Source organism: Lethenteron reissneri, chromosome 34 (assembly GCF_015708825.2).
Source record: "Lethenteron reissneri isolate LAM-NWPU_2019-01 chromosome 34, ASM1570882v1, whole genome shotgun sequence".
In the NCBI taxonomy this organism is placed as follows: domain Eukaryota; kingdom Metazoa; phylum Chordata; class Hyperoartia; order Petromyzontiformes; family Petromyzontidae; genus Lethenteron; species Lethenteron reissneri.
This window is the reverse complement of record NC_083812.1, coordinates 11,788,322-11,860,410: the sequence shown is the minus strand read 5'-3', so window position 1 is coordinate 11,860,410 and position 72,089 is coordinate 11,788,322. Positions and strand designations below refer to the sequence as shown.

Here is a 72,089-nt window from a genome sequence, read left to right as displayed (position 1 = left end):
CGGCCCTTTCCAATGTTGAGTCCTGCGCTCTCCTGAGCAGTGATATTGGAGCAGACGCAACAGATTAGCCTCCGCAAATGCAGTGGTCACCGCACACAGATTCGAAATATTTATTCATACTGGAGTAATCCGATGAGCTATAAAGCTCTTTTTTCACAGATGTGCAGTAGACGACAGCAGCAAGCGCAGCATCTCTCACTCGGTGCATGAGGACAGGCACGAAGAATGATGAGTGAGTCAGTGCCTATCACTGCCTACTGTAGGGCAACCCAGCAGGTAACAACAGGTCCAAGCCATCACCCAATGACAGTACAGTATTAAAATGCCCCCGTCCATCTCACTGCGAGTCGTGGCCGGTGACTTCGTGAACTCCAGCGGTATCTTCGGACCACAGTGCGCGCCGGTGTTGAACGGAACACGCCGCTGCATTCTGGCAGGCCACAGCAAATCCTCGTGTGGTGATAATGAGCAGGTGCTGGTTCTCCCAGCAGTGATAAGAATAAGTGAGCACGGGGTGCAGGGAGGGGGATCGATGCGATGTATCTCACCAGAGAGAGAGGGAGAGAGAGAGAGCAGCACAATGGAACACATCCCACGACGCGGTCGCCTGTCCCCCGCCGCCCCGTTCCGCGAGGTCACCACTAACCGTCGTAGCTGCCAAGGTCACGTCGCTAATGAATCGTTCACGAGACACAGAACCTGTCACGGCACACACAACAGCGCTGGTCCCGTTGATCGACCCCCCCTATCCTGCTAGAGGAGGCGCATGAAGGTGACCTTCGGACGCGTATGGCACGCGCGGTACCCGGATCGTCCTCCAGACATCTGACCTCTGTGAATGTGTCCGTGCGTCCAATTGCTGGGCCATGCCTTCTCCAAAATGAACACTGGAATGAGTGATGAATTATTTCGATTTAAAGCTTTCGTGACTGCAGGGATTCATATTCTTGGATCTTTCGGTAACGTCACGTAGAAGGGAAATAATAAAAGAATAAAAATAAAACATAATACAATTCTCACGACGTTTCGGCCACAACAAGGACGGCTGCTTGTGTTGTGGCCGGAACGTCGTGAGCATTTTATTATGCTTTATTTTCATTATTTTATTATTTTCCTTCTACGTGACTTTACCGAAAGATCCAAGAATATTATGCATTATTATGGCCGTGTTTTGAAAGCGGCTTTTGTTCCTTGGCCAACCGTGAAAATCTGAGGTGTGAAGGACAGGGTAAGAAGGGTGGGGTCTTTAACACGAGTCGAGGAGTCGCAGGGGATTTCCTGCTAGATGAGCGTTGGGGTGGTGCTCATCTCCTGTTCACAGCCCTGAGTCAGTGGTGGAAAATCCAGATTTTTACGGCAGAGAAACGTCTATTCATAGAACAGCCACTGTTGGCTTCCTCGTAAAGTGGTACTCTTTTTATCGACCCCAGAAGGATGATGGGCTAAGTCAACCACCTACCAGGATTTGAACTCGCAGCCTTCTGATTGTGAGCTGCTCACTCTACTGCTAAGACACCTGGCCGAGTATATTGTTACGTAATAAATAAAGGAATTTGAAAGACCTTTGGCAATTCACGATTAGATGAAGACCTCCCCACACCATGTTGGTCGTGTTGGGTTGTTTGACCATACTTCACCAACCTGGTCAGTGCGGGTTGGTGCTTCATATATCTCTCGCAATGAAACAAATTAAACAATCTTTTATTTTACCAGGTAAGGCCCTCTGAGCTGTGCAATTCTTTTTCAGAAGCGACCTGGCCACAAATGATAGCTTAACGAAGTGGTTAATCACGTGGGCATTTATAGCAGCCAAATACTCTAAACGGATGTTGATTCTAAGTGTGGAGGGAAATACCGAAAGGCCCGGAGAAAACAAACACGTGAGCACGGGGAGAGAGAGAGTGAGAGACATACAAGCTCCAAATATACAGGCATCAGGGTCGGGATCAAACCCACGACCTCCTGTATCCAGGCGAGGTAGTTAACATCTCGCCACCGTGGAACCCCAATTGATGTCAATGGTGGCCAGGAATCACACTCGGGTTGCCAAGTTCTGAGCGCGGTGCGCTAACTGCTGTGCCACCACTCCTTCACTTTAATTATTAAGTGTGAACAAAAAAAGAGGAAACGAAATACGATACAGTCCACCGGTAGAATATTGAGTGTACAGTGGTTAATGAGGAGAAAGCCCGCTGGGATTAATTAGCAATTTTGCAATGCGACTTTTATTTAAATTATTTCTTGATCACAAGTAATGTAAGGTATGGAATGTATTTTCTTGGTTCTTTCGGTAAAGTCACGTAGGTAGAAAATTTTAATATATATGGAATATGCGCCGTGAAAATTGGCACTACAATTACCCACTCTATATGAATTTCGTTGTCCAATAGCCGATTCAAGAGATTGCACCACAATGACAAAAGAATAACCAGGTAAGGGAGTCTGTGCCATTGAAAACAATGTCACACCATTCCATAAACAGTAATACAGACGTGAATAATTGGTCGATGTGTAGCTCCGGTATTTGTTGATTGAAAATTAAATCCTCTATCATGAGACGAACATCTATCTCTGTGGTAGGGCACGTGGGACAGTGCTGCCCTCCCACGTGATTAAGGAAGTCACTCGCTCTCAGAAGTAGTTCTGTGATATTTTCTTCTTAGTTATTTCGGTAAAGTCACGTAGAAGGGAAATAATAAAATAATAAAAATAAAACATAATAAAATAATTCTCACGGCGTTTCGGCCACAACGCAAGCAGCCGTCCTCGGGTGAAGAACAGGTCTGTCGGAAAGACAGCGTCTGAAAAAAAAAGTTCTGTGATACATCATTCTGCGGACGGTTCCCGCACTCGGGCTGATGCACTGCTCTGCCAGCATTGCGGGTGCGTTCTTCATCTCGTGAAATGATGCTGATAGCACAGTCGGTATAACATTGGAAAAAAACACCTCACTGGACTGGTTTTCACTCTTTCAGTCTTATCAGCAGGATGTGACCCATTAAGCGAACGCTACTCGGTGGCCAGATGTGACAGGCTACAACCCTACTGATGAGGCTCAGTGATATTGAAACTGGTGCAGTGTTTTTGTCAAAACAAAATAAAGGGGATGCAGTTGTCCAGAGTACCCATTTGTGGATATAGCTAATGTTATTTCATTTGTATAAACCCAAGCCCCAGGTTAAAACACAAGTCTGCCACGATGCCGGTACGTCATTATTTCTAACATCACCGTATGCAGTGACAGTGAGTTAAATGACAAGAAAATTACATCAAATGAGTACAACAATGAAGAAAATAGAAATCCAATTAAAAACAACCAAAGAGATATTGAAGCAAAAACAACTGCATAACAGAAAAAAATCAAAAGCAGTGCGCAAAAATAAGGCAATATTAAATCAAATAAATTTCCAGTAACACAACTTGGCTGAGACAATTTATTTCTGGGATCCATTCATCGTAAATTCCATTTACAGAAACTTCTAAATAGATCTCAGGTCATTATTGCACTCGTATGTAAAGAGTACGTGGCACTTTTTATGGTAATTCATCTCTCACGGGCCTGCGATGGGTGAATTGCAGGAGGCACGTGACAGTATCACTCAAGGAACCCCTCGGCCTCAAACATTGAGTTCTCACGTGCGGATTGATTTTTTTTTCTTTCTGAACGAGGCACCATGAACTCACAAAGCGACGAGAAACAATGACGAACGAGCAACGATTACATTCAGCAATCGCGTAGGGCAGCCCACAACCGAAATTGACAAAAACCCTGCAAGTGTCCTTACTTGTCAATAAAGTAAGTAGTGGATTGAAGACTCCCTATTTCTTCCAAATTGGGTGTATCTATCATCATGGTCCACGTCCGCAGTGGCAGCGTTAAACAATTATTATCAATGGGCAGAGCGGCCATCTGCCCTTCCTTGAAATACTCCAGCTTGCTAACTAGACATTAAATGTGCAATGTTCACTCAGGGGCGTTTAACCGAACCAATGTTGTTGTGTTGTTCTGTGCCAGCTGTGTGTGTCAGGGTTGCATTGCACTGTGTTTGCCTGCCTGCTGTTGACCTGGGTCAGCCCTGCTGAAATTGAGACTTCAAGTCTCAATTGGTGCTCACCTGGTATAAATAATAAATAAATAAATCCACATCCATACATCAATTGACCAGGAAGTTATGTTTGTGTCTCGCCCGGTACCGTTGTTCAAACGCATTTTAAAGATGAAAATTGTTCAACATGTGATTGATATCGCATGGAGAGTTGATTTCATTTGAAAAGGTACCACAGTGCAATTGGTCCAGAACAGAGGTTTCTGGGTTAGATCGCATAAATATATAAATGTGTCGTTAAGTCCCACCACCACCCGACACAATTGGTGTTTTCAAGGGCAATATCTCTGCAGTGAAGAAATGGCAACCAGTATTTGTGGCAGTTTCAGCGTTTAATGAATTCTTGCAGAAATCCTTGAACGCCCGCCCATGCAGTGGTCACATAGAAGTCGAAGTGATTCCCTGCTCAAATGAGCAATCAGGCATTGGTGATCGTCTCCTGGTCACCACCCCTGAACCAGTGGTGCAAATTCCACATTCCTATCCAAAGGACTTCGCCCACAAAATGGTACAGATTTGATCGACCCTGGAGAGATGATGAATTGAGACAAGCCCAAATAGTGTTTGAACTCGCAACCTTGTGATTGCGAGCCGCTCGCTCTATCGTGAGACACCGGACCAGATAACGAAGTGGTGTGTCTACGTCATCCTCACGGCAGCGGATTTTGGATGGCCATAGAACAAAGACGGTGACTGCATCGCACACTTTCATATGTGCTTCTGTGGCCGTCTGGAACGCTCTTCCAACATTAGGATGCCGCTGCAGCTATGCATTCTCCAACTAGCAAGGTTGGCTACGTACGGTGCGAAAGAAGTTCAACATAATACGTAGGAGCTGCATGTGCCCTGTGATTGTCCATATCGAACATTTGGCAATGCATGGAAATTGGCCAACCATCATGTCAACACCGCAAGCCCACGTTTAACCATTGTAATCCATCAGTGGTGACGTTTCTACCCCATTTATTTGAGCAGCAAAATGCAAACAGAGACGTTTACCAAGACTCAACACAAACGCGAGGACACGAACGTGTTCCATACAGAAGACACGTCATCTGTGGAAACAATTCCGCAACTGACAAGGCCACTCAGCCAGTTTATCTGAAAATGTGTTTTAAGACGTCACGTTTCCTTCCCCATGCATATGCTGAGTGTGTGTTTATTTCCTCAACCGTGTTGATTCCTCTGGTTGCATTGTCCATTTCTCTCTGGGCCGAGATATTTTGCACTACACTTGCAATGGCCTCTCGCCTGGCCATAAATACAATTCATGTTTGTGTTTGCTATAAAAAAAATAAACTTTAATGTTTCTTTATGGACCTTAAATTTCAGTTTCATGGATTTATGGACGAGGCAATAGCTTTTGGATAGGTCACACACGCAGTAACTTAAATCGTTTTTTGTTTACACCCATTATATTGTAAATCTAAATTCTACCATCAAATTCACCTTACGAAAGCATCCATTCTAGACCACTCTGCTGGCTGCAGAGCAACGTCTTCCGGGAACAGTCCCAGAGGATGATGACAATTCCACAGATTGACTTTTCATGTCCCCCCAATGAATCTCTCTTATCTCGCGGCCGGACCATGTTCAATTTCATGGTGTTTTCAAGGTAGGGGTTTCCACGAGTCCATCATCCAATTAAGGCCTTCTGTGCTGGGTGTTTTTGTTTTTGTTGCAATGTTCGTTGACTGAGACGATAGACCGGCCGTGCGTGAGAACCTGGGCTATTCACAGGGCCCGTCCAGGATCCAATGGCAACTGGTTCTCTGACATGGACACTGTCCGTTTGAATCCCTGAGCTGCCCAGCCACCTCAACAAAATGAGTTTAACACCATACTAAAAACACACGTGTAACTTACTGAAATACTAGTGGGTTCCAAATTGTAATTAATCAATATTGCTAATATTACATACATTGTCCTAAAGCATTGTGGTTATGAAAGACGATAAAACGGTGTAAAGAAACCAGTCTGTTTTACTGGCTTTTGGCTGACCATCGAACAAAGACGGTCACTGCATCACGCACTTACGAATGCGCTCCTGCGGCCGTCTAGAACGCTCTTCTTTCCGATATTCGGAAGCCACTGGAGCTATGCATTTTAAAATCTAGATTGATAACTAATTTCTTTCGAACTTTTTGTGTTTAGTTTGTTGTCCTTCCCCCGCACCTCGTACGGTGCGAAAGAAGTTTAACATACATTACCAATCGCCACAATACATTTACATTTTTACTCCATCGATTGATCGGCGTTCGAGACCAATGCTTTCCAGCAGCACCTGGTTATGCCAGAGGTTCACCTGTACAACTCTCATCAGCAGGGTGTGGTGTGGCCCATGAAACAAACGTGGCTGGGTTGCTTGGTGGACTCGGCAAAGGCTCTCCACGATGGACCGCGATGCACGCCGCGCCCGCTGAATCAGCGGTCGCAACCGGGTACCCGATACCCGTACCCTACCCGATACCCGGCTACCCGTACCCGGCCAGGTACGGGTACGGGTACCCGTTTGCGACCCTGGTGCGGCCGGGTACGGGTACGGGTAGGCCGTGAGTCACTGGTGAGTAACCATTTGTCACTCATTTCGGGTAGGGTATGGGTACGGGTAGGGAACGGGTACCCGTACCCGGCCGGACCAGGGTCGCAAATGGGTACCCGTACCCGGCCGGGTACGGGTACCCATTTGCGACCCTGGTGCGGCTGGGTACGGGTACGGGTAAGGAATCAAAACCCGTTTGCGACCTCTGCCGCTGATGCCACTCATGCTGCGAAGCTTTGGTCCAGAAGCCCCTGTGATTTATGGACCGAAATAAATACTTAGTTTTTTGTTGTTGTAGATGACAGAGTCTCCTCTTTAATTCGCCCCCTCTCGTCTATGTTGCATTTGAACACGTCTCAACAAAGGCACGTTTCCGCACCGGCGCACAATGCTCTCGTATCTGCAAATACGGCGAGCCGTGGATCCGTTCAATGTCCAAATTACGAGTGAAGACCTCTCGCAGCCGAGCTGCTCTCATCTGAGATGAAGGAATACTTTCGTGCTGTTTAATTATTTTAAGCTAATAAATAATTCTAAAAAGTCCCTTATTTGCATTTATACGACGTACGGTATAATAAAACCAATTTTGTCCACTGGTGTCAGTCAAATGTTAATTTAATATAGTACATGTTTACAGTATACATCTGTGTATAATGCCGTGAAATGTGCGTAATTACCAAATTTTTTACTTCAAGAGCTCACTATTAAATGTACCTTAATATAGGGTTTCTCAACGATTATGAAGTTTCAATGTCTCTACTTTCACAATTACAACATTACACAAGTCCCACACTCCATTTAAAGCGAACGGTGGAATCCAATTACCCTGGCGCTTTCGTTTAAAATAAAAAAGTCAATTACCGGGCACGTGTGGTTACTAAACCCGCACAGAGTTCATTCATATCCAGTGGCATTACGAGTCACCAACAGCTGCCCATGAATCTAATGGTAACGTTGTCCCAGACAGCTGTTGAGATGCAAAAAAAAACCACACTGGATTCTTTGTTTGAAAATTAAGAGATTGCTTGTCTTAAATGGGTCCAGTGTAATGTACCGAGCAATCCGCGCCTTGTAAGTGAATTCATTTAGCTCATCCTATCATGGGAGAATTCATCGTGGCTACTGGTTAAACCGAAACGCTAACAGGGGCTGTTAAGCGTACCGCGCAGCTCATGGGCGCACAGATTTCCCGAAACCTATCTGACGGACGTCCGAGAAGATGTTGAATGATCCCAGGACAATCGGCTCCAATCTCCCCCAGTCATCTCCGAATCTCGGCAGTGGCCAGCAGATGGGGGTCAAGAGAATCTCTTTACCGTATTGAAAGTGACAAAATGTGCGTTAGAGTTCAAGTTCAAGTTCATTTATTAGGTATAGCCCTGTGAGCCATTCGGCTCTTGAATCGGGTGCAACCACAACAAACAAAAAAGCAAAAACATGAACAAGAAAACATCTTAAAGTAACTATGTGCAAACAGAAAATCCAAGAAAAGACAGCAAAATATTGCAGAAAAAACACCGTACACCAACACTGTGTGCAAAAATCCCAGTGGGGTTGCAAGTCAAACAACAACAACAACCACAAGACAACTTAGATTAAGGCCATCAGTCTAACTCTGTACTACAACAAACAAACATGGCCAAACCGAAAAACTTTTCGAAAATCACCAAGATAAAGCCATAAAAGCAATGAAACAGTGATCATAGGAACTGTGACAGGATTTTCACAATAAACGACGAAAACAACATGTACTACCAAACTCTGCAGCCATAGCTGGCTGCATGAGTCACTCCACAACAGCAGGAGCATCAGTCGGAGTGTCAACATTTTTCAATGCACCTTTAAGATCAGCACACTAAATCAAAACACAGATCATACTTTGCAGCGATCATTCGGAGCGAAACATTGCATTTTAGGGGTGTACAACAATAAAATATCGTTGGTTGCTGCAGAGTACAATTGTGGCAAGAGATGAAATTCATAAATCAACTACTTTTTCCACATCTCCATATTAAAATATGTTTAATCAATTGCTTTATTGGTCTTCCAGACCGATTGTTAGCCGGCGGGATTAGTTTAAGCAAGCGTATTCTGCACCAGGGTCAACCTTATGGAGCTTGTTAGCAAAGACAGGCCTGTTTAGTACTGCTGATTGACCACGTTGTTGCTAGGGGGCCTTCCGACATAAAAAAAAATTTCGAGGGAAATCCATTCATGAATGAATGCATGAGGCAGCATTCAGTGAGTTTGTATCCAATATGTTTTCGTATCAACAGCCTATGATTTAAAGGGATTACTCTGACCAATAACAAAGTATAAACCGGAAAAACGTGTTTAACATGCCCGAGTCTGCTGACGAGACCGTGGTTTGTACTTATTCCCAAGTTGTGCATTTAAATAAACACTGCTGCTGGTGATCCAGTTTAACTCTGGAAGGCCAAGAGGTTGATAGCCCAAACATAGTTTAGTTTGTATTTGGCAGATTGGAACGGAGGATTGATTTAATCAACGGCACGAGAATTCAGTAACACAAACAAGTTACAGTACTGCCGCGTTTTTCCAGAGTTTAAATTCCTGTGGACAGATGAGGTATACGAAGAGCTAGAAATGGAAATAAGTTACTGGGAGACCTCAAATTGATTCCTTCACCCCACTAGATCGGAGGAGGGGAGGAGGAGTTTCGCTACGTTTGTGGGTGTCTGTGCGTTTCTGTGGATGTATGTGCGTGTGTGGGTCTCTGTGCGTGTCTGTGGGTGTCTGTGGGTCTCTGTGCGTGTCTGTGGGTGTCTGTGGGTCTCTGTGCGTGTCTGTGGGTGTCTGTGGGTCTCTGTGCGTGTCTGTGGGTGTCTGTGCGTTTCTGTGGATTTATGTGCGTGTGTGGGTTTCTGTGCGTGTCTGTGGGTGTCTGTGGGTCTCTGTGCGTGTCTGTGGGTGTCTGTGGGTCTCTGTGCGTGTCTGTGGGTGTCTGTGGGTCTCTGTGCGTGTCTGTGGGTGTCTGTGCGTTTCTGTGGATTTATGTGCGTGTGTGGGTTTCTGTGCGTGTCTGTGGGTGTCTGTGGGTCTCTGTGCGTGTCTGTGGGTGTCTGTGGGTCTCTGTGCGTGTCTGTGGGTGTCTGTGGGTCTCTGTGCGTGTCTGTGGGTGTCTGTGCGTTTCTGTGGATTTATGTGCGTGTGTGGGTTTCTGTGCGTGTCTGTGGGTGTCTGTGGGTCTCTGTGCGTGTCTGTGGGTCTCTGTGCGTGTCTATGGGCGTCTGTGGATCTATGTGCGTGTCTGTGGGTGTCTGTGGGTCTCTGTGCGTGTCTGTGGGTGTCTGTGGGTCTCTGTGCGTGTCTGTGGGTCTCTGTGCGTGTCTGTGGGTGTCTGTGGGTCTCTGTGCGTGTCTGCGGGTGTCTGTGGGTCTCTGTGCGTGTCTGTGGGTCTCTGTGCGTGTCTGTGGGTCTCTGTGCGTGTCTGTGGGTCTCTGTGCGTGTCTGTGGGTCTCTGTGCGTCTGTGGGCGTCTGTGGATCTATGTGCGTGTCTGAGTCTCTTAGAATGTCTGTGGGTCTCTGTGCGTGTCTGTGGGTCTGTGAGTCAAATAAAAAGACTAATCGTCGATTCGTTCCAGAACGTAGTGGGGTTCAAATTGTCACTCCCGTTCCTGGTGCATGTCGGATCTTTTCCACCACTGGGTTTACGGGCAAATGCTCTCGTGTCCTTCCTTCGTGGCGTTGGATACACAGCGTTCAACAGATGTCATGAGGATTATTTAGAGTGCTCAATACACCTTGGTGCGATCACATCGGGGTGGTTTTTTACTGTGCGGGTGGCCCACTCTGAAAATGGGGCCACGCTACTTTACGGTGATTTTGAGGTTGGGGGTGCAGATGAGATCCCAGGCTGCTGGAAGTTACCATCCTCTTTCACCCCGGGATTAGTGGGGTTATAAAAACCGAGCTGAATCGTCGAGCCGGAGGGTCCAGGTCGCTGCACATCAGCCGTTCCATCCCTCCCGTTCCTCCCAACTGCGAATGTAGATAATTGGAATCCCCACTGTATTTCACTTTACACATTTAATATACGCTTAATCACATGAACGCTGGCATTTAAAGCAATTATTACAGTAATGGAGCTCTGCCCTTTAGACGTCTGCTGCTGCTGCTACACGCGTGCGCAGACTTGACATTTAAAGTTGAAGAATTCCTTCCTAAGCCTGGCAAGTGCTCGCGCAGGCTATTAAACATCTCCAATTACACGTGCAATGATTCGATGCCCGGGATAATGGGGTTATAAAGTAACGCTCGTGTTCGTTTTCCCGGCGTGCCAAATCACAATTCCTGTTACTCGCGAGACTCCAACCGCCTCTCTCCGATTCTAAACGCTGTAGGATGTTCCTCGCTTGGCAATGCAGTTTTCCCAAAATATAACCTTTTTTTAAATTATTGCACGCTTTTATTAAACTCACTCTGTTGTTGTCGTTGTCGTATCCTCAAATCTTGTAACTCAATTTTCACCCACTTCCCAATGCGGTATCGACTGCAAACTTGGTATACTTATGTCATACTGATGACAATACCATATTCTATCATAAAAAAAAAATTAAACGATATTTTTACACGCTTACTATGAACTCACTGTCTGTTGTTGTTGTCGTATCCTCAAATCTTGTAACTCAATTTTAACCCACTTCCCAATGCGGTATCGACTGCAAACGTGCTATACTTATGTCATACTGATGACAATACTATAATCTATAATAAAAAATAACATAACATCAATTTTAATTAATTTTTATATGTTATGATTCGGCTTGGGTCAAATTGTCCACGTTATGGCAAACTTCGGGGCCACTTCCTGGAGTCGTGGAGTTCTGCCATTACTCGTACGGTACATTTCATTAAAGCGTGTTTAAAAATAAGTATTTTTTTATATTACTTATTCGTTTGAGAAAACGCCGTTGTTGAGCACAGTGCCCGAAGCCCCCAAAAAGGTCAAGCCCCCCAACATCAACAATCAGCACTTTGAATGTTGTAATAGAACATCGTTACCACGTTGTCGATTTGATTGAGCGAGCGAGGTTATTGTATGGACTTGGGAAGAGAGACGATGGGAGGGGATTCTCAAGTGAAGGCCGTGCGAGAGAAGAAGCAGACATAGAAGCGAGGTGACCTGCGTTGTGCCGAGTGGCTGGGTGGATGAAGAGCAAGTGGGGGTGAGACGGAGTCATCAACACGGGTGGAGGAATCATGGTAACAGCGATAAGCAGAGTGGAAGGTGGGGTAAGGGGCCGTCCATAAATGACGTCACGCGATTTTGGACGATTTTTGACCCCCCCCCTCCTCGTCACACGGCGTCACAAAAAGTCAGCCCCCCCCTCAAATATGACGTCACAAAGCTCTGCCCCCCCCCCCCCAAATAAAACATGCTTTAAATCGCTTTAAATTATTGTCATGTAGTGCGTATTTAATGTGGCGCTGCACTCTGATGTTTTAGGAGAAAACATTTATTAAAAAGTATATTTAATTAAGTGGAACGTGTTGTCTATATTTATTTAAAGTTGCGCATTTTGATGTGACGTCACATTTCTCAAATACCCCCCCCCCCCAGTGGCGGCTCCTGCAAAATCTCTCAGGGGGGGCAAATGTCTGGATGATTGATAAGGATAAGGTCCACCAATGCAATGGATAAATTAACAGCTTAAGCATGTAAAGGCAACTTCACTTCTTTAATATTAATGAAAAATAAAGTGACTCTTACAATACATCTTGTTTGTTTCTATACTCACTATTAAAACAAACCACTCAAGTTTATTTTATTAAAGATTCCACTAGATTTTTATTTAAAACTGTCGTGACTGCAGGGATTCATCTTCTTGGTTCTTTCGGTAAAGTCACGTAGAAGGGAAGTAATAAAATAATAAAAATAAAACATAATAAAATTATTCTCACAACGTTTCGGCCACAACGCAAGCAGCCGTCCTCAGGTGAAAACCAGGTCCGTCGAGGCGACAGAGTCTGAATGAAACAGCACACGAGCTTGGAGCATATATATATAAGCTGGGCGCCTTGACAAAGGAATTTGCAAATCAAGAGGAATTTAGCATATTTATGGGAAATGCAGGAATGTGATTAGTACTGCATATGCATGTGCATTATGCAGGATTAACAGCATCAAAGGGAGCTGCAGTTGCTGCTGCTGCTGCAGTTGCTGCTGCAGTTGCTGCTGCAGTTGCTGCTGCTGCAGTTGCTGTTGCTTCTGCAGTTGCTGCTGCTGCAGTTGCTGCTGCTGCAGTTGCTGCTGCTGCTGCAGTTGCTGCCTTATCCATTTTAATATAACACTATGTATTATTCTACCCAACCTAATGTGTATCACACTGCTTTATATTTACTATACAATTACGACACCATACATTACTCTGCACACTGCACCATGCCAGTGAGTGGAACGTTGTGGCCGAAACGTCGTGAGAATAACTTGCGTTGTGGCCGAAACGTCGTGAGAATAATTTTATTATGTTTTATTTTTATTATTTTATTACTTCCCTTCTACGTGACTTTACCGAAAGAACCAAGAAGAAGATTCCACTAGGTGGCGATAAATTATATTGTTGGATGAAACGTGCTTACGTATGATGACGTTAGCACGTATGATGACGTAAGCACGTTAGGGCGAGCCCTCCCGGAAGCCATAGAGAATGCATTGGAGCGCCCGCCGTTCGAAAAAAACATCTTTGAATGTAAGTCTATGGGGCCACTCGGGGCGATTCTCAGCCGGAGTGAAATCGCCCAAAAAGAGGCGGTACTCCACAGAACGTGACATGACGCTGATTGGACTATATCCAGAGGCACAATGACGGCTAGCGTGACTCTGTGGTTCAATGACATTGGTGGTGCGTCGCCCAATCGCCCTAATGAAGAAACCGCCCCTGACCCCCCCCCCTCGTCCACACATCGTCACAAATGTCTGACCCCCCCCCCCCTAGGTGCGTGACGTCATTTATGGCCGGCCCCTAAGTGACCATTGGTGCGCCTGTGACTGGAGCGAATTAGTGAGTGCGGACTCATCATTGAACCCGACGGCTTTCAGTTTCATGTATTAGGTATAGTAGCACTGTGAGCCATTCGGCTCTTGAATCAGGTGCAACCACAACAAACAAAAAACAAGAAAACATCTTAAAGTGACTATGCACAAACAGAAAAATCCAGAAAAAAACTGCAAAGTCTTCCAGAATAAAAGCACCGTACACCAACGCTGCGTTTGAACCGGACCCAAGTAAAAAACACGTGAAGCGTGGCGTCAAATCCGCCTCGCAGCTGGGATCATTGCGGATGCGATTGCCGCCCGCGGCCCCGTGAATGTCGCGGCTTGGCCGCCACCTGCCGACAGCGCAGCGGAGCTCAGAGCTCCTGCAGACCCCGGGGCGCAGGCTCGCGAGAACGGTGCATGGAGCAATCTCACACAGCACCACCACACACCCCACCACTCCACCACCATGCCCCCCACCACACACCCCACTTCATCACACACCCACTCCACCCCATACACCCCACCACCACCCCCACTCCACCCCACACACCCCACCACCCCCACTCCTCCACACCCCCACCCCCACTCCACCACCCACAACCCACCCCCACTCCACCGCACACCCCTACTCCACCACCGCACACCCCACCACCACCCCCACTCCACCCCACACACCCCACCACCACACACACCACACACCCCACCACACACCCCACCACCCCACAAACCCCACCACCCTACACACCCCACCACCCTACACACCCCACCACCCCACCACCCCACACACCCCACCACCACCCCCACTCCACCACCACACACCCCACCACCACCCCCACTCCACCACCACACACCCCACCACCCCCCCCACACACACCCCCCCCCCACACACACCCCACCACTCCACCGCACACCCCACCACCGCACACCCCACCACCCCCACTCCACCGACTTGTGACGAGTAAACTTGACACGTCGCCTTGATACGCACTGTGACCCCCAGCGGGATGTAACTTACTTTAAAATGAAGTTTTTTAGAAGCGTTGTTTTTTGTTTCGTTTAGTTTGTGGTCCTTCCCCCGCACCTCCGATTAAGCACGTTTGGCTACGTACCCGGGGTGTGAAAGAAGTTCAACAAACACACACACAATGGCAGAGCCAGGATTGTTAAAGGGGGGCAACCCCTCCAGCAATAAAAATAATAGGAGTTGTTAGTTAGTAAGGACTTGTCCTTTGCTTTTTATTCGACGCGTGTGCGGCGATGGCGCAGCCATCGATCGAGGGTCGAATTCGAACCGCGTTGTGTGATCGGCATCGCGCTCGCTGAAGGTGAATGCCTTCAGGGAAGTCGTGTACTGTATATGCAACTGCGCACAATTCTGAGTCACTTTTAACTGTTTTGCCGTTACTTATTGCCAATTATAGACTATTGTCCGATCATCTCATCGAGTCCCTGGCACGTAATAATATGCTACACAGTGGCAGTGGGGGTCGCAAAATGCCAATGTATTACTAATAAACTCCAATGCTCCGATCGAAATTAGGGGATTTCGATCGGATCATTGGGGGGGAGGGGGGGGGGGCACGTGCCACCCCCCTCTCCGCCAGTGCACACACAGGTACGTCGCAGACTCTTCAGATCTGTTGAACACGAAGGCTTTCGCGACCAGTATGATTTGGGTTAGATGGCGTTATTTATAAATGCGTCGCAACCCTCCACCACCCGACACGGCCAATCAGTAAAACGGGGTCACGTCGACTAAAGACAACTAGTTCACCACTTTAGCCCACCGGTGTATTCAGATCTCGCCCCGGCGACTCGAGGCGCCGTCTCCGTTCGTTCTCGACGCGCGCCCGCCTCGAACAGCGGAACTCGCGCGAGGTTCGCGGTCAAACGTGGCCACCACTGCGAACCGCGTGGTCCGACACTGCCTGGAACACACTTGAGACAACCACAACGTTGTCCCAAATGTGTTTCACCAAACTTGATATACGAAAAAAAAGCGCGATCCAGCCATCGTTAGAAAACGATTCTTTATTTATTTGTGCTTTCCATTGAAGGGGTAATCCCCAAAGCCCACCCCCACAGACCCGATCAAAATCATCTTGCATTGAAACGAAAGAAAAAATAGCTGCAGTTTTCTCGCAGCCATTCTCAGGGCCGACATGAACCTAATCCTCATGCACACAGAGAGAGAAAGAGAGACGGCGAACTTCAGCAACCTTTGCGTGCACTACTCCCCATCACCCGCACACGGAGGGAGGAGAAAATGAGAGACAACACAAAGGGGCCACAGTTCCGTGCGCTGCCCTCTCTTCGCAGCTCCATCTATGCACTGCTCAAAGTTTTGTTTGCCGGCAGTGATTTTGTTCTTGCGGCCACTGGCTTCACGGTGCAGTTTAGGGTCGCCAGCGTGCGCCAAGGGGGTGAGGGGGGTCTCACCCTTGATCTGACCAGGCCATGTTGGCCGCTCTTATCAGGGCAGACTCTCTCCTTAAAGTTGACCATCACCTCACCCCCCCCAGGAGATTTCCTCTCCAGTCACGTGGCCCCGGAAGGTCTGTGTGGTCTGCAGAATACGATATTACTGGTAGGAACCTCATAATATAGGTTTTTGGGTCAGATCGCGTTATTTATAAATGTGTCGTAACCCCTCCACCACCCGATACGGCCAAACAGTAAAAAATGTGTCACGTTCTGACCCAAAAACCTATATTATGAATAATATTGGTCGCGAAAGCCTACGTGGTAGGAACTTCCTGGTTACACCAGCCCACAGGAGATTATTGTGTCCGTCGTGCAGGGAGGGGCTGGGTGGGGAGGGGCTGGTCACCCCGTGGTGCCCTTATAAAACTCAACGTTTAACCTACTCACGCCGGCTGGTGCCCGCTCTCACAGTCGGGCATATTTGTGGAATACACCACGCCGCCGTTGACCCTGGCCATTGAGCGAGCAACCCAACGTTCCTACCAGCTCCCTCCGCAGGAATGTGTTCTTTGATGCGGAATCTAGGGCCTTCCTACGCTGCTGGAGGGAATTATTTGATCGTATTTCGCCACGCTGGTCTGTGCGGGGTGAACAGACGAGGAGCACAGCACAGTACAACAATGGACCTTGCAGCACTGCCCTCTGCTGGCGATGTAGCCCTGCAGCAGCAGCAGCAGCGTACGGTATCTCTATCCCACTTCCTGGCGGTGAGCGTCCCATGCACTCACTCGTCCAGACTCAAAGCTGCTTAGCTCATGAAATCTGACGAGATCGGGTGATTTATCGGGTTGCTTGGCCATAGGCCCGACACACACGAGCTGCTGTGCTTTAAAAACACTAGAGACCGCTTCCATCCGTTGGGAAAATGAGCCTTGTGCGTTAAAACCAAACCCTCCCCCCACCTCCCAATCATTTGGCCGATCCAGGTGCATTGGGAACTGGGGCACGATGGCATGCACGGGCAGGAAGCATTGTAGGAACATGGGAGGGATGGGGAAAAGATTTACTCGGAATGCAAATATACCGCAAACGTGGTGCATGTCCAATACAAAAAGACTGCAGCCACAAGTTGACAAAGGAGAATGTGTTTGATCTCTCTCTCTCTCTCAAATTTAGCATTCTCAGGAAGAACGTAATCAACCAGGTAGGGTGTTGACTGTTATGTTATCCGACTCTATGTTGTATTACATTACATTTCATTTATACCTGATGATGATTGCTTGTGTTGCAATCGAAACGTCATATGCTAGTATTTAATTATTATTTTCTCTTTATAAGTGACTTTACCTAAAGAACCAAAGAGTAACGGAGAACGTCTCAGCAGCGGGAATCGCAACTTCTTTGTTAAAGAAGGGAACACGTGCACAAATGCCATGTAAACCGTTGTACTTTATTCCAAAAAACACAGTATTAAAAAACAACAATTCACGATACTCACATCCGGCATTGCGGTTGCTAGAAAACCGCTGTAAGCGAACCGCGCGAGTGTGGCCTCGTCCGCCGTGCAAGAGGCACCTCGCCCTGCTGGGCCCTCCCGACCCAACCCGGCCATAGCCGGCGCTCTCCCTGCGAGGTTTGGGAGCGGTTCTTGTGGGACCCCCCCCCCCCTCTCTCCCCGGGGAAGAGGTCCCCTTCACCCCTGCCCATTCCCCCATTGCACGCTATGAAACTGCAATTATGTTCATGAATGTTATTATGCGCGTCGCACCCTTACCCACCTCGGATCTCCCACGTCTGCATTGTTACCGCATGAACTATTACTCCCCGAAACCTCGACACCGTAGTAACGACGCACATTTGCCCCCCCCTCACCATTTTCAAATGAGATTTATTTTCCCTTCGCTGGTGTTAATCGTAGAGACAATATTTCTGCCCGTTTTTGGGGGGGGGGGGGGGGGGATACTTTTCGCATGCAGACGCCAGAGCCTTGACAGATTTCACGAAACACGACTTCAAAACGAGTGGCTGCCCAACGTCTCTGGGGAATTACGAGCCTGGAATTGCGACAAAACATTTGCCGTACAAACCGTTTAAATGGTAGGATTTCATTATAAAGCACCATGCTTTAGTTACAGATAGGTCAGTTTTAAATATAAAGAGTAACCATACAAGAGTGTGCTTTCACAGCGAACTGCAGACAGAAAATGCGAGAGAAATCCAAGGCTTTATAGTTAATCAATTCACGCGGCATGTGGATTGCACATATTATTTTAAAAACGACAGCACTTTGGGTCGGCTGATTGTTACGGACAGAAAATCACTTCACAGAGATGACTATAGATGCACTTGGCACTAAAAGCACTCGCGTATTTAATGCATTTGCATCAGTCGGTTTCCCTTTTACAATCTATATTTTTTGGAACGTAAATTGTACCAACTGCGAAATTACTCTGTTCAACTGCACTGCTCCAACTGAGGTGAAAATACTGCAAGTCTACTTAAAAAAACGTCCAAAGCTGTTGTTCTGGCTCCTAAAAATACACCCAACTGGACCACAGGAGGGAGAGTGGCTTATTCGAGACAGTTAAGTGCAATTTGGCACACAGCAATTATTAAATCAAAGTATAATTTACCAGCAAAAATCACAAAACACGAGCACCGCATTGGATAAGACTCGTTCGTGATTAAATTAATAATAAAAAATACAGGCCCAGGGCATTTGGGGTATAACCGCAAACTTCAGCAGCACCCATTCAAGGTATGTAATATTGCAGACGTGAGGAAACAACTTCAAACGCCACAACTCTCGGTTGCCACCACACACACAGCTCGACAGGATAGCGCCCCAGGGCCTAACAATTGTTGAAACCGGCGCATTAATTTTCGCAAAGGGAGGGAGGGGCTATTTACGTCTTAAATTCAGGCACTGCAAAGAACGCTCTCCATTTGTTGCGTGTCCGTTTGGTGTTCTACATTCATGGACACAGCACAATGTGCACACAAGATGATCACCGCCACGGTTTAACGTTTACAGCGCGCGCCAGTGCCATTAGAGAGCATCCACTGAAGACGGTATAGGGCACGAGGCAGCGAAATGGCGAACACCATCCTTCCTTCGTCTTCCCAGTGCTAACGATCACCAACTTAGGTTCACTATCGGCACTTGTTTTGGACGGAGCTGATCCATAGCGGCTCAGCGGCAGAGCGAGCGGCTGGGCCCATCATCTCTCTGGGGTCGATAACACGAGTACCACTCTGCGAGGAAGTCAACGGTGCTTGTCCTATGTGCAGACTCGCTCCCTGCCATAGGAATGTGGAATTTCCACCAATGGTTCAGGGCTGTAAACCGGGGGGGGGGGGGGGGAGCGCCTCCTCAATGCTCCAAATGAGGAGTACATCACTGGTTCAGGCTACGGTCAGAATTCATTCACAACTGGTGATGTGCATCCTGGCCAAGAGTTGCACCCAGGAGGCCACGATGCTAAACGCAGCGAGTGAACTGCTGAACCATCACTCCTTCATGCACACCGAATGTGAAACTTTCGTTAATGCTGTACAATTGTGTCCATTACAAAAACAAGGTAATATCACGCATTTGTTCACCCTTATTTCTGACGGAGCATATAGATCTGAAATATTGTACTTTTAGTATAAAAGGTAAAACATTAAAATTGGGCTTTTAGTTGACGAATGTTAGTGTTCAAATCAGTCATTGTCCTTCAAAACAACGAAGTCGAATCTGCACGCTTTGCTCCATTGTAACACGACGTAAACCAGCGTGCAGTGGCCTGCTGCCCCCCCCCCCCTCCGTTGAACCGTCGACCGCAGCGGGACGGTCCTCCACCCTCGGAGGGAACCATGCAAGGTGGGCAGCAGAGCTGACGTCTCTGCAGCGTCTGGGTGGCTGTGGCGCTGCTACTGTGGCCTTTGGTAGGAGGCGACGGTGCCGGGCGGCGGGAGCTCGTCCAGGACCGTCGTGAAGGTCGTTCCCCCCCGCCCCCCCCACAATCAAAGCCCTCCCTCCACACACATCCCTGTGAGCTACTTATAGATGAAAGTGACAGGGACATTTTTATTAAATAAATATAAAACGTGGTAATTTTTAGGCTCAAGAATTAATTTCGAAATTGTGTAAACCCCGAGCTTGCTTTGAAATCATTAGGCTTGCAGTTTAAGACACCGTGGAGAACTATGGCAACGTTAAATTTCGATTTAAAGCTTTCGTGACTGCAGGGATTCATCTTCTTGGTTCTTACGGTAAAGTCATATGGCAACGTTGGTTCATAACATAGCAGCAAACAATGTAAACAAAAATAAGTCACGTAAACAAAGGGAGGGAGATAACCCAACGGCTGGCAACGCAGATAAACAACACTGCGATGACTGCCCCAGGCGTCAAGCGCTTCCTGGCAAATGTAATTCTGCACAGGTTGTTACCACAAACCGGCCTCGCCAAACAGAGGCGGCGGATATTGCTGCCACCAGAACCCTTGGCGATGACCGTGTTCACGTATCAGATGGAGATGTTCGGGTGAACGAACCCATTGGATGGCTAAATCGCCGACAACTGAAACTCTGACAGGTCGCCCGTCAAAGGCAATGCAAAACGAGAAGACGGTGGAGCTGTGGTACTCGTTGACCACGTAAATGTTCATGCAATTAAATCGGTCATGGCCATTTTCTGAACCAATGGACGATCGTGATCACCAATGCAACATCGCGCACTGTGTTGTTACATCTGCACAAGAAACACGCGGCCCTTAAATTTAAAATCGAAGGGCGCAAGTGGCGCCCTGCAGGCAAGCCCAGGATGGCCCAATCAGGGCCAGAGGGAAGGAAGCCTGGCTGGGCTCGCTCATCCACGACACCAGAGTCGGCTCATTTTCTAGTGGTCCAGAAAACAGGGGTGAAAAATACGAAAAGGGTTGGGCAGCCAAATGTTGTCGATTTACCCTTGCGAAGGTTGTGCCCCTCAGCGTCTGGGCCAAGCGCTGTTAACCAAACGACACAAACGAGCGCGCGAGCAAAGGCGCGATCGTTCACATTCCCAGACGACGTCATGTTGCCGTCGCCAGCCGTGGCTTTGTTGCAGCGGAGGTTAATTCTGCATCAGCCGAGTGGAGCAAAGCTCTCAGTACCGCCAGTTTTTTTATTGCTGGAAGTTAGATCAAAGACAAGCTTTGAAGAAACCATAGAAATGTGGTATTTCTCTTCTCAATTAGATCATGATAGTCGAAGGATAAGCGAAGCAGAGCTTGTTATACGATCAGTTCCGAGAATTCCCGAGGCTATAAAACAAAGAATATTTCAATTGGAGACTCCAGGAGCCCCATGTTTCCTTTGTGCCTGAACGTAGCCGCGAGACTTCTCCACCCGCAGAGCGAGCGCGCACAACGGCAGCCGGCAAGGAGCGTTCAGAGGCAATGTCGCCTTCCAAGGGAAGCCTTGGGAACACGCAGGGCCATTACACGAGGCTGGAACTCGACAGCTCGTTCTTGTCAATACGCCACGTGGGTATACAGGTAACCTGACGGGGGACTCTAATAAACACCAAAGAGTCTGTGGAAATCCTCACGGGCAGCTCTACAAAGAAGTGGCAAGAGTTCCCCACTGGCCCGAGGCACAAAAACCTGCAATGATCGACGGCTGCGCAGAGGTGCAATTTGACACACACGCGCGGCGGCATTGGAATGCGTTCCCTTGGCTGTGGCAAGTCAGCGAACGTCCAAAGTAAGAATGAATGTTTAATTATTTATCTTTTGGCAGGATGTAGTGTTTTGATGCAGAGTTGACAAGTTATTTCTTATTTAAGTCTTTACTGAAAAAGCAAATCCGTGGCGCCAACACACACGCACGAGAGCGTAAACCAAGGCTGTCGCTGTCAAGACAATGCACGAATAAGCCCCCCGCGACTGGGCCCAGTCATGCGCTGCTGCTGCTGCTACGGCTGCTGCTACGGCCGGGCGAGCGGCGTTTTAATTTCCACAGTAAATCCTACCAAACCCCAAGCGGTTTATTTGGGGAAGGAGGAGTGATGAGTTACTTGCAGAGGTATTGCATTCACATTGGAGAACATTCCTCGCATTTGCACAGCATTATAATACAACCTCGGGGTGGGGAATTAAGATTTTAAAAATATTTCTTGACTTTGTTCGGCATTCCATGGTTTAGGAATAAGAGTTCTCCAGAGAATTTGTCGTCTCGGTGGACTCTCACACAGTTAGAATTGAAGTCTATCAAGCTTAAAAAACAAGGTTGAATTGTGGAGTTTGTAGAAGATTCTTTAAAATGTCTGTATGCTTTTTGAACCTTGTGCACAACTATGGATGCAGTATTCGCTACGATGGTCTCACCGAGGTTGGATGGAATCGTCTCTACCGCGAGCGAGTGACGACGCGCCCGTGGTGATTGGGCATGAAACCGATAGCGGCATCAGAGTCACGGGGGCGGAGGCCTAGGCGGGGGTCGTTAACTGAACTGCGGAATGGAATGGGCTCCACACGGGAGCTGCAGGGTATTTCTACGCTTGGCCAAAAACAGTTCCTCCCAGCCAGCAGTTCCTCCCAGCCCCTTCGTCAGACAAAAAAAAAATCGAAGGTAGTGAGCGGAGCAACACGAAAAAGGCCGAAAGCGGCCAAGGGCATCGTGGCTTGGCAGAGCAGGGGACGCGTGGGTGCGGGGGTTTGACAGCGAGCTCCCAAGTCGCGGGGCACTCACCCATAAGGGGTTCTGAGGAGAGCCCACCGCTCGCTGCAGTAAAAAAACGGCGCTTCAACTCCTACGCACGAGTCACGGTGCAGTGTATGGTGGGGGGGGGGGGGGGGGGGGGGTTTCTAACATTAAGATTAAAACTAAAAACAGAACATTTCGACGGCCGACATTTGTGAAATTGCAGAGCGTCTACGAACCAGAAGTTTAGGAGCTACAAAATGCATCAGATCAGACAGCGGGATTTCGCCCTGTGAAGGCTTCGCGGCATACGTTCGGATATTTTAAGTGGAGGCGTTGCTCAAGGCGGTATTGCTCCAAAGAGACTGAAAGTGACTTGGCGTTGATCCTCACTGCTGAAGGGGATGCCTCCTTGCAGCAAACAAGTGAACAAGCGAAACAATAACATTAGGCAGCTCATTAGATACTGCATCTGGAAACCTCAACCCTCGTGCTAATGCTCGGAGCTGTAATGCGTTACTTTGGGTTTCATATCAATCGGGTTAACACTTCTTTGTCCAAAGAGCGGTTTCTGGACGACACGACTGCCTGTTCGAAGCAGCACGAACCATGTGGCGACAACCGAGATTAAGACTCACCACGGCACAAACACCCAAGACAAAAGGTACCATACGTTAACGTTTTCGGAATGTAACGAGAATTCGTCAAAGCCTTAACCAGGCTGCGATCCGGACCAGAAGTGGCAAGCAGCCAGCACCGGGTCGCTGCACCTGGGACGCTGTAGTGCAAGCGAGAGCACGTGGCCGGGCAGCAGGGTTGCCCAGGAGTCACGTGAGGAACGGAGGCTCGGGGAGGGCCGTCGCCACGGCTGCCAGCAGTCCCACGTCACTCGAGTCGCCCCTGTGGTGGGGACACATGATGCTCAAGACAAAGATCTGCCCCCCCCCCACCCCTCGTGTTGCCTTAACAGACTGTTGGGGCATAGGTGCTGCTAGCGAGCACCTATGAAGGCTGGCACGGCACACGAGAGGGCGAGTGGCACCACACCACACCAGGTACTTTTTGGAGGCAGTGTTGATCTAGGGGAGGCCCAGAACCAGTTAAAATAATCGCCACTGGTGTTGGCTGAACTCGGGTCACTGGGTTCGTAGTGCAGCGTGCTAACCGCTACCACCATCCCTCCCCACAGATGCTCACCACCACGGTCACAACAACCACCGCACTCCTTTCACCTGGCACACTCACCACCACCATGGCCACCACTTACTTCTACCACTGAGTTATTGGATCAAAAGTTGAGATGAATATTTCCTGTGCGTACTTTAGTGAATTTCTTGTGAGCATTCACTGCAACAGGCTGTTTGCACGTCTGTCTCTATGCTGGTCCATGATTCACAAAATTATGTCTGGGTATTGAATAATCGGGCCCCAGTGTTACACAATGAAGTACCGGTGACTGCTGGCGGCCTTGATACTTTTTAAATGCCAGAATTAATCTACCTCGGACAGAGTCAGAGAATGTGGCCTTTTCATACGATTGCTGGTGTAATCATTCAAATTTCACCAGGTGCCACAGTGCGGGGGAGGGGGAATGGCAAAAGGAAATGAGTTATCGCCATTTCATAATCCGGACATTGGCAGCAGTGGCTTTTCGTTTTGTTTTTAACAGTTATTGAGCACAGGGCCCAAAGGCCCAAAACGTTAAAAAGCCAGCAACAGATGGTGATGAGGGGGGAGAATTTCCAAAGTCGAGCAGTGTAAGGGAAGAAGCAGAAAGAAAAGTGTTGTGAACTGAAGTGTGGTGAGTGGGCAAGTGGTTGAGTGAGATGGTGGGTGAGAGAGTGGGCGAGTGCGTTGTTACGACCTGCAGTGTGGTCATTGAACAGTGTGGATGAGGCAAAACAGTTACAGTTCAAGAATGTGTGGAGGATACAATGAGTCAAGCTCACGAGAAGAGTGACCATGGTATTAGCGACAGGAGAGTGATGAGGCGACTGACCAGTAGCGAGCGAGTAATGGAGCAAAGCAGCCAATGCCAGATCGCTCAATCACCAGCCAGCCGCTGCTCTACTCCGAGTTCTATCCGATGCAGCGAGGTGGTGGGGGGGGGGGGGGGATCCGGATGCTCCACCCCGCAGATGCGATCGCGCGAGAGTAAATGTGCATCATCACGACGACCCGTTTAGGCCTCGACTCCTGTGCGGCTCCGAGCGTGCGGAGGATCACAGCCGGGGGGGGGGGTTGGGGGGGGGGGGGGTGGGACAGTCTTACCCGAGAGCAGCAGTGATGGCTTCCAGGCCGGGGGTGTCCGGGCTGGCGCAGAGGGCCAGGGCCTCACTCCGACGGCACAGCTCCCGCAGCCGGTCCTCCAGGTGCATCATGCACTGCGGGGGGGACGAGCGCGCGGCGGGTTACCGTCATCCAGGAAAGCCTCAACGTTACGCATGGGATTAATAATAATGCAGAGTGGATGGCTTCTGGATACCAAATGTCTCGAGCTCCCGGTTAAGTGAGCGCGCAGCTCGATGCCAACACCTGGCACAGTGAGAGTGGAGCACACCTGGGGGGGGCTTATTCACGAGTTGAAAATAAACCAGCAGCCATTAATGCCTCCTTTCCCATCCCTCCATGCCTATTTTTTGTTACACATCCCATCAGCTACACAGACTCTCTCAGAGTGCATACTTTCAGCAGCATTGTGAGAATTGTTCAGCGTCTCTTCAGCAGCCAGTCTTGCTCAAACCAATGCTGGCAAACTGCCAGATGTTGACACCGCGAACGCACTCACTGACGTAAGGTTGAATCTTTCCTGTGAAATGAATTGCATAGCTCCGTGGCCTTGTCAACCAATCGTTGGTACAATCGTACCAATTCCATAACTCTGCGATTCACCTGAGGGACAGCCCCAGCCTCACACAGCCCCAACACCCTGCACCAAGCGCTCACAAAGTCCGCGGAGAGCCGCATCTTCCACAGCTGCAACGTCGAGTGGAGGAGGTCGCGCACGAGGCCGGACGGCCGCACGTCGTCGCTCTCCACCAGGCGCCGCTCTTTCTGCACGCGTGGCAAAGACGTCGGCGACGGCAGCGGCCGCCCCTCCTGGCCGGCCACGGAGGGCGGCCCGGCCGTGGAGGCCTCGTCTTGAGGGGGGAAGAGGGGCTGCGCGGCGAGGAGCCGCACGGTGCGCTGGTCCAGGTCGGCGAGCAGGCACAGCGTCCGCTGTAGCGGCCGGTCTGGTGCGCAAGCCTGTGGCGGGCGCGGAGAGACACAGCGCGGAGCCACACGGCACCAGGTCGGGAACGTCGCATCACTATAGGTAGTTTAAACGTTGTTTGTGTGAACATTCATCGCAGACCCGGCTCAGGCCGATGGATCATCATCATCTTGCCGGTAACCGCTGGGAAACATTTGCGAGCCCGACACGCCGACCTCTAAAAAGGTGTGGTTGTGACACCGTGCCACACGGAGAGGCTTACGGAGAGGGCTTGCTGCAGGCCGCGGCGGATCTGCTCGACGGCCGCGTCGCGCGGGCAGCTCAGGCCCTGCAGCACGAACTCCGGCACGAAGCGCGAGCAGCAGCCGCCCAGCAGAGAGGGAGCCAGGCCCGGCCCGGCCCTGTGCCACACCTGCCGCATCTCACACCTTACCCAAAGAGACAAAAATTCCCCCGTATAGCCTTGGACTGTTGGGGCAAGCGCTGTTTGCGAGCACGGAGTACGAGAGCGTGGTGTGGTCAGCGCCACACCCGGCCGCCTTCGTCTCCCCATCGCCGATGTTCACACACTGCAACAGTTACTCATTGACGGCTGATTGGCCCTCACTCGGGGAGGCACAGGAACTATTTAGTTGTTCATTACCGATGTTGGCTGTGTTCGGGAATGACTCTGATCGCCTGTTTAGTAGCGCAGTGTGCTCATCACTGTCCCACTGCTCCCCATAAAACACATCTGACACACAGGCACATGTGAATAAAATGCACGCACAGAAGGATGCACACCTATGCAAACAGATGGATGAAAATAAAAAAAAATTAACGAGGACACACGCCAATGCAAATAAATAGATACAAGTCCAAGTAAAACACATGCAGACTCGTGCTCAAAACCAGATGCACAAACAGACGAGTATGCAACAAACACACATCACATGTACATACACACACGCGTATGCACTTGCAGACAATCGCACTCACCCCCCCTCTATTTTAAACCACTATGCCCACCACACTCGCATGGTCCAAATCATTTCTCTGCCTGAACTCTTGAAATAGACATTACCAACCTAAAACGAGCGTAATGTGCATTGTGCTAGTAATTGACTCGTTGACAGGGGAGACAATGAATGGTGTATCCACAAGTGCTCTTAACGACAGCCACACTGCACACACTGACAGGGTGGTTATTTACTTCGACGCGACGTGCATCCGTTGCACGTGTGGTGCACGTTGTACTGCGCCGCAAGGCATCGCCCACACACCCGATTAGTATGGTAGGCGATGTACGGGGCGAAAGAAGTTCAACATATATACACACACCGGCCATAGCTCACATGTTGACCAACAATGCGGTGTTGTTCAACAATGGACAATACCTTGATATTAAAGAAGGCCATAACCACGGCTACCTTCAATACTGAACAAATACTTTTGGTGGTGTAGAAAATCCCAAAGCATTGAAATATAAGAAATCGTTATCACAATGAAGGTATTTGAATATGTACCTTTCTTAATCCCCCCCCCTCCAATACAAAAGTTATCACGCTGCGTCCTGCGGAGCGCTGGTGGCGTCCGCAAGGCCGTGCAGGATGTGGCCCACAGTACTGCTGATATTTAGAGACGTTTAAACTTTGAAGAATACGTGACTGGTGCACTGTTGTAATAGTTTTTGTACCAGTTGAAAGGGTAAAAACCTGACACCTTTATACAAGGCATCATGTTTGCAATAACCACAACACAAGCAGTCAAAATGCAAACAAAAAGAAACAACTCTGATAATGATATGCACTGTCCTTGAAGTTGATACGCCTTTTGGCGTCATCTGGTCCAACACCAATGGAGACTAGGCTCTAAGAAAAGCTGTCTCGGGTGTGGACCAATCAACTTCAAGGACAGTGCATATCATTATCAGAGTTGTTTCTTTTTGTTTGCATTTTGACTGCATGTGTTGTGGTTATTGCAAACATGATGCTTTGTATAAAGGTGTCAGTTTTTGTACCAGTCGAAAGGGTAAAAACCTATCACTATATTTAGCCACTGGTAAAGGAGGACTCAGTGTAAATGGTGCATTGTTGTCCACGATTATCGTTCGAGGGTTGACAGCGAGTCAGTGGGGCACGAATGGCTGGGGCACCACTGTCCCCCGACTGCCCTGCAGTCGTGTCCGCGGCGAGCCCTCTCGCAAGACAACCACGTCTGCCGTTCACAACTCTGCACGCATGACGTTGCTCTTCCCTCGATTGCAGCAGAGCAGCTCTTACGTACCTCCAGGCACCACCAATCCAGACGATGGTGGGTAACGGATGCGATGCCCGTTCTGCCCGACTGATCAATTATGTACAGGCATTCTGAGAAATCATCTGAAGCAGCAACGTCGTAACGGTAACGCTGCTGCAGACGAAACTTTGGTTTTCAGATTTACAAAGCCCATAACAGCGTCGAAAACGGGAATGCGTTTTAAACAACGTCAAAATGCAACGGTGTTTCTATTAGCTCCATCGTAACATGAGAGCAACAACAGTGTTAAAAATAATTAGGCAGACATAATAAAGTATAGAGTACTAAAGATGCGAACAGGTGGCATGCAGTTTAAAATAGATTTTTTCCTGCTAAATGAGCATCGAGGCAATACTCCTGGGCATCCCAAGCCAGTCGCATAAATTCCACATTCGTATGATAAGGGCCCAGTATACCTTCAGAACCACCATCCTTACATGTCCCAGAAGGTGGCAGTCACCAATACAGTATTGACACCTCCGAGTTACGTAAAATTATTACCACCTTATGGAAGGATGATGGGCCAATTTGTCTGCAATCGAGATTTGAACTCCCAGATTTCCAAGTGGGAGCCGAGCGTGCCAATGCAGCTAAACGGATGGACGGCTTCAAGGTCAAGCGAGACGCATGCCAACAGAGGGATATGACCTTAATTTGCAACTGACAAAATGGGAAAGTCGGGGCCATTACGATTCTACAAAATTTGCTTTCCATAAAGCCGTGTAAAACGAATGTCAATGTGCAGGCCGAGTGGCCGGGCGGTTGCCGCTCTTCGCCATGACGCCGACGGTTTGATTCCTGGGTAGCGGGGGGGGGGGCACCTCGTTAGTTTCTCTGAGGAATGGATCAAAGCGCCGCTGGTCGGTTAAATGACGCGCTGTGCAGACTGCGAGCAGCCTCCTTGCCGTGTCTGCAGGGTTAAGCTACAGCGCGCTCATTAAAACACGAAGCGCTTGCCGCAAACGAAGCACAAAACCTCTCTGATCTCGTCAAAGAGCATAAACCATCACGCAAAACTCCGGTCATCCTAACGGCAGCGGCTTTTGGCTAGCCATTAAACAAAGACGGCCACTGCATCGTGCGTTTTCAGATGCACTTCTGTGACCGTCTGAAACGCTCTTCCTTCTGATATTCGAAGCTATGCACTTTTAAATCTGGACTGAAAACTAATTATTTTGAGGACTGGTTTGTGTTTTAGTTTGCCGTACTTCCCCCACACCTCTTATTAGCATGGTTGGCTACGTACGGTGCAAAATAAGTTCTTATTCACACTCGAATGGCCCAATGGAACAGCTCTGCCTTTCTCCTGTTCTCGGCGTCTTGAAAAGAAAATTGCAAGGTAGCATGTAATCTCTGGCACACTTTACCGATGCAATCAGCACATTTTGAATTTTTTTTCCAAGAACCACAAGGGTGTTACAACTAGCCAGGGAAATTCACATCCCAATTAAGGTCTCGATTAGCTGAACCGCAATTAACATTTAATAACGCATCTCCCTTCATCAGCAACATTTCCATTTCCCTTGAAGGTGCGGTCTGTGGCATAGCACATCAGTCTTAACACGAGCACAGTATGGATTAAAGGGCCGGAAAGGGATTCAAGTCATTAAATACAACCGAAAAAAAAAAAGTACTCAATTTGAGGAATACCAAATGTTTAGGGCAAAAATAACCCTTGCCTTCAAGCATCTGCTGCAGATATTTATGCTTTTAGCAAAAAAACTTCAATACAATACTTAATGTCTCTTCCCATGAAAATTAATAACCATCTTCAACTCATTAGTGCTAGACGTTTGTGCTTTAACTTGGCATTTCCCCAACCTCGTGTTAGCGACTCGCTGCTCAAAAGTTTGCACGTGTTATAAAATCTGACTGATAATCGGTATTATCATCATCAATGCGTAAGCAGTGCTGTTTCACACTTGTGTTGTTTTCTATTATTTTGTTAGGGCATCTAAAATTTGATTAAGCCTTGAGTTCTCAATACAATTTTAATTATAAGGATTTACTCCATAGAAATGAAAAATGGAACCCTGGGGTTATTAACAGAAATTTGTGGCATGCAGGCCCCGAGTAGCTAAAGCTGAACCTCGCATGCAAGGCTTATTCCTAAATACTGCACATACATCACACCTGTGGCTGGTTGGACAGGAAAAAAAAAACACCTTGGACGTAAATTCTCCAAGTTTCTTTAAAAGCTGTATAAATCAATAATATGGGCCTATCACCTTTTCAAAAGGACAAAACTCAGATGTCTCTCAGCTTGGCCGAAGTCTACAAATCAAAACTGTGCAAGTTTTCTATAATGAAGCTCAAAATACCTGGTACCTAATGTTGGTACAAAAAATAAAAGTCCTGCCGCACGAACAAAGATTCCAATACAAAGACAGGTGGCAACCTCTCCGTGTGCGAAACGAGGAGGATAACGTCGCTTCAGTTGTCTCGTACAACCGGCTGCTGGGCCACACGAAATACAAATTAAATGCAGCAAGAGGTTCCATGTAGGCCTACTGCGCCGCACTGACCAGATGCGTGTTAAGGTGGGGGGAGGTACCCACACTTTACCCCACCTCGCGCCCTGCCAATAAACTAGCTGTGTATAAACACGTCGGCTTTCGTGACCAATATTATTAATAATAAAGTTTTTGTTTTTTTTACACAGCCAATTAGTAAGGATTGTCATGTAAACAAAATGTGCCAATTAGTTACTATTCTTGGTTCTTTCGGTAAAGTCACACCTGATGATTGCTTGTGTTGCAATCGAAACGTCGTGATAATTTTATTATTTAATATTTTGATTATTTTATTGTTTCTCTTCTACGCGACTTTACCGAAAGAACCAAGAAAAGAATCCCTGCAGTCACGGAAGCTTTAAATCGAAATTGGTTACTACTTTAGCACACCGGTGTGCCGGCTGGTCGTGGGTTAATGTCACATTAATATATGTATGCGATTTCACCCAAGAAAACCTTTATTACGACGAGCTGTGGTGTACCCACTGATAGTGCTGGGTGGACAGATGTGGGGTGTGGGGGGGGATTCAAGAAACGTTTCTATTGTTATAACTGCCGCGTCGGCAGACAAAACTGGTGACCTCTGGAAGTAGTCCAGAGCCATTACACGAATGCGGCATCCCCAAACGGGCTCGAAACGTAACGTCACGCTTGACACGCACGAAGGAAACCGTGGTGAATAAAAATGACTTGTTAAATAATCGTTATTTAACATTTTGGCGACATGTTCATTAATACACCGATTTAGAGGCGAGGTTGTTGGGTTAAGTAAACATCACGATTGGCATGAGCGTACCAAGCACGCCGGCCCACGAGGTGGCCGATAAACGGTAGTGCAGAAAATCTGGAGTGGACCTGTCAATTTTTTTTTATGTTATCATTCCCTGGCACGAGTGGGTTTTCTTCACGTCCTTTATTTCTGTACAAAAGCAAAATGCTCAAAAAGGAATTGTCAAACATCCGCACCAGGGCCCGACTAAAACAAAAACACTTTTGAGTTCCGCCCCCCCCTCCTCCCCCCATGGACAGCTTACCGAGGCAGAGGGATTTCACAGTCGCTCGCAGGGAAGGCCCTGTGCAGTGGCGACTTGGTCTCTGCCGATGAAGCACCAGCACGCTCCGTCACACTGCCGTGTCCACCGTCACCGGTCCTGGCTGCAACATCAACGCCGGTGTCCGCATGGCATGGTTGTCTCGCGTCCGGAGCGCTGCTCCTCATGTCCATCGCTGGCCCCGGTGTTTGTGAATCGTCCTGGGCTGCCAGTTGCCCACCCAGGTCTTTACCCAGATCGGCAGAGTCTTCCTGTGTTTTGCAACTGGAGACGAGTTCGTGGTCAGTCGCATCAGAGGAGGAAAGCGGCTCGGGTTCGTGGGCGGCTTCGGAAGGGCCAATCTTGTGACAATCGGACGTTAAAACTTCCTCATTAAAGCTCACGTCTGCGCCCCCAATAGTACCTTTCCTCTCAGGGCTGAGCTCCCCCACAGGAGACAAACGTTTTATTTTGGACATGCCTGGCACGCGGCTTTGCCGTGCTACAGCCGCCCTTCCGAGAGCTGCAACACTTTCCTTCATCGGTAGCAGCTGCACTTCCGGCTTCACCGCACACGGAGCGGGTGTCTCGCTGCCGATACGACCCTCTCCCGCTCGGTCTGCTCCGCCGCCCTTCGCATTCACTTTGCACCGCAAGGCGAAGGCTGACGTAGCCAAGTAGGAAAGCAGGCCACCGGCGGTGGATGCGTGCGCTGGTTTGTCCCCAGCCGTGCCGCGGAGCTGGATCCCGCTCTGCGTAGGGAGCTCGCTGGGCTGCGTCACGTCGCTCTGCTCCTGCGATTCGCCGCTCTTCACCACGCTCACCACCACGTAGTCTGACATCTCCACCTCCCCACTCACGAGGGACGTGAAGAGTCTGTAGCCCGCCCCTTCGGCCTCCGGCATCTCCACCGCATCGGGATGCTCTGTGGGGCCCTGGGGCCCCTCGGTGTCCCGCTCCTGCAGCGGGGGGCAGCGGATGAAGTGGCTGAGCACGCGCAGGACGCGAGCGACGGCCGCGCGGTCGCGGCCCAGCACCACGGTGCGCGCGAGCCACGGCGTGTCGCCCACGCAGCCCTGCAGCGAGCCTGCGAACGCGCCACACACAAAAAAAACACAAAAGATTCACTCGAATAGCCTACACACTGTCGGGGCAAGAGCCGTTCACGAGCACCTGTGAAGAGCGCGCCACGGAGCACGAGGGAGTGGCGTTACCAGAATCACTGCGGGCTGCCTTTGTCTCCCCCCGCCCCCCCAACCCGCCCTGGACTGCTGTTTACATACCACACCAAGTATTCATATAAAAGCCTGACGAGGCCCAGAAACAGTTTGCCACCGATGTTAGCCATGAACGGCAATCGAACTCCGGTGGTTAAGTTTGAAGTGCAGCGTTGCCATTAGCCACCAAGTGGCGGTGGAAATTTCGACAGCGCTCGTGCCAGGCGAGGTTGACCGAAGCCACCTGACATCATCATGTCGATGCTTGCTGGCGGAACATAACGAGACAGACCCAGGTGCTATGGATTGACCGAAAGGTGCACCACCACTGCTCTCCACTGGGCCAAAGCAAAGGCACGTACACACACGTGCGTGCTATGGGAGCAACCACTGCACGTATTCCCGTGTGCACACGCGCAGCGTGGGTTCCCGGTGACAGCACGCGCTGTGTGTGTGTTTGCGTGACCGTATTGGCGTTGCTCCTCGAGCGCTCACACAGCTGGGCCTGGATAGGGTTGAGGTTGTGCGGCGGCACCGTGGTGGCAGACCAAGACAAGGCTTGGGCGGTGCGGGCAAGGGGGTGACCGCCGGGGGTCAGCGTGGCCACCCAACCCACGTGGTGAGTCAGCACGGCCGTCAGCAGGGCCTGAATAAACCTTCACACGCACCCGCATGCACGCACGCACACACACACACACACACACGAACGAATATCCCATGTATAGCTTTCACAGACTTTTGTGGCAAGTGCTGTTAGCGGGCAACTATGAAGGCCGGCACAGCACACAAATGGGTGGGTGGCCAACACCACGCCTGGCCGCTTTCGTCTCCCCAGTGGGGATGTTTACACACCGCACCAGGTACTCATTTGAGGCCGAGTTGACCTCGGGGAGGCACATGATCGGTTCAAGTAATCGTCACTGGTGTGGACCCTTGAGTAGGAATCGAACTCGGGTCGCCAGTTTCATAGCGCAACGCAATAACCGCGATACTACTGCGCACATGCGCACACTATTTATTACACCATAACAAACAACACAGCACGATCTACACCTCGAATGCCATCTAGCCACGCTATGGCAGAACTAGACATGGTTCGCCATCCCGGTCCGGACCACAAGCTGGGTCCCGGACCGCGTGGCAAGAGGCTTCTTCTCCCCGCCGTGGATCTTCGTAACACCAGCACACGAAGAACCCCGAGCTCCTCACAGGGCCCTCGTTATATGCCCCCAGGCTGGGGCTGGCTCTGCCCTTCGCCCCGCCCACCTTCCAGGTCTCTCGAGCTCCTTCTCGAAGGCCCCCGAGAGCTCCTTTGGACCACGTGACCGCCCCACGTGACCGCCCCACGGCCCCCATCCACTGGTGGCCCCCCTCCAATATAGTCCGGTCACATGACAGCAGGTCAACCAGCGTATCATGCCCCAAGGTAATCCTGGCTGGCTGACGCTCCCTCATCGGGAGCCGGCACCGCACACTGCTCGCGGTGCCTCCGCGCTAATAAGCGCTCACCCAAGCCCTGCTAGGGCTGGTACTACATCCCGTAACCCGGGCTGCCCGTAATGACAACACATTACCGGCCGTGGCTTCGCAAGCCCCGGCACCATACAGTGACAAGCACAGTCACTACACTTGCAACTTACAATTTAGCATTTACAGCAGCTTACAAGGGTCATCTAAGCATTTGACGGAATTAACCGTAATGCCTCCAGTGCAGCAGCACCATCATCACTTGTTGTACTGGACTTCTATGCCACCGTGACTTTGATCGGCACCTTCACCTTTGCTCCCTCCCCTTCCCCATGGTGAAACAAGGTCCATGACCAGTATAGCGTGGAATGGCCCTCATCCAGCAGTGTACTGACCCAAAGGGGGCTGTACGTGTACACTTGCCATACCTGAGTCTGCCGGAGTCGCTGGCGAGGGCCGAGAGCTCCGACATGAACCTGTGGCACACGGCTTGGCGGTCACTCCACTCCTGCGACAGGGTGAGCCACACTGGCTGCTGCAGGCGCGGCTGGGAGTACAGGTCCCGTACGCCCCTCCTGAGCGCGTGAATAACGACGCAAAACAAGCATGGAGGCGTCGTCGCGGGAGGTTATACAAGAAAATGAATTAGCCAACTTCAAGTATCTGTCCCTCCACAAAAAGAAAGAAATATTTACAGATCGTAGCCATGAGGTGTTCTGGGAGTGCATCATTTAAACAGCATTGGTTCAACACAAGTAAACTCTGGACTGGTTCTGACTTTTAAATGTAACATCAGTGGAGCAAGGCCCACTTGAACCAATGCTGGTTAACGGGATTATAGGCAAAGACCCTTTCCGTTGGGTATGGATCCTTACTCGACACAAATAAATACGATACTGCATACTAAATAACCTACCGAGTCAATGGATAATATTAGTTCCCCACGTTATGTCCCACACGCGATACCAGCTTGTCATTCGCAGCAAACAAAAACAAAGTACACTTTTGTACAGGGGTGGGTGGGGTGGGTACCGGAAGACAGCGAGGGCCTCCACCAGCATGCCGATGTAGGCCTGCAGCCTCCGCTCACAGTCTTCAATCCCTCGGCAGGCGATCATAGCCTAAAGCAGGGCACAGCACAGAGGTGACTTGAACATGGCGCAAACAGCCACTGGCCAGGCATGAACGCAAGAACATCGTGTATAGGGTTAGTTGATACACACCGTTACAATTGGTTTTCTGCATGGTCGGTAACAGTGTTGAAAATATGGTTACCAGTTTGCTGCATGCATATAAATGTCGAACATTTGAACTTTTTAACTATGAAACGAAGGCAGTTTCCGTGCTGTAGTGGCGAGCACGATTTGCAATACGGACGTCGCCGGTTAGATTCCATCTCCTGGAGCGGCAGTTGAAACAATGATGCAAGTTTCTCAAATCCCTCTGCCTCGGTCCACTCAGTGGTGTGTCCAACGTTAGTTAGTGTCTCAGCAAGTTTCATGCAGTGGGGTAAAGAGTGAGTATTCCCACCTCTTCCGCATTAACCAAGCCTTAAGCATGCAGTCTGTATAGGGTCAACTGCTCAATTTATAATTTATCTGCTTCACCTGGTATGCAGGTCGTGGGTTCGATCTGACCCTAATGCCTGTTGTATATTTGGAGTTTGCATGTTCTCCCCGTGTTGCGTGGAGTATTTGGCTGCTATAAACTTCCACATAAGTCATTACGTTGATCTATCATTCGTGGCCAGGTCGCATCTGAAAAATAGCTATATAGCTCAGTGGGCCTTACCTGGTAGAATAAAAATGGTAGTTATATTGGATATGCGCAGTCATTGGTCGACCCAAGTTCCGCATGCAATGCAGCACCGACGCGGGGAAGATGTGTAGGAGGCAGGGTTAGGAGCATGCAGGGCTAGGCGAAGGGCACACCTTCTCCACGGCCGCCTTCAGGCGTCGCATGCGTCCCTCGAGCAGCAGGAAGTGCGTGAAGAGGAAGTTCTGCAGGGCGGCCTCGTGGCCGACGGGCAGCGCCACCACCACGCCGAGCGCCAGCCGCATGCGGCGCAGGCTCGACGGGCTGGGCTGTCCCGTGTCCGACAGCAGGCGGAAGTCGTCGTCCTCCACCCTGGCGCAGGCACGGCACAAGGGGACTGACGCACTTTAAAATCGGTAAAAAAAAAGGTCTAAACAAATAAAACGTACGTCAATGAACGCAACTTTGAACAATGCAATTACAGGGACGTGGGAAGAATCTGCGGATTTGTTTTGTAGACTTTAAAACAAACATACGGGTGTGAGGATTTTTTTTGTTGTGACGGCATTTCAGGTGAGATACAGCATCATATCCCCAGCTCGTCTCTGTTAGGTGTCCGTTGGTATCTCCGCATTCAACCTAGGGACTGGGGTAGCACTGCTTATATCTTCGCACTGCGGGGACACGCTCGCCAGCAACACGCACACAGGACGCGCTCGTGTAGCAAGCCAGCGGGGAGAGAAAACAGACCTCCTCGACAGCTGAGAGGTGGTGCCGCTAGCATGCAGGCTGCGGTGCCAGGTGCCGGTGCCGGGGCTCATGCCCAGTGAACTTAGCGAGCCCAGCGAGGCGCCTGGCATGGAGAACATGCTGCCGACGGAGCCTGCGCACAGAGTAGCAGGACACCAGAAGGGCTCGGAGGCGAGACATCGGAGATTCGGAGATCACGCCTCAGAGTGCTTGAGACCGGGCGTAAACGTCAGGGGTCAGGAGATCAGGACTAAATTGCCAAATCAAGTTTCTAATTGATGTTGCTTAAAGCCAGGCGAGAACTCAAGAGACCGGGGTCAAAGTTACAAAAGTAACAACTTGAACACCAAGTACGAGAATGAGGCAAACCGATATCGGACGCAGAAACTCCACACCAATATTCAGCCCTTGGAATTAGACAGCAGCTCCTGGGTACGGGTACCGAGCTTGAATTCACATTTTGAATAAAAGTCAAAGGATCAAGAATAAAAAGCTTAAAAGTCAGGTCACGGGGACAGATCGGATACAACAGGGAGGACCACGACCCCCTGCGCAACTTCCTGCATCTTCCGTACACATGCACAGCCATTCACCGCATCACAATGCACCGCGCCATAGCAGCAGCAGTAGCAGCATCAGCAGCCTCGGCGATACGACTCGTGCCCTTACCGGGCTGCATGCGGCCTCCATGTCGTGCACCAACCACGGTCTTCAGAGGCATCTCCATGGGAGCGCTGGAGACTGGGGAAGCAGCGCACACACGCGCACGCACACGCGCACACACACACACGCACGCACACACGCGCACGCACACGCACGCACGCACACGCACAAACGTTAGCTAGTCTACCGTGGATTATGACCATCTGTCAACTTGAAGTAGGGTCACCACCCATCCAGGTTTGACCTGCACAGTCCAGGAATTGCCATCTGGTAGGCCGGAATTGATTTGTACCCGAGAGCTGGTGGCATCAGCAGACAGCACTGCATTGATAGATATTCCAAAACTAGCTGACCATTGTCGAAATAACAATGCTTTCTTAAGGAGAGGCGATTTATTTAAACAAAAGAAAGGAGCAGCAATGGGCTCTCCTTTGTCTCCTGCCATTGGGAATCTGTACATGGAAAACTTTGAAGCAAGAGCACTTGCTTCAAGTACACCAAATAAATACGCACACCGATGCCTATCTGAATGCAGATTCGCATCATCACCCGCACAGAAATCCTCTCTCATCAAGATGCTCATATATCAGGCTAAACAGTGTCAGATGGAGACAGATTAATCATGTTAAAGAAGTGCTGCGATTAAATGGCTACAACAATGCTTAAATTAACAGAACATTGAATGCCAATCCAAGATCTAATAGCAATACTGCTGAAAGCAGAAATGGTTATTAAAATACCATATTGTGGGAGTAAATGAAAAATTAGCTCGAGTTTTGTAAAAACAGAAAATAAGAGTAAGATTTTGCATGGTACACAAAATAAAATAAAAACTAGTATCTTGTACTAAAGATGAATTGCCCAAGTTATCAACAGAAGGTGTATATCGGATAAATAGCTTATGTGGCAGATGCTATATTGGACAGACGGGACGTAACATTAGCGCAAGCCTAAAAGAACACCAAATAAATATTAAATAATCTCAAAACACAACTGTCGGCAGTTGCAGAACATGCTTGCCAACAAGGACACTCAATTGATTTTCATAACGTTTAAGTGTTGTGTAAAACTAATTATTACTTGCCGAGACTAATTCCAGAGTCTATTGAAATTGAGATAAATACAAATAATTTTAACCGCTCTGACAGCTACAAGCTGAGTGTGGCCTGGAAGCATATTATTAAGCAATACATTTTACAACTGTATTCCTAATGGAGGAAACACATGCTAATTAACCGATTACTAATCTATTATATAATTAACTAGGAGTTGTTCGAGGGTGCCTGTGGCGCCCCTCAACCATTTACAGCCTTCGGCCAGGAAAGTCACAAAAAATTGCACGCGAACGACGCATTCACGCAAGCACCCGATGCTCCGTTTAAAAGTTTTTAAATTAAACATCTTTGAATTGTATTATGTTTTGAATTAGCTAATTGTATTTCTTCATTAAGCTTATATCATTTTACATCTGGAAGACTTAATTGAAAAGGACATCTTCTTGGTTCTTTCGGTAAAGTCACGTAGAAGGGAAGTAATAAAATAATAAAAATAAAACATAATAAAATAATTCTCACGACGTTTCGGCCACAACGCAAGCAGCCGTCCTCAGGTGAAGAACATGTCTGTCGATAAGACAGAGTCTAAATGACACGTCTTAGGCTTGGGGTGTCTATTTAAGCTGTGAGGGAGGAGGAAGAGAGCCTTGACAAAAGAATTTGCATTTGAAGAGGAATTTATCATATTTATGGGAAATGCAGGAATGCGAATAGTGCTAATTGTGAAATGCGTGGGAGGTGGGCGGGGGGTTTTCAAAGTCATATTGTGCCCATGCATTATGCAGGATTAGCAGCATCAAAGGGAGGGGGCAGCACCAACAAAGGGAAGGAATGTGAATAGTATGCAGCTGCAGCAACCAAACAACCACGTAAAAAATTAAAGTATAAACTTTAACTATTCACATTCCTTCCCTTTGTTGGTGCTGCCCCTGCCCTTGCCCCCTCCCTTTGATGCTGCTAATCCTGCATAATGCGACTTTGAAAACCCCCCGCCCACCTCCCACGCATTTCACAATTAGCACTATTCGCATTCCTGCATTTCCCATAAATATGCTAAATTCCTCTTCAAATGCAAATTCTTTTGTCAAGGCTCTCTTCCTCCTCCCTCACAGCTTAAATAGACACTCCAAGCCTAAGACGTGTCATTTAGACTCTGTCTTATCGACAGACATGTTCTTCACCTGAGGACGGCTGCTTGCGTTGTGGCCGAAACGTCGTGAGAATTATTTTATTATGTTTTATTTTTATTATTTTATTACTTCCCTTCTACGTGACTTTACCAAAGAACCAAGAAGATGAATCCCTGCAGTCACGAAAGCTTTAAATTGAAAAGGACATGTCGTGTGAATTTTCTCTCGTCGTTAAGTAGATGGCCTTGCTGGGGGTTCGGTTCGATGCGGACTTTCACCTGTTTGGGATTGCGCGATCGAGATAAAGCAACAGAGCTGCCGTGCGAGAAGACCGCCATCTGCAGATCGATTCCAACGTAGTGGAACGTCTATCCCTGCGCCTCCGTCGTTCATGCAGGGAGCGCATAGGTTTGCAGCGCCCCCTGCATGAAAACGACGGAAAGTGCAGCGTTCAAAGATAGATAAAGTTGTGCGCTTATATAAGAGTGTTACAATACCCCCCCTCCTCCACCTCGGATCTCTGCACCCGATGGGTTCACAGTGATGACATCATCTTGCTCTATTTAAGACCGGAGTAGGTGGATTGCTTCACTATTCTTGCAAATCGCCCGATGTGATGCTCGATGTAATTACCAGCGAAACGTCACGGTACTCAAATCGTAAATGTTGTGGATTTAATCTCCAACACACCGGTGGGCTGAAGTAGTCACTAATTGGCGAGTTGTTAACATGAAAAACCTGACTGGCTGTGTCTAGTGGTGGAGAGTTACGACACATTTATACTTGCGTGATCCAACCCAAAAAACTTTATTACGAATAAGACCTAGGCTGACGAGAAATACGTGTGAGATGTGTGGAAAAGTTTTAGCTTTGGACAAAATGTCATTTTTAAGCCTGTCGATGAAGAGAAAAAATAGGCATAATCCTGAGTAAGGTAGTGTTGCAGCCAGGTAGCACAATTCTAGATTTGAAGCTTTCATGACTGCAAGGATTCATATTCTTAGGTTTTTTCGGTAAAGTCACGTAACTGTTCCACCTGAAGACGGAAGCTTGTGTTGCCTCCGAAACGTCGTGATTTTTATTTTATTTTTATTAATTTAAATTTTTTTACGTGACTTTACCGAAAAAAACCTAAGAATAGGAAGTACAATGTTAGCTGCTCAACAACTGCGCTTGTCCAAAGAATGTACGTAGGCTAAAGACAAGCTTTGTTTTTGGTACCTGTGGGGACAGGTGCGTGCAGGTGCGTGCAGGTGCGTGCAGGTGCGTGCAGGTGCGTGCAGGTGCGTGCAGGTGCGTGCAGGTGCGTGCAGTACCCCTTTGGCTTCCACACTCGGGCGTTTGGTCAGTGCAGGGCTTGGCTTCACTGAAAATCGGGTTTGAGCAATTGAAAGTTTCATTGAGCCTGCAACAGATTGACACAGGCGACAGGGTGACGCGAGACTCACAACGAAAGGACGGTGAAGACGCACATTCATGGATCTCCACCAAGTGGCAGAGCATCAAATGTCAGCCTCGAGCTGAGAGCACTAATTTTAGATTCACTTCATCAACCCTCTTTCTCCCAGGCCGCTCGCGTACTCACGTGCTGGTGGCAGTGCTGGTTCCGCTGCAAGTGCGCACCCTGTACACCCTGCTGAGCAGCAGCTGGGGTGGGCACCTGTGTGTCACACCACACACAGCAAACCACCACGCATCATTCCACTACTGCCAAAAGAGCTCCCCCTCCACCACCCCCACATTGGGGAGAATACAAAAGACTGCTCATGTTGATTAGGACATTGATAGCTGCAAGAACACAGCAGTGCTGTAACAGACAGCAGCACTGTCACCCGTCCAGATTTGACCCGGACAGTCCGGGAATTAGCGTCTGTGTTCGGGCAGCAGGAATTGATTTGTACAGAGATCTGGTCTTGCGTAGAAATTTCTCAGAAAACTGCACACTGTTGGTAATAGACCAAAGCCGACTGAGAAATATGTCTGGGCTTGGTCTACAGTGGAAAAAGGTGCAAAACCGAGTTATAGACTCCCAGTGGGCAGTGTTGAAGGCTGCACGAATCAATGTCTTGTATCGTCTGGGACTGCCTGCGCTGGGCCACACCTGATGTGGTGGATTTTCAGCGTGGACGTCTTGAGGCTGACTGCCACGGACCCAAACATCATCTCGCACAGCATCTTCACGTCGGTGCACTGTCGCAGCGTCTGCACAAACCCAACAACAAAGTTGCGGTGACGTCACCACGGCGCTTGTGCCAGGCTGTGCACTTGAATGCCACTGTAAGGTGGGCATACACGTGCACGCAAACACACGCACACACAACAGCAGCAGAAGCATACAAGATAACGTGACTACTCGTACAGTAAAAATAAGCATAAATCGTCCTGTCATATGCAGATCCACAAAAGCAACAAGATGCGAATGGATATTGGTTCTCAACCAGCGGTATGCTGATCTGCAGATATCGCCGAGGGCTTTGTTAACGAACAAGGGGTCCAACAGCCCGCAGACCCACAGGGTCATCGATGGACCACGTGCCACCCACTACCCACTACCCAGTTGACCGGTCCTTGATCAACGACACATTTCGTACTTGTACATACGCCACTATTTAACATCGCTCACCGCAATTGAGATTTTGAAAGCGGCTATAATTGGTTGTGGGTGTAAGAAAAAAAGGTTGAGAACAACTGCTGAGGGTAGGAACAATTATGGGCCACATTCCCAGGGCGGTGCGCTTCAGCCACTTTTCCTAGATGCGACCCTGGGAACACATTATGAGGAGGTCACCACTGGCTTACAAGGCTGGATCGGATCGCTATACTCAAACACATCAACAGAGGGCATGTGGAATGTCTCAACTTAGTTTAATATGGAGGCTTTCGCAACAAATATTATCCTCAAATATTTTTTGGGTTAGATGACGTATATGTGTGTCGTTAAACCCGCCATTATCCAACGATCAATTTTTGAAACTTAACTTATTAGTTGTTACGACACAAGTCGGAATTATCATAACATTAGCGGTCAAATCGTACGTGTTAACAAGCACGAGTCTACATTGGTCTGGTATGCATTGTTTTCCAGCAGGCATTCTGGCTTCCTCCTGCACACGGTCAACGAATTCTCGTTTGAGCAAATGAGGCCGGGCTAGAGGAGCGGGGCAGCGTAACGAACGGCACCGCCACTCGCGCCGCAGGATGTAAAAAGTGCACGCAACTGGGAAAAAAACTAAGATCCCCCATATAGCCTCAACCAGATTGTTGGGGCAAGTGCTACGAGAGAGCACCTTTAAAGGCCGGCATGACATACAAAGAGGGTGGGCGACTAGCACCACGCCCAACCGCCTTCGTCTCCCCAGCGGCAATGTTTTTACACACCGCACCAGGTACTCATGCGAGGCCAAGTCGACCCAGGACCAGTTTAGATAAATCGGCACTGGCGTTGGCCGCGAGCGGGAATCGGACTCGTGTCACCGGATTCGTAGCGCAGCGCCCCAACCTACTACACTACCACTCCCCAATATGTAACTGTGCATACGCAGTGGTACGAGCAGAAGCCAGCGACAGGGCCCGAAATGGAAACGGGAGGTTCCGTACCTGGTACCGTGGGCCCTCCTCCTCGTGGAGACTGGCGCCGGGCTGCGGAGCGGAAGTGGCACTGCCGAGATAACAGAACCTCCCAAACACGCACGCCTGTTTCACGCCACACTCCTTGCATTCGCACGGAGATATACGCACACACACAGGGCACACATTCCTCGGTAAGCCTTATACGCTGGAGGGGTAATTGTTGTTAGCGAGTACCTATTAAGGCGAACAACAGATGCACAGGGATGATGGTGCCAGCACTACCCACGACTAGATAATTTTGTTCTTCCAATACTTGTGCGAGCACACGATCATGTGCAGGTAGACCTCGATGCGTTCCTGGAGAAGAGTCTGCTAATCGAATCGGCGCTAAAAGGGGTGGTCATTACACCATTGTGTATGTGAGGATGCGTTCCCAACGGCGTTATTTATTTCCCATGGAGCAATATACGAGGGCTTCATTGGGGTATAGGTAATAGCCCTAACAATAATAACAAAGACGTAAAACATTATTTCATGAAGAGAATAATGTATTAAAACATCAGTAAGTATTATGTCAGAGGTGGTAGACGAGGTTGGAGGAGCTGCTACCCTGAGTCGACATTTCTGTGATGAGGTTTTTTAGGTGAAGCCCAAGGTAATCTGTGTCTCGCGAGTTCTCATCTGGCTAAACAAATATATTTAAAAGCATTATAACCGTGACCACGAATCATGGTAATCGAATTGCGGGAGGTGGGGTCTGATTGGCTTGGAGCGTTCATTGCTCTCATGGGCCGAGCGAATGATGGGGGCGGATACGTTTCCTCAGCAAGTACTGCCACTTTGTAGATTTCACTGGTCAACAAAAAAAACATTTTTTTCTGGCCTGGACTTTTGCAGCTGTTTTAGACTAATTTCAGGGTGCTGATTCCAAATCTGATTTAACCCGAAATTAACTCTGTCACTTATGATTGCAAGTTGTTGCGAGTCAGTGACTGCTTTAGTGTTAAAATATGGTGCTGTATTTTTAGGATAGTGTGTTTATAATATCATTTTATGTAGATATCCACATTTATTTAATATTTTTCTCAGCAGTTTTTATTCAAAATGCAACATTTGATATCTCAAAAACCCTGATGCGATAGACAAAAACTGATCCCAGATTTGGAATCGGCACCCCAAAATTACCTTAACACCGTTGGAATACCTTATGCCGGAAAAAGTGTGTTGACCAGTGATTTTCTTTATCCCCCCTCGAAAAAAAGAGAAAGCGCGCCATAACAAATTAGTGTCCTACAGGGTGGTGATAAGCAAAGTCCGTCTCTACTCAGTTTTGGCCCAGGTGGGCCAAGGCACAAATCATTTAATTGACCCATTGCTCCTGATGTGCGCATCCAGGAATCGTGCCCGAGTCTCTGGGACAGCAGACCGGAGTGCCAACCAGCAGAAACACTTTGTCAAGATGCAACTTTGGCCACACGCAATGAGGCCAAACTGGCTTACAAGGTTGGATCGGGTCGCAAAACTGATACGCACCAACAAATGGCATGCGGAATGTCTTTAGTTATTACTGCACAAGCAGGAATTATTATTTCGGTTTCAAGCTCCAAACCTTTATTCAATTAGGAACTTGTTTGACTCCAGACATTTAAATCGGCGCTTATAGCTTTTTTGCCTTAATAAAACACAAGATTTCAAAAGGAAATATTTCTACAATGCTATTTGTATATACTGTATGTATGGTGTATGCATGCAGAACTTCTTTCGCACCGTACGTAGCCAACCATGGTAATCGGAGGTGCTATAAGGATTATTTTGATTGCCGATCGAATAATAACATTTTAACTTCTGACGAGTGCCGATGATAAAATCGCACGGAAAGTTCATCTTGCAGCCAAAGCGCCTGCTGATTTGGGGACCCAATGACATTCAACTGCCTGGAACCTGAGCAGTGCCCATGTGGAGAGACGACAGAGCTAATGGGAATGCCAAAGTAGGTAAAGGGATGCGAGTAAGGACTGGGGCAGTCAGTGATAGGAGGGGCGGGGGGGGAAGATGGAGTTTCACAAACAGACACACACACACAAATACATCTGTCATCAGCAGCAATGGGCTTGCATCAATGCGACAACAAATGTGTACGTGCATGTGATCGCAGCCTTGGCAGAAGACAACCGTGACCTTTGGCAGTGGTTTCACAGACTGTGGAACACCAATTGGTCCCCATTCCACTCGCGCCTAAAAAGTGATCCATTAGCTGTCCACAAGTAAACCTCGCCAAGTGGAACAATGGCGGATTTTGACATGTCATTCTGCCGAAAAAGCAACGTGATTTGCTGTGAGAAAGTGCCACCTTCATTTAGCAATGACAGGCTCCAAAGCGCTGCAAGCCTCTCGTGGCACGGATCTGCAGGTCTTAATTTAAACACGGGGCTATTTTGAAGAAGGTCAGGTTGCTTGACAGGTTTGTTTATTGCCCACAGGACCGAACAAGCACCTCTGGTGGCCCAGGAACGGAGCCAGCCAGACAAATGAGTAAGGTGTGTAACCTCGACCCACTTGGTCAGCTCGTGTGGGCCAAATCATTAAAGAGAAAAGAAGCCGTCTAATGTGACATTCCTTGAATCAGCGACTGTTCTTTAAAAGGATCAATTGACCTTGGCTGCGTGGCGTCACCACCACGAGCTGCCTGTGGGAACACTGTGCCACTGCACCTTGGGCTGCACGCGGTTAGGAACCTCCGACTTGAGAGGTTCCTGGTCAGAGAACGTGGACCAAGATCCAGTGGACTGCAAAAGAGGCACCCGCGTCATCCCGAATGATGACCGGACCAGAGTTGTTCCCAATAGATTTTGTTGTTGTTGGGTCAGATCGTGCAAGTAAAATGGCTTGTCGTAAAACAGTCCTCCACCCAACACAGCCAAATAATAATAATAATAGGGTTGTCACAGGAACAAACGTGCCGATTAGGACTCTTGATATTGGATGCAAAAGCCTACATGTTAAGAAGAGTTATGTCGATGTCTCAAATCCAATCAATAGCTGTAAGTCCATACTGTAATGGTGGGCACGAAATTAACGACTGTGCGGATAGAAATATTAACAGGTTATGCCAAGTATTGTTAAAGTGTTACTGCCTGTATAGATCCATTTCAGTCCCACACATCTTAACTGCCATCCTGTGATCGACAAATCCTCGTCATCTGGTTATTATTTGCTCGTTCAGGCTCCCCATTGAAACGAAAGCCGTGGGGGGGTGGCACAAGATATGGGGGAGGGTCATGGCCACAGTTCAGTGCCAGCATCGTGCCACGAATTCCGCGCACGACGCGTACGGCACCGCGCCGGGCACTGCCGAATTAATAAAGAGCGGCGTCGACGCGTTCAAATCTGTAGAGAAGAGCTCTTCTGTTGTGCAACAAAGTGAGGAGACATTGGCCACAGAGAAGAACGACAGACAACAAGCATTACCCCCTCAGTGTATCTGTGGCTTGGTGTCCCGGGTGACATCTGGATCTCGTTACGGGGAGCAACCACAACCAAAAAAAATCGTACATTTTCGAGTGCAGCAGGCGATAAGAATAACTCACCCACCGTGGCTCCTTGGATGACAATTAACCCATCATACAGAATATACACCGATCAGAGCGCATTCACGTTCACGCACGCAACGTCATGCGTACATCATGACTTTAAAAATCGATGTTAACCTCTTCCTCATTCCGATGTGCGTGTTCGGAACGGAATCGGAAGAAAAACTAAAATAACTTTATTGGCATGTCTTCAGGTCAGAAGATTGACCAAGCCCATGCAGGAGGGTGTGTGGAAGTTTGGTGCCAGCTATCATAGAGCGCGGTCATGTCACTACAGTTCTATGTGGCGATTACAATTTCTTTAAAAACAACAGCACTACGCTTCTCTAAATAAAATTAACGCTAACCACTTGCACGTTGCGAGATTCGGCAGTGAATGGGACCCACTCTCCTCGGAACAAGGAAAGGGTTTATAAAGCCATCAATAATTGCAGTACCAAGGGTGCAGATACGGGCTCACTTGTGCTTCTACCCTTTTGTTCTCCATAAAACAGACAAAGACATGAGGCATGCAGGAAAATGCATCTCCGAGCTTGTGACGAGTCTGACGGTTGCAGGGCAACATTACAGCAGGGAACGTAAAAATCAAGAGTATGACAATCCTGGCCTTGGTGACGATGTAGAAACGCAGGGGGTTAAGAACGTAGCCTCGTAAGCCCTGTAGATGCACGTAGGTGGGATGAGTCTCTGCCATAGTAGAATCCACTCACCAGGCAATACCAGAAAGGGTGCAGGGCGGATATGGCTTTTACAGTGTCGAGTGAAGATTTAAACGCCAATTTCATATTCCGGGTAAAGCAGGTCGCCCTCATTTATGTTTATTATATTGTCAATTGTGCTGTCGGCACAATGTCATTAGACATTTCTTCTGCTAGGTGTTTGTTGTGCAGAGAAGAGACAGCTGCCTGGACTCAAACCCAGGCGTCGGTGGTGCTGGTTCGCGCTCTGGCATCAGACTCCGATCCCCCTCCTGCGCTAGATTAATGTTCAACTCAAAATAAAAAGGCCCATCAAACACCGAAACTCTCGCCTGCAGAATTCATTCAAACTGCGCCCGCCCCCCCCCCCACAAGGAAATTTGGCACCGATGGATTTAAATCTGCCGTTGCTGTAAGTATGACGTAATTCTGAACGGTGCCACAAACTGCTGGCCACATCAACTGTTGAAACATGTTCATGGTCTACCTTTGGTGTTTATTAAATCAACTCGAAGTGTGTTTTTGCACTTCCATCCAGTGTACGCAGTAAATCTGACATTTGATTAAAATTTTCGTCATCTTCTTGAATGGGGAAGAAAAATACAACGCGATATATTTTTCATCCCCGTGTCATCCATCAGCTAGGAGGAATGCTTCCCTGCTGTGTGTTTTTACCAGGTGAAATTTACCGAATTATGGAGCTCTTTTTCAGAGGTGACCTGACCACGTATGATGATAGCGAATCGCAGTGGCCGATATCACCATCACACACGGGAATCTATAGCAGTAGCAAAGTTATCTAAATCGCACGTTTCTAAAACGTGGAGGGTAAAACCAGAGGACCCGAAAAAAATATCCACGCGACCACGAGAAGAACAAGCAAACTCCACGTATACAGGCATCGTCAGGGTCGGGGGTCAAACCCACAACCTCCTGCACACCAGACGAGGGAGATAAGATCACCTTCACCATAGCGGTGTGATGCGAGTTGTTGGGCCATAGTTCACGGCAGTGGTCAGTGCGGTTTGGTGAGAGCACAGTACTCAAGCCACTGCACAACTGATGCAAATCAGTCAAATTGGGCGGACTTTGGAACAGGAACAAGAAGGCAGAGCAGGAGAGAGTTGCCACCCATCCAGGTGCGACCTGGACAGTCGGAGGAAATGGTGTCTGTGTTCAGGTGGCAGGAACTGATTTATACTGAGATCTGATTGCCGGTTATTGTAGGACTGAGAATTGTGTCCGGGTTTGGTCTATGGCGGAGAAGGGGTCAACCCAATGCTGCAGTGAAATCTAAACACCGTGGTCAAGAATTCTATTAAAAAAATTCACTTGTAATATGAAATGGGAGAAACCCTTTAGATGAACGATACTTGAAGTCAGGAGGTGGACAAATGATCTACATAACACGGCCTGGTGGATAATGTGACGGAAGCACATGTTCGTACTGATACCGCAAGGGGATGACCCACAATGAGAGGTCGGGGGAGGCCGAACGCAGTTGCCAAACTGGTCTGGATGAATTGTGCCAATCCCATCAGCAGCCAATTCTTATAAACCCTCAAACTGACAAAACACAATTTGTACACATTAGGCAGGAGTTGTTCACCTTTGTTCCTCTATCGCACCACAACTTGTGTACCACACTACCAGCCGTCGCATATGTATTGTAATATGGCAAATGTATTTATTTAGTTATACAGAAAAAAGTGCAGAAAGTAGCACGAAGAAGAGCACACGGATCAATGAATTGTAAAAAAAAATATATATTTGAGGCAGGATATTGGCTAAGGACACCATGTGGGCTCGGGCAGGACAATACAGAAGGGACGCTGGCCAAATGGACAAATGAGCGACAGAACGAGGAAACGGAATGTGCCAAGAAGGCAACCGTGGCAAGATAAAAGCACCGAGATCAGTTCACGTACAAGATTGTCGCAATGCAAAACCTCGGGGGATGGAAAGTGGTGAGATAATGGCTGATGATCATGAAGATGACGCGCTTGAACGATTATGTGGCATCTTCTTGGTTCTTTCGGTAAAGTCACGTAGAATGGAAATAATAAAATAATAAAAATTAAAACATAATAAAATAATTCTCACGACGTTTCGGCCACAACGCAAGTAGCCGTCCTCAGGCAGAGAACAGGCCTGTCGAGGAGACAGAGTCTGAATGGTTCACTTGCGTTGTGGCCGAAACGTCGTGAGAATTATTTTATTAGGTTTTATTTTTATTATTGTATTACTTCCCTTCTACGTGACTTTATCGAAAAAGATTATGTGGCACTTTAGAAGTCAGTGTAGTGCAGTGTCTTAGTTGCATTTGTGCGCGACCAGTGATGGCGGTGTTATTACCGATGATGTTATGGCTGCAAAAAGGACGCTCAGTATGCCGTCAGAACAGTGTTGGTGGTAAGAGTGGAAAAATTAACAGTGGTGAACGCAGTAATTACCATGGTAATGATATCGATAGAGTTAGCATTTTTTTTTACTTTAATTATCTACAATGCTTTGCCAACTTCTGGCTTAAGGCCTACGATTGACACGTTGGTCAAAGGAGTTTGTTTGATCATACTTCACCGTCCTAGTCAGTGCGAGTTGGAAGTTGGGGTTCAGGACCGGTTTGGATGTCATTTGGCACTGATGTTAGCCGTGGCCAGGGCATCAAAACGCACATCAGCGTTCATAGTGCAGCACATGGACCTCTGTGCCACCTTTCCACTTTTCAACAGCAATAACAGCCGTGGCTCAATATGGGACAGTCTTGGTAATCACTGCAGAAAACAATGACGGTGCCGACGCCGATGACCTGGTTTGGGCTGTGTGGTGACCATGTGGTGGCACCCTAAGTGACCATGTAGTGGCACCGTCAGCATGGTGGGATTGGCAGCAATACCGGGCTGGTTCTCGGAAGCTTGCGCACAGTCTTGGAGTCGAAGAGGAGCTGTCGCCCACGGCGCTCGCAGTCGCGGAAGACAACGAGGCGGAGGTCATCGTCGCCCGTGCACCACCTGGAAGGTGCCGCACGGGACATTGAGCGGCAGGTGCTTACACCGAAATGTTTCGACCACCGCAGCAGCTCTGCCTCGACTCCTCTCACAGCAGCACAACACAGACCACGTGACCACGGGAACCTGTCACAGCTGCGCAGACCATGCTGAACAAGACTCGATGGAGAAATGCGAGATCTTCAGCCTGCAAAGCCTCAGAGTTTTTCAAACTTTTGCAGAAAGTAGTAATTTTTGGTCAAATATCTGCGAATGAACCAAGGGCAACTATGAAACATAACTGCATGAGTTTCGCGGTTATGCCGTCCGGCTCTGCCGACGTGATAAAATCGGGTTGTACCGATTCGTGTTCCTGCACGATGCCCCGTGTTTTGTGTCATGCACCGGGAACTGCATCTGAAACTGGTGCTTCTTGAAAAAGCTTAATAAACAATCCCGTTAATTTACTGTGGCGTTCCCGATAGGACTAACAGCCATAAGTGTATGACAGGAGCACCTTAAAAGGACAAAGGGAAGATTCACTCACTTTCAAAAAAGTACAGAACTGGATGTGGTCACCCTTCAACTACCCACACATTACACATCGACAAACGTATTTCCCTGTACAATCGAACTGGTAGCCCCTTACCCAGTGCAGGAAGTTCCACGTTTCTTTCGTGTGCGTCTGTGTCTCAATAGGGCAACCAGTCGACTTTGCGTAAAGTAGCACGTTAAGTACTTATCATCCTCCAGGGGTACGGTGGGCTGAGTCAATACAAACCAACTTTGAACTTCGAGGTCGTTTAACTCGTGATTATTATCAGTTACCGTGAACTTCGAGTCAAGCACTCCACCAAAGCACCACATGGCATGAGAATTTTAAAAAAAAATTATCATTCTTAACCTACAACAAAGCAAATTTCATTTTTATAATAATTGAGACTAAGCCAAAGCAATAAAGGATTCCCATGCAGACCCTCTGCAAGTGTAACACAAGCTGAGGCCGGTGCTCTACAGGGCTGTTTATATCCGGCAGGGAGGCCCCTACTGCTGTGAATTTGTTCAGACGCGCGCACGCACGCGCAGCACGCAGAGATCACGAGTCGTCATGCCAGACGCGCATGCCAGGCTGACTCGCAGTGGCACGTGCTCAACGCCACATGTGCTCGCACGCGCACCCGTGCGTGTTTACAGATTTTGTGGTCCGAGGGCTTCCCCCCCCCCAGACATCACGAGGAAGGTGGGAGCATGACACCCCACCCTCCGACGTGTTGACACGCTTCCAGCGGAGGGCCACCACACAGCGCCCCGAACGCACGCCCTGTGCACCTGCTTGATCACTTTGTTCCTACAATCTGCACCACAGTGAATGTATGTTGGGGAATGCAATGACATGCGGTGATCATGTCTACTGGCTTCAGGGCAAAAGGCCATACCAAAGGTCAAAAATTTAGCTTTGGCCACGATAATTGTAAAATGTGGCATTGAATAGTACGCAAACCACCTTGGCACCAATTCTAACTCTGTACGTGATGAAAAATGCATCGGAACGAAAAGTACCTACCCTCAGTACACAACCCCCCACCTCCCAAGGTGATCATGAGGATGTAAAAAAAAAACATGACCTCTCAAGGGGGTATTTCCATTTGCTGCTTCAAGACTTTAGGCCAAAACATATTTGAGGCCAATGGAAGTATCGACTTATGATGAAACTTGCACTCTGCAGAAACCGAACATCATTACAATTCACTAACAAAGACACCCCGTCTAGCCTTAAGACTGTTGGGGCAAGTTCTGTTATCGAGAACCTATCAAGTCCGACACGGCACACATGGGGGTGGGTGGCCAGCACCACGCCAGAGGTTGCAAACGGGTTTTGATTCCTTACCCGTACCCGGCCGCACCAGGGTCGCAAATGGGTACCCGTACCCGGCCAGGTGCAGGTACCCTACCCGAAATGAGTGACAAACGGTTACTCACCAGTGACTCACGGCCTACCCGTACCCGGCCGCACCCGTACCCGGCCGCACCAGGGTCGCAAACGGGTACCCGTACCCGGCCGGGTATCGGGTACACGGTTGCGACCTCTGCACCACGCCCGGCCGCCTTTGTCTCCCCAGTGACAATATTTACACACCTCACGAGGTACTCATTTAAGGCTTAGTCGACCTAGGGGAGGTCCAGGACCAGTTCAGATAATCACTGGCGTTAGCCGTGAGCGGGAATCGAACTCGGGTCACTGGGGTTCGTAGCACAGCAGCGCTAACCGCTGCTACATTACCGCTCCCCAAAGACACGCACACATGCACACGGCAGCTCAGTGGGCACATTTGTTCGGTACAACCGAAGCCCACAGCCATCTATTTATATTACACTCATTGTCAAATAAATCACCACAATCTATTAATAAACCTCGACGATGCAAGCTGGTGTAAATTGGGAGGAATTACTTGCATTGTTTGCCTTCCCTCAACAATTTGTTTACCGAGTGTATGTCCAATCACAGATAATAAAGAGGTTTTCAGCAGCCTCAGGGAGTTGGGTGGTCAAGCATTATAAAAAACGAGAAGTGGCTTCATGATGAAACGCGAGTCGAGGATACCCAGCGAAGACTTCCGAGTCGCATATGTCACGTGACTATGACAGTACACTATGTGACACATTCAGACTTGCGATGCTGGCTCCAAAACCATTTATCTTTTTACCAGGGACTAAAACCCACCAAGTCCATGCCCTTCCGTGTAAGTTTAAACATTTCCAGTGCAATTTTATTTCTCTCCACAATTGGCCAAACACAACTTGGTTTCCATGGAACTACAATAGTATGTGATATGAATAATAAAAAATACATATTATTTTGGTTCTCAAGAATGGCTTTTCAGGTAAAATAAAAAATTTGGCAGCTCCAGACTTTAACAAAAAGTCACAATATGGTAACATTGAGCAAACTCAGAAAAATACCTCGCACGTTACACGACAACAGCATTTCTCTTTACACGAGTGTTAAGAGCAATACCTCAATTACAGCTGCTCTTTCTTCATCAGTTTAAATACATTGATAGGAGGGCGCGTTCCGTTTCACCAAAGCCTAATTTGGATAGATGTACGAGCCTCCGCCGTGCTGGCAAGCGGCCACAAAGACGAAATGTAAAATATATAAGCGAGCAGTCGCCGTTGCCACCGGTGGTGTTGCACGGACTGAGGACAAGGACTAGCAATTAATCAAATGCGTACGTGCGTGCCGTAACAGCACTTGCCCTCACATCACCTGGGCGAGTGAGCACACAGACCCATTGTTTGTACTGCTATTGATTTTACGGCACTTCTAAAACATGCTCGCTCCAGTTTGCTTCGCGTTGTGCAATTTTACTCGCCATTTTCTAAAATTGTATTATACCCCAGGTGCCTATCAGTAAATACGCGCAACTTTAAATCGGTTCGCGTAAAACGACTACAGTGCTTAGCATGGTGGGAGGTTAGGTCCGGTAACGATGCTTGTCGTAACAATTACGTGTACTTTCCCCTGAATGAGCACCAGTTAGTGAGATTTAAAATCCACCACCACCGAGAAAGGTTTCAGATCTCGTTAGCACCACCAAACATCAATGGACAATGGATGTATGCATGTGTCGGGCCTGAAGTGGTAATCGCGCTCATGGGCATGTTACATAATGTCTAATTATGAGGGGGGCATATCTGGGGTAAAGGTGAAAGGTGGAATCAATCGGGAAGCTCCGGGAACCTGCTCGAAGGTTCTGGAAGGAAGCGTGGCCGGAGGTCGGGCCAGGTCGCACCTGGGGTGTATATAAGGGGGACCCCGACCAGAGGTTCGGTGCTGTTGCGGGTCCTAGGCTGCGTCGCTGCTCGCCGTCATCTCTCTTCGTCGTCCGGCCACGTGGCCGATCTTCTGCAAGGCTCTCATCTTCGCCGTCGCTGCGCTAATCAGACAGCTGTGTAGTTGGACGCCGACGATGGGGTTGTGTAGAAGGGTCGGCTATGTGTAGCTACGTAGAAACGTTACATAAATGTATCGCCCAGTGTTGTGCTTAAAAGTGTGAGAATAAATAAGAAGTCTTCTATACAACGTTTCTCAGAAGTCGCTCGCTACACGTGTAATGTAGCTCTCAGACACCATCTTGTTCAGTTATTCGTCTATTTATTATGAATAAAGTTTGCACACTCTCTGATAACTTAACGAGTAACCGCAAGTGACTATATCCACTTGGGTAACTTAGATAACTCTATTCTGAGACAATATAACTCTAGCCTTCCAAGACTACAAGGTGCCCACTCCAGGAATGATGAAGACGACTCGCTCCAAGGTGACGACGGCGACGGCAGTTCCCCCACAACAGCAGCCCAGAGCCCCGGTCCACGCCGGCTCTTATCCCCCTCACGACCCGGCCACGCCCCTATTCCCGAACCCTCTCTCACAGCACCTGGCCCTGTCTGTCTCTGCCCTTATTACAATTTGCGACCGTTAGGTCCCGTGCTTTCCCTCACACGACCCTGTCAACGCTTGTCGCATCAATCATTATTAGCAACCACTTAGGTCCCACATTACCCTAACGTGACCTTGTCTGTTCCGGAACGTTAATTAGTAACCATGGCCACGGGGAGTGTACCGTCCCTACATCAGCCCGTACTGCCCTTACACATGCATTCAGAACTTCTTTGCAACCATACGTAGCCAACAGTGTTAATTGGAGGTGCAGGGGAAGGACAAACTTAAACACAAAAAGGATGGTCCGTGTAAACAAAGACTGCGACGATAAAAACAGCAATAAGGCCAAGTGAACACCGTAATATATAGAAAGTTCTGAAGTTGCCTATGATCAAATCTCATTAAATTTGCCTGGTCTGGTCGAATCACGGAAGCCAAGCAGGTTTACGTGAAGGCAGGAGTGTTCAAAAGGGAGACCCCCATGCTAAAGAGGTTGTAGCAGGCTGCTGCAGAGCTATGTTATGGTGAGCAAGTCAAGACAATTTAACTTGTTTAAATTCGTACAAATCGGCCACTCAAAAGCACCATCACAATGAGAAAAAGTATGTAAATACATTTCAAACTATCTACAGTTGTTTTCAAAACAATATATAAAAATAAAGTTGTGGTTGCGAGTTAGTTTTTGTATACAATTGCGAAGAGATGTGTTTTGAGTTGTTACTTGAATGTAGTGGTGTGTGGATTCCTTCGGGGAGGTTGCAGATGGCAGAGCAGCAAAATGCATTGTTGTACTTTACTTCTACGTTTCAACGTCTACACTTCCAGCATTCAGACACCTGCACCGATCTGTGTGAAGGCCAAATAACCGCATGGCATAGGAAGGCCCTCATCCAGCAGTGGATTGTCAACGTTTAGAAACTCACATTAAGTCAAAACAAATATTAAGTGCATTTTTGTTTATAAACCGACTATTACAGAACACTAAAGAGATACAAAAAATTAAGGTAGGGATTATGATAGTTGTCAAGTTGAGAAGTTGTGGCTTTTACAAATTGATCATGTTCTACAAATCAAAACAAAGTTTACCTTTGGGAGTTTGAGTTTTATTTTGGGCAATTTTCGAGCCGAATTACTTCAGCACGAGTCTTAATGGTCACATGGCCCCCAGGATCCAATGAAAGACAGAGAGGTTTTCAAAACCTGAATTCCCCCATTCCCTTTGCCAACACCTCAACTGGGTGGGCTTTGCAATTTTTATTCGGGTTGACTCGATAATCAGATTTCACCATTACACTCCCGGCTGACTAAATATCGCCATATCGGGATCACCGTTGCGATTTTTTTCATCATTTACTTTCCTGACGACATACTTTTGAAATTACAAAACTAGACTCTTGAAAGTAAATACCAAAAATCACTATTAAAGTGAATTAAATATGGCGCTTTACGAAATGTCCTTTGCGGTAATTGAGAGCATGGCAATTATACGACACCATCATTTTCATAGTTGCTGGAAATATTTATATTTCTACTTGCAACTTAACAGCTTATGCGTGATTTCGATTTAAAGCTTTCGTGACTGCAGGGATTCATCTTCTTGGTTCTTTCGGTAAAGTCACGTAGAAGGGAAGTAATAAAATAATAAAAATAAAACATAATAAAACAATTCTCACGACGTTTCGGCCACAACGCAAGCAGCCGTCCTCAGGTGAAAACCAGGTCCGTCGAGGCGACAGAGTCTGGTTTTCACCTGAGGACGGCTGCTTGCGTTGTGGCCGAAACGTCGTGAGAATTGTTTTATTATGTTTTATTTTTATTATTTTATTACTTCCCTTCTACGTGACTTTACCGAAAGAACCAAGAAGAGGAGCTTATGCGTGACACGTGCTCTCGACTGTGCTGCTGCAATAATTAGAAAACGTATGGGAAGCTGCTTGTGGAGTGAATTGACGTTTAAACGTTACAGCAATGTTGATTAATACGTTCAGTAGATCCTAGATTTGAAGCTTTCGTGACAGCAAGGATTCGTACTTAGGTTTTTTCGGTAAAGTCACGTAGGTAAAAGTAAATAATAAAATGAATATTATATAAATTATAATAGAAATATAATTATAAATCACTGTGATTTAAACTTATAATTCTATTTTTTTTTACCTACGTGACTTTACCGAAAAAACCTAAGAGTACGTGCAGTAGACGCACAAACACAACAAAAAATATTAAATGCAATTGACGTGACGAGAAACTCATAATTGCGATCATCGCTACATCGTAAAATTTGACATCGTGTCAAGTAAAACTGCACAGCAGAAATCATCGCTCTCGTGGCTGACGTTTCAAATTCAGGTTTGCCAGTTCGTGAACATCCCCCCAAAAGTATTCTACTTTACAGGAATGAACACCACTTGGCCCCAATTACCTGCTGTACAACGTGTCCCCAGAACAACGTTGACTTTTCAATTCTGTATTGAAATGGTGCCGATTCTCCATGATCACTCTTCTTCTAGGCTTTTGTTTTACGCAATGATTATTTGTACAATACATTGTTTCCGTCTGCTTTTTTTCCACGGGTCTATGCAGCGTATTGGTCTCATTTTGGTTCTCCATACTGGTTCTCAATGAACTTACCCGAGTGAATAATGTATGTGTAACCCATTCACATTCCTGCGGAAGGAGCTGGTAGGAACGTTGGGTTGCTCGGTCAATGGCCAGGGCCAACGGCGACGTGGTGTATTCCGCAAATATGCCCGACTGAGGGCGGGCACAAGCCGGCGTGAGTAGGTTAAACGTTGAGTTTTATAAGGGCACCACGGGGTGACCAGCCCCTCCCCACCCAGCCCCACCCCTCCCACCCCTCACCCTCCCCACCCAGCCCCTCCCCACCCAGCTACACCCCTCCCATTTTTGGATGCACGACGGACGGACACAATAATCCCGTGGGCTGGTGTAACCAGGAGGTTCCTACCAGTATAATGTCCACGTGCTCACGTCTGTATTTTACACCAGGGGCAGCTGTATGCATTACCTCCCCCCCCCTAAAATCATGGCACATTCCCAATTGTGCTTGTGACATCGCGTCTTTACAGGACAAATGTAAGATCACCCATCACCTTGTCTGACAATCGCCCCCTGGAAGCGAATATATTTCGTCCCGAGTGACTTTAATAAGGGTCCTTGCACACAAGTTGTATGGGTGAAAACTTCTTTCGCACCATACGTAGCCAACCTTGCTAATCTGAGCCCCAGTGGCTTTGTTCATATCCACCCTTTAACCTGCCCTGCAATAACCACTTGCGGCACGTAAACACAACCATGGAGCTGTGGTGAGGTGTGGTGAACAAAGAAACTAAATTCTGTCGACACAAACATAGGCACCAACATGTAAGTCCACCAGTATAGGAGCCATCCTAGCCAATGTTTACCAACTTGCACCGCCGCTAAATGCCAACGACAAGTCTTGAACCACGGTAGAAGCGACCATACAACAGAGTGATTAGTGATCAGTGATCAGAGTGATTTGGTAAGCGCTGGATCGATCAGTCACACACACACAGCGGGGCCACGACCACAGCTGATGTTGTAGTGATCGACACACACACAGACTTGTCTCTAAAACCGTGTAGTTGTACACTGCGAGGAGTGGATATGCATTGTACGTGTGTGGTGGAGCTAGCTACAGGCTTTTTGGGTTAGATCGCGTCAACATGTCGTGAAACCCACCACCACCCGACACAGCCAATCGGTAATGGTTGTCACGTAAACAGAACTTGCTAATTCGTTACTAATACAGCACACCGGTGAAGATAGTTGTACTCGGATTGTAAATGGTGTGGCTTGGCTTTCCAACACACCGGTGTGCTGTACTCATAAGCATTTTCATAACTTACTAATTGGCTGTGTCGGGTTTAACGACACATTTAGATATTAACGCGATCGAACCCAAAAAAACTATAATATTGATATTGGTCGCGAAAGCCTACGCGTTAAACTACACTGTAGCCATCCACGTGTGCAGCGTCTACTGTAGCTCTCCACGTGCGCAGTCTATTGTATGAATGTGTGGGTGTATAATCGATGTAGTAGCGATGATGTGTACGTTGTCGCGCGGGGTCCACGTGCAGTGCACAATGCCCACGTGGTGCGCGCTCACCCCGGGCACGGCTGCCCCGGCTCTGCGCCGGCTGCCCCCGCCTCCTCGGGGCCCGGCGCGCAGCCCCGCCGGAGCAGCTTCTCCAACAGTCCCGAAGGCATCGCCTCTACTTCTCTCTTCTCCCACCTACACCTACGCCTCCATCTCCTCGTCGTCGTCGTCGTCACCGTCTTCCCTCCTCCTCTTCCCCCTTTTATCCCCCCCCCCCACTCCCTCCCACCACCAACCCCCCGCGCGCACGTGACGCGAGCACGAGACGCGTGTCAGCTGGAAGCCACGTGACCGCGCTGCTGCCAGCTGTGCTGGTCACGTGGCGTGCCTCGACCCGAGGCTCCACCCTCCATGGGGGTAGCACCCCACGTCCCCCTCCCCCACGCCCCCCGCCCCTCTCCTCCACGCCCCCCCCGCCCCCTCCCCCACGCCCCCGCCCCTCTCCCTCCGCCCCTCTCCCCCACGCCCCCCCGCCCCCTCCCCCACGCCCCCGCCCCTCTCCCCCACATGCCCCCGCCCCTCTCCCCCCCGCCCCTCTCCCCCACGCCCCCCCCGCTCCTCTCCCCCCGCCCCTCTCCCCCCCCCCGCCCCCCCACCCCTCTCCCCCACACCCCCCCGCCCCTCTCTTCCCCGCCCCTCTCCCCCCCGCCCCTCTCCCCCACGCCCCCCGCCCCTCTCCCCCCCGCCCCTCTCCCCCCGCCCCTCTCCCCCCCGCCCCTCTCCCCCACGCCCCCCCGCCCCTCTCCCCCCCGCCCCTCTCCCCCACGCCCCCCCGCCCCTCTCCCCCCCGCCCCTCTCCCCCACGCCCCCCCGCCCCTCTCCCCCCCGCCCCTCTCCCCCACGCCCCCCGTACTTCGGACCCCGCCCCACCCCCCACGAACTCGGCCCCTCCTCTCTCGGGTGCAGCAACCCCCACTAATATTGCCCCCCCCTCCCTCCCTTACAAATGACCCAAAATATTTCGTTTAAAATCGTACAAATCAATTTACTTTCGTTTTGAAATTTAATAAATCCACCGTTCGTTCTCTACTTCCCCATCTCTTTCAACAGGCGCTCTCTCTCATTCATTCAGACACATCGGCTGAACGTGGATTGCGGTGTTGCTGGTTGTTGCCCTGGTGGTGCTGCTGGTGGTGGCCCTGGTGGTGGCCCTGGTAGTGCTGCTGGTGGTGGTGCTGGTCCTGGTGGTTCTGCTGGTGGTGGCCCTGGTGGCGCTGCTGGTGGTGGTGCTGGTGGTGGCCCTGGTGGTGCTGCTGGTGGTGGTGCTGGTGGTGCTACTGGTGATGCTGCTGGTGGTGGTGCTGGTGGTGCTGGTGATGCTGCTGGTGGTGGTGCTGGTGGTGGCCCTGGTGGTGCTGCTGGTGCTGCTGGTGGTGGTGCTGGTGGTGCTGCTGGTGGTGGTGCTGGTGGTGCTGCTGGTGGTGGTGCTGGTGGTGCTACTGGTGATGCTGCTGGTGGTGGTGCTGGTGGTGGCCCTGGTGGTGCTGCTGGTGCTGCTGGTGGTGGTGCTGGTGGTGCTGCTGGTGGTGCTGCTGGTGGTGGCCCTGGTAGTGCTGGTGGTGGCCCTGGTGGTGCTACTGGTGGTGCTACTGGTGGTGGCCCTGGTGGTGGTCCTTGTGGTGCTGCTGGTGGTGTTATTTTTCAGATGACGCTAACACATTTCAAATACTGCATGTGGACATTATAGTCAAAGCCTAGTTGTTAAAATTATTTAAACGTTATTGAATTCTCAGCAAATTCAGAAAGGGGTTCTCTTCGCATGATGGCACCGATTTTACAAGACTCTGTTCAGTGCTCTAAAATTGCTAATGTGTGGTCCCGCTGCTGTGAACAATGTCTGTATTGGAACCCTTGTTATAAGTTGTTTTCAGTTCCTCCTGGGATGGCGCTGTTGTCTCCATCCTCGAATCTCACCCAGATCCGAGTGAACGCTGACAAACACAACGCGGACGTGCAGAATATACACTCCATTCGAGACCCAACATCATCCCACCTCCTCCTGGCTTTGACATTCCTCCTTGAGGACACTGGTGCATCCATCAACGCCATCAGAACATCAACAGGCCGATGCTGCATCACATCTCCTTCATGAATGGGAAATTAAAGACAAGCCGCATGAGCGTGATTGCGTCCTTGCAACTCGAACTGTTGGCCATATAAACCCATAAGGACAGAAATAGACTAATAAAGATAGAGAGACGCAAAGATGCCCATCGAGGGGTTTATTTTGGAAGTCCGCGCTGTTCCACTCACCCAGGAGTCGGCAACCACATTAACAAGAAAATCTATTTTTTTTGTCAAATTCGGTAAAAAAAAAATATCCCGTAAATATTTCAAGAGCCGCATCGCATGTGAATACAAGACGGTGGTCCTTGATAGAGCACGTCACGAAGCCGTCTTTTAAAGAGCCGCACAGGTCACCGACCTCATGCTGACTCGCCGGCTTAACGTCAGCTGATATAATGAATTGATCAGAACAACAATACCCTCGCTGGCTCTGGTGCCACCTGGGCGCAGCGCATGGCAGCAGCGGCAGCCGGAGATTTTTCCAGCCGCTCTGCTCGCCACGTTGAGTGCAAGATCAGTGCAGCGCTCCCTGCAGGCATACATTCATTTATAATAGAGGTTTTTTGGGGGTTAGATCGCGTAAATATAGAAATGTGTCGTTAAAACCCGCCACCACCCGACACAGCCAACTACTTGGTTTTATATATATATTTACGCGATCTAACCCCAAAAAAACCTCTATTATGCATGACATTGGTCGCGAAAGCCTACGTGACAAATTCATTTCTCGCTCCATCTCCATCCGCAGTGCTTTTTTCTCCCGACAGTTTCAGCGACTATTTTTGTTAAACTCGAATTTGGCGTTTATTTGCTTTTCTCTCACTCAACTTTAGCATTTTTTGCGTTGTTTTACTTTGTTTTCCAGTTTTTCGACAGTGAACACACATGGATACGCGACCACCACAGCGCAGTGAGTGCATCGGTGGCACGGGCGTTCGAGGCGCTCCGAGAAAGCGTGCGATCAGCCGAGGCCGTGTGATGGCACATTGGTGGTGAAAATCAACAATGGAATTAAACGGTTAAACATTAATTTAATCATACATTCAGGTCGAATCATAGCACATGTAAGTTGGTTTGCTGTGCCGGCACAAGGCGTGCATAGAAAAAGAGGCGTTGTGGCGTGGCCCTATTATCCAGCAGGGGGCTCTGATGGTCAACGATGTGATAAGTTATATGAAGAACCACTTTTATTTGAAGACTTCCACAATTCGGGACCCTTGGTTTCGTGCTTGTCTTCAAGCTTGTATCTTCCTCCGAACATCTCCACTCCTCGTGCTCTCCCTTTATAGATCCCTCAGCCCCCTTTCTCGAATGTTCCCTCACTGTATTTCCCTTAGCCAATCCCTGTCCTTTTCTCTAACGAATACAAACTGTCGCCTCGAGGTTCCAATTTATTCCCCGCCTATTCTCATTAAAAACGTTTCCTCCAAGGGGCCGTCCATAAATGACGTCACGTGATTTGGGACGATTTTTTACCCTCCCCCTCTCGTCACACGGCGTCACAAAAAGTCAGACCCCCCCTGAAATATGACGTCACAAAGCTCTGCCACCCCTCCCCAAAAAAAACACATTTCCATTTTGAAAATTAAACATGCTTCAAATCGCTTTAAACTATTGTCATTGTAGTGCGTATTTAATGTGGCGCTGCACTCTGATGTTGTAGGATAAAACATTTATTAAAAAGTCTATTTAAGTAGAACGTGTTGTCTATATTTATTTAAAGTTGTGCATTTTGATGTGACGTCACATTTCTCACCCTCTCCCCCCCTCGTCACACATCGTCACAAATGTCTGACCTCCCACCCCCCCTAGGTGCGTGACGTCATTTATGGACGGCCCCCAATCACTTCAAAAGCCTGCTTCCTGAACAATGCCTGTGGAGGCCTCTTTCCTCCAATCGGGGACCTTGGCTTATCGTTGAATCGCCGTGAGGCTGCACATTGACTTGGGGTCAATTTGGGTCATTACACCTGGAAAGCACTCTCTGTTGTCATTGTGAATGAAATCGCATAATTGTGCCCTCTGATCAGGAATTAGGACTCCGACCCCGACCTGCACAGATTTGGGCGGACTTCTTACTGACGTGGAGGGTGTTTATGATCACTTGTTGATACGCAATTGACCTTCTGAAGAACACATTGAAAAGGAAGTTCCACCGTTTCACAAACTCCCCGGTGCTTATCTTTTGTGGAGTCGCCCACTTCTCCGGAGGACAGAACACAGAGTACCGACTCGTCGTCTCCGAACTTTAATGATTGTATTGTTGTTTTTGTCGTCTATTTATCCTGCATTAGATTCACGACGGGAGTATGGACAGGGTGGACCGGCTGCACTCGCTGCTGCTCTCAAAAATACATTGGCAGCCGATGGATAGGCTTCACCATAGCCCTAACTGCAACCCGATGTGTCCCTTATCTCCTGAACATGATGATATGCCCAGTAACGCATCCATTACAAAATAAACTCGGATTGCCGGCAGCAGTCTGTCTCACGACTGTGCTTAAACAGGTGATAGAGAATATTTTATAACAGGTTGACATTGACTACAAGTCGTACACAAACAAATGAAGTAGCAAATGAGAACTAATAATAGGCTAGTAAGAAATGAGCTTTTATACAAATATATCAGGACAATTAAATAATTTAATCACATAATAGAGAAACTCTATCTTGCTTGATAAAGCAAATTTAAAAAGCAATTTATGACGTAATAAAGTAAATCTATAAGACCAGAATCACAATCCACACTATACGAAAAAAAAGCAATTAGCCACAACATATAAGCCTATTCAAACATTTACAAACTGTTTTGGCTACATTTCTCTTAAGCATGCTATTACGTCTTTATGTAATAGTTAAAAACAATGTACATTTAAAAAATAATTTCTTGAGTAAAATAATGATTAATGCAGTCAAATTATACTGGCTAAATAGAAATGGAAATCTGTCAAAAAGCTTGATAAACAGCACTAAGCTTGATCAAAGTTAAGTGCTCCTGGCTTTGATAAAAACATTATTTATGCAGTTCTGCGATGTCCCAGATAAATTTCAAATCGCAGCCTTCCATCTTCTTAGCATAGACCGTATCGAATGCCTCACTCAACGCCACGGTGAATTCACTTTTCCAGTTGCCAACTGTGCCTGAAAAAAACCAGATGGAAAGATTTAGAATGACAAAAGCCACGCAAGTGTGTTTGTGTGAGTATACTGAGTGGTAGTGGAACGGTGAGCGCGCTGGGCTACAAACTCGGCGACTCGAGTTTGGTTCCTGATCATGGCCAGTCCTGGGCCCTCCTAGGTCAACTACAAATATCGCCACAAGGGAGACAAAGGCGGCGAGGCATGGTGTTGGTCACCCATCCCATTGTCTGTTGTGCTAGCCCAAACAGGTGCTCGCTAAGAACATTGGCTCCAAAAGTCGGTTAAGGGGGATCTTTTTCTTTGCACTGATATATCAAATTCTTTGTGTTGTGCTGGATTTAATAGTCATCTACATGGCATATTGTGGGGCATCTCAGTGTGGTTCTTTGACAATAGGAATGGTGTAAATGAGATGTATCATGACCAATACAAATTAACAGTCTATGTCCCTTATTCACATTATCTCGCCGAGTGGTGTTGCTGTTACATTGTCCAACTCCGGAGATTATTTGCAATCAGACTTGAATTGACCTGGGGTTAATAAAACGAGTACCACGTTGGCAGTAAGAAGACAGAAATAGTTGCCCTGTGTCCCACCAACGAAGGTGAGTAACACATAATCTCTTTAATGACCAGGCAGACGCTTTAGCATATCTTGCACGCCATGGCTCTTAACATTTCACCTTTTCGCATGAACGTTCCAACGTTATGGTCTAGCCAATCGTTAGAGATGAGCGAGTAGTTGGCCATCGGGTTCTTCTTCATGCTGGAGAAAGTGCAGTGCTCTGCGATGGTGTCCAGGGCTGACTCGCTGAGTGGGCGCTCCATGAAATCTGCAATTCGCTTCACGCTCCCGCGTAGATCCTACACAGGTGCTCCACGCCACCCCGACGCAGTCATTCGATTAGCAACGTCAACCTTCAAACCCACCACAACTCAAACGAGTGTGGAATGCTGCCACTGGCTTAGGTGACCATGAGCCAGCGGTGCAAATTCCACATGTCTGTCCAAGATTCCCACAAAAAATGTTTTTTTTTTATCAGTGGAACAGATTTTTTTCACAAACTATCTGGTTTCCATTATTGTAAACTTCAAATCCGAGGTGAGGCGTATTTCTAGTATGGCTGTGGTTGGAGGATCTGGCTCATGTAGCCATTGTGTAAAGGCGCCTGTGATTAATCACACCTTAATTGTGCATGCACTGTTGCATATGGGAGCCTAAGGAATAATTATCCATAGCTCCAAGTAGCCAGGCGCGTTTAAAAAAAATGCTTTAATACAAAAGGTGATCAAGGACTGGACCCCAGGGGAGTAGGAGGCACACCCCCAATTTAGATTTGGGGCTTGGTGCTCGCATGTAAGCTGCATATTAAATTAGCTCCAACAAATAATGTACAGCTGTTTGACACGTAGGCTTTAGCGACCAATATCATCCATAATAGAGGTTTTTTGGGTTAGATCGCGTCAATATATAAATGTGTCGTTGAAACCCACCACCACCCGACACAGCCAACTAGTACATTACATTATTTAAATGCATGCCTATAAAGGGCAGCATACTTCAATAGGGATTACAGTTGGTACGGCCATTTTAATACACGCAATGGACAGGAAGGACAAGATCAAAGGGCTCGCATAATACACATGCATAATGTACGTTGACTCATTAATCCCCCCCACTCACTTGGCGCAACAGCGCAGAAGCGTGGTCACCACATATACGCCTCTATATAAGGAACGAAAAAGTTAGACATCTCCACAAATCTGGCTGTTGCCTGATGAAGCTAGTTGTAATTACTGGCGAAACGTCGTACTCAGATTGTAAATGTTGTGGCTTTTCTCTCTAACACACCGGTGTGCTGTACGAGTGACGAATTGGCCACGTTCTGTTTACGTGGCACCCCTTACGAGTTGGCTGTGTCGGGTGCTGCCGGGTTTTAACGACACATTTATATATTATGCGATCTAACCCCAAAAACATCTATTATAAATGTAAAGCTGTTAAACTGATATTTATTGAATGTCAATCGACTGAAAGGAACACAGTAATGTTAATTGGGTGTCGATAGATTTATTGGTGGTTATGAAGATATGCACAATTAAGACTTTGATATTAGAATTGATTTAAATATGTACATATTCTTTGGTTCTTTCGGTAGTCGCGTAAATGGAAAAATAAAAAAAAAGTAATTAAAAGTAATAAAAGTAAAACATATAATTAACTTTATTTTTATTTTTCCATCTACGTGACTTTACCGAAAAAACAAAGAATATGAATTCCTGCAGTCATGAAAGTTTTAAGTCAAAATATAAAGATTTACAATATTTATAACGGTGTCTACAATATTAACACTGGTGCTAATGCCATTAAGAGATAGCTTTAGAAGCGGTGTTGTGTGGCGGAGGGTGTTTCTTATCTTAAATGAAGTTTTGCCATTTCACAAACCCCTGGTGCTCGGCTGTTTTGGAGTCGCCCACTTCTCCAGATGTCAGAACGCAATGCAGAGTCACTACTCATCGTTTCTGAACTTTTATTATTTTTATTGTTGGATAGGGTTGCAGTTAGGGCTATGGATAGGCCTATTGGTTGTTGTTGTCTATTTACATTCTGGTCAGGAGCTGATTTGGTCCTATTGGTTGTTGTTGTCTATTTACATTCTGGTCAGGAGCTGATTTGGTCCATCATCTCTCCACAGTGGATTAAATTAGTGCCCTTTTGAAGACAGTCAACAGTGGTCAGTCTGGGGATAGTCTGCCTCCAGCATAGAAATGAGAAAACGCTACATACAACTTACGACTGCCAATCGAGATACGCACTGTGCTGCTGCTCCATTGAGCAGGGATACACTTTGATCTTTGCCTTGACACACTGCACATGATAACATACACTTAAGTGTGTACGACATATCACATGCTTTGCAGTTGACGACACTAACCTTAACCATGTCTTCAAACGAGATGATGAAGATGTTGGGGTCGTCCTTGTGTTCGTGCCATCCCCGTACGTGGGTGAACCACGACCCCCCGTGCAACTGAGCTGCAGAAACACAAAAGGAAAGACATCAGACGATGAGATGTCATCAGTTTACGTACATGAAGTACGCATTTACATCAAAGTCAATCGCCCATCAACAAACCACCAAAAAACCCGAATACAAATAAGTATAACCCGTAAAAACAAATTTTTTCACTATAAATCCTTTATATGCGTGGCGGCTAGAGTCCTCTCGTCCTCTGGCTTGAGATGGCTGCCACCTATGGGTCAGATGATTGTCTGCCAGTATTAAGCAATTGGTAATTAAATATTTAATTTGTTTTCCTTAAACAGTGTAAAATTTTGGAAAAAAAATTTCACAAACATTAATTGTCTCGCACAACGAGTCTGTATGCAAAATGTCAGCTCGATTGGATCACGGGAAGTGGGTTAAAAAACGACCGAAAGATTTGCACGGTCGTAAGCAAGCAAGCAAGCACGCAAGCACGCAAGCAAGCAAGCGAACTTAATATAAAGGATTTAAAAAGAGCTGTGCAGAATTTCCCCGTGCTAAGACATGCCCTTTAAGGAACCCTCATGATTACCACATGTTTTATTAAAATATGTGGTAACTGCCTTATTTTAAGGCATTGTGTGCATATTACAGATGTGCAAAACAAGTGCCATGATCAATCTGGAGCCCCTCATATCTTAATTTCAAACATGCAACAAAATGATTTCACATTCTTCGTATAGTTATATGTACATGCAGACCTCGTTAAGCATGACCCCGTGGAATGCTGATTCGTTATAGCGCTCTTTGTTTGGGAGACATTTTTACAAAAATAAGAAAATCCAAAAATCGCTTATGGGTGAGAACATGCACCCGCCGCCATCTTTGTTCCATGCTCAGCAAACGATTCGTGGTCACGAATACATTTTATAACAATTTTTTTCCCAAATGTTATTGCAATTGTTTGTTATTTAATGTTATTTCAGTACGCTATGAGCCACGCAGCACTCTCCAATGTGTTTACTCAGCCATGGGCTCTGCCTTATTTTCGTGTGTTTTGGATGGGCATTTTAGACCCTACAATGTCTGTAAATAGGCCTGCAAGTGTTAGTGCTGCAAATGTGACCAAAGGTGTCAATGAAAAGTATCACTTTGGATGTTAAAATGCAAGTGATGAGGCGGGTCGAGTCGGGTGAGCGTCAGGTTGATGCACTGGTGAGTACCGTACATTATATTGATATAATAAAATAGGAAAAAAACATGTTCACCATCTGTATTATTAGCGCTGTTACCGATACTCCAATGAAGGCCTCATATTTTGCTCATACTTTAGAAAGCATCCATATATATGCAACGATATAATGATCCATTTCAGCGCTGATTCGATAAGTGCTCATTTCTCCAGGGAAGCACCTTGAGTGCTAAGCGAGGTCTGCCTGTATATTAATTTATTCTGATAGAGTTGAGTGCAACTAACCTTTATTGCTGACAAAATTTCGGAAACATTCTTCAAGAGTTCCGATATCGGCAAAAAACCGTACAAACTTTGAAAAGTGAAGAAGTGACACCATAATATCCTTAGGGTTTCGAGTAATATAGATGGCCTAAAATACAGACACAAATAAGTGGGTATTAATTGCCGTACACATTTCAAGCGGATTAATCAATTTAATCAATGTTATAACCATATAAGAACCTCTGAGATTGGATTATTTAGCAAGGGAGATGTTTTTATGGATGACCATAACATGCATGAAATATAAAGCAATCTGATTACTCGTGTGTCTTGTTTATTGTTAACAGGACTTGACCCACCCTCTGGCTTTGTGTGTATGGTTTGCATTGACGTGCCTGCTATTGGATATCTCGAATTTTTAAAAGTGATGCAAACAAAATTGTGGTGGTGTTGCGTATAAGTTCTGACCTTTCCCTTGCCCTCTTTGAGCTTCTTTGGTGCTATGGAGTATGGTGCGTGGGTCGAGATCAGGCGTGGAGAGGGGCAGTTTTCAAGAAATCCTTTTCCACTGATGTTCTCCACCCAAGGCACCCTTTTCCAGTTGGGTATGGTGTTCACCGGAGTTAAATCTCCTCCGCTCAGAATCAGCGTCGTTATCTCCTGCATCCATGTGGTGCCTTTTGTGGCCGCATGAGTGACACGCGTTCGTGACACAACAAACGAGGCCAACTTATTCTGCTCAAATATGATGGCAATGTGAATGTTATATTGTAATGTGTGTGATGCGTTTATCACGTCGTTGGCCAAAAATAACCAATATAGTCCCACAGAGCTTGGGCAATAAGCACCACTTCCAGTTGCCTTCACATTTTGGCAGTGGTTTCCTGAGCTTCCGTGCAAAAGAAATCCGTGCCTTAAAACATTTACAGCGTTTTGAGATTCTATTTGCATGAATGCCACTACTATCATTGCTTTGGGATTGATACTGGTAGGAACCACCTGGTTCCACCAGCCCACAGGGGATTATTGTGTCCGTCCGTCGTGCATCAAAAAATGGGAGGGGTCGGGCTGGGTGGATAGGGGATGGTGGGGAGGGGCTGGGTGGGGAGGGTGGGGCTGGGTGGGCGGTGGGAGGGGTGGGGCTGGGTGGGGAGGGGCTGGTCACCCCGTGGTGCCCTTATAAAACTCAACGTTTAATCTACTCACGCCGGCTTGTGCCCGCCCTCACAGTCGGCTATATTTGCGGAATACACCACGCCGCCGTTGACCCTGGCCATTGACCGAGCAACTCAACGTTCCTACCAGCTCCCCCCCCAGGAATGTGTTATATTGAGCAACAATTTTTAGGAAATCAACATCAGTATACTTATCGAGAGACCACTCCATCATACATATGCAGTGACATTGAATGAGCGCGTTCCGCTAGAAGATTTGTAGACAATAGAATAAGGGGTAACAGCCCATTCTACCAGTTGCACCTGTGGGCACGGCACGGAGCCCTCTGGGGGATCCAGAGGGGTGCGGGGCCGAGGGCGGAGCCTGGCCACACTGGGCAGGATATACAGTAAAGCGAGCTCCGACACACAGTCGGGGCTCCTGCGATCTGGAGTGGACCTCGCCGTGCCTCGTCGCTGTGATTGGTTTGGTCTCCCTTGCCCCAAGCAGGCAACCCTGGCTGTCAGGCCAGGGGCGGCCTCGCTAATCCCCGGGAGCATGTAAACCAAGCGCTCTGGCGAGGTGAGCCAAGGTGAACAGGCCGGTTTCACTGCTGCAGAGGCGGAGGGTGGTGAGATGCGGAGGCCTGGAGGATGGAGGCTGGCGGAGGAGAGTGACGAGGCGCTGGCATTGACCTCGACCGGGAGGATGCGAGCTGAGGAGGACGCCTGGTGGCAGCAGGCGAGGAAAGGAGAGTCACCAACGCTGAGGGTGGTGGCCCCACCACCCCGAGTGGAGAGACTGAGGAGAGGGTGATCCCTGCAGGCCAGCAGGCGCGTAACGCCCAGAAGGTGCCTAAGGGGGGAGAGCCTGGACCTGTGGGCACAGGACGGTCCCAGGCACCTGCAGGGAGGTGGCGCGGTGGGACTGGTGTGAACTTCACACCAGGCCATGCCAAGAGATTGTGCCTGGATGGTTTTCAAAGACGATGTGCCAGATGACGTCACCATTGATCGACCGAGCTTAGTGAGGACATTGGTGGTCGGGGTGTTAAATGTGGACCCTGCAGACCTGTTTTGCCTGATTGCCCTGCCTGGTGGGCGAGCGTTTGATATTAGTTTCAGGACAAGCAACCTGCTTCAAGGCTTTATGACAAGGTTTGAAGAGAAGAGTGGTGAAAGGCCAATCCTTGTTTAAGGTGCAGTTGATATCTGATTTGGATATTAAGATAATAACGGTGTTTATTTACAATGAGGCGCTGCCGGACCACGACGTGGAGGTTTGGCTGTGCCAACACTGTTTGCTGCTGTCAGGGTGCAGACGGCTCCAGGACTCGCTGGGCATCTGGATGGGCGCCAGGCAGTGGCGGGTAACACTATGGTCGGTGGAAGGGTCCCTGCGACACATCCCGAACGCCCTGAACATCGGGGGTAGCAGAGGCTACGTTGTCTATGGGGGGCAGCCTAACCTCTGCAGGAGGTGTGGATGCAGAGGACACGTGGCCACAGCGGCAACAGCGTCCACAGCACGGGTGTGCTATCGTTGCAGGGCGCAGGATCCTGTTGTAAAGGACTAACGCCCTGGCGCGGTGCAACCTGTGTGGTAGCGGGGAACATTTGTATAGAGATTGCCCAGTCCCTTATGCTAATATGGTACAGGCACACAGGGATCGGGAAATGGAGGGGGGCGAGAGGGGGGGAGGCTGAGGCTGAGCCACAACAGACGCCATCCGGCAGGGTGACGGATGGCAGTGGCGGAGGGACAGCCTGGGAGAGCACACCATTGCGGGATGAGGAGGAGGGAGAAATGACAGCGGAAGAAAAATCACCCACGAGTCAGCAGCCGGGGGACCGCGGAGAAGACATGGAGGTGGAGGAGGCCCTCAGGCCAACCGTGGCTGACTGGGCTGAGGTGGTGGAGGAGAAGGGGGATGAGAAGGAGCAGCAGGGGACGGGGGGAGGAGAGTGAAATCCTGGAGAGGGTGGAAAAGAGAAAGAGGAGAGCACCAAGGCCCCCGACGAGAGCTACCCCCACAC

General features: G+C 48.3%; 2 protein-coding genes across 3 annotated transcripts in view; both read right to left on the bottom strand.

Moving 5' to 3' along the window:
• Positions 1 to 17,507: 17,507 nt before the first annotated feature.
• LOC133350672 (folliculin-interacting protein 1-like) lies at positions 17,508 to 59,425 on the bottom strand. The gene is made up of 17 exons (XM_061565280.1): positions 59,257 to 59,425; positions 50,572 to 50,686; positions 43,415 to 43,528; positions 41,919 to 42,019; positions 41,403 to 41,477; positions 41,134 to 41,222; positions 37,639 to 37,710; positions 36,970 to 37,102; positions 36,396 to 36,591; positions 35,497 to 35,585; positions 34,893 to 35,039; positions 33,493 to 33,653; positions 31,784 to 32,867; positions 26,222 to 26,387; positions 25,692 to 25,991; positions 25,017 to 25,129; positions 17,508 to 23,645 (listed from the first exon to the last, which is right to left on the bottom strand). Exons 1-17 carry the CDS (start codon positions 59,355 to 59,357, stop codon positions 23,573 to 23,575), a joined length of 3,129 nt encoding a protein of 1,042 aa, XP_061421264.1. The 5' UTR covers positions 59,358 to 59,425; the 3' UTR covers positions 17,508 to 23,572.
• A 2,029-nt stretch (positions 59,426 to 61,454) lies between these two features.
• Positions 61,455 to 72,089, bottom strand: part of LOC133350670 (sulfotransferase 2B1-like) — a 24,846-nt gene continuing 14,211 nt past the window's right edge. For both annotated transcript variants that reach the window (XM_061565279.1, XM_061565278.1), the window contains exons 3-7: positions 69,367 to 69,575; positions 68,920 to 69,046; positions 67,392 to 67,492; positions 65,139 to 65,319; positions 61,455 to 64,455 (exon numbers count right to left, since the gene is read on the bottom strand). In XM_061565279.1, the coding sequence (XP_061421263.1) occupies positions 64,328 to 64,455; positions 65,139 to 65,319; positions 67,392 to 67,492; positions 68,920 to 69,046; positions 69,367 to 69,575 (746 nt within the window). In that variant the 3' untranslated portion in view covers positions 61,455 to 64,327. The remainder of the gene's footprint in view (positions 64,456 to 65,138; positions 65,320 to 67,391; positions 67,493 to 68,919; positions 69,047 to 69,366; positions 69,576 to 72,089) is intronic.

Bases quoted from the DNA above. Each gene is read 5' to 3' on its own strand.
- LOC133350672 (XM_061565280.1), bottom strand. From the start codon at position 59,357: ATGCCTTCGGGACTGTTGGAGAAGCTGCTCCGGCGGGGCTGCGCGCCG. The intron at 42,020-43,414 runs GTACGGAACCTC...GGGTTTGTGCAG, and splicing joins AGGAGGGCCCACGGTACCAG to ACGCTGCGACAGTGCACCGA. The intron at 26,388-31,783 runs GTAAGCTGTCCA...TCTTTGGGTAAG, and splicing joins TGTGAAATCCCTCTGCCTCG to GTGTGAGATGCGGCAGGTGT.